General features: G+C 40.4%; 2 protein-coding genes and 2 pseudogenes across 2 annotated transcripts in view; all 4 read right to left on the bottom strand.

Moving 5' to 3' along the window:
• Positions 1 to 13,286, bottom strand: part of STEAP1 (STEAP family member 1) — a 21,476-nt gene extending 8,190 nt beyond the window's left edge. The window contains exons 1-2 of the mRNA XM_043968922.1: positions 13,124 to 13,286; positions 1,154 to 1,255 (exon numbers count right to left, since the gene is read on the bottom strand). Coding sequence (XP_043824857.1) covers positions 1,154 to 1,243 — 90 coding nt within the window. The 5' untranslated portion in view covers positions 1,244 to 1,255; positions 13,124 to 13,286. The remainder of the gene's footprint in view (positions 1 to 1,153; positions 1,256 to 13,123) is intronic.
• A 13,966-nt stretch (positions 13,287 to 27,252) lies between these two features.
• LOC122728708 (60S ribosomal protein L24-like) lies at positions 27,253 to 27,750 on the bottom strand. The gene has a single exon (XM_043967507.1). It carries the CDS (start codon positions 27,748 to 27,750, stop codon positions 27,253 to 27,255), a length of 498 nt encoding a protein of 165 aa, XP_043823442.1.
• A 13,411-nt stretch (positions 27,751 to 41,161) lies between these two features.
• LOC122728709 lies at positions 41,162 to 41,710 on the bottom strand (annotated as a pseudogene).
• Positions 41,711 to 54,975: 13,265 nt separating this feature from the next.
• On the bottom strand, positions 54,976 to 55,503 carry LOC122729437 (annotated as a pseudogene).
• Between the last annotated feature and the right edge of the window lie 16,586 nt (positions 55,504 to 72,089).

Genomic DNA, 72,089 nt, shown 5'->3' on the forward strand with positions numbered 1-72,089 from the left:
CAAACATTTCTGATAAAAGTCCTATATCTGAAACCCAGTAGATGAGGGATGAAAGGTTATGAAGAGTTTTCAAAAGAAGAAATGTAAACTATCAACAACCACATGAAAGAATGTTCCAAATCACTAATATTAACACAAATGCAAATTAAAACAATGAGGTTTCACCTCATGCCCATAGGCATGATTGGCAAGGGGTGATTGAATACAGAGAATGTTGAGGGGCCAGTAGGAAGAAAGAGATATAAATGCACTAGTGCTGGAGTTGTGAATGTCTAGCAATTATGGAAAATAAATTGAAATTTGGAAAGAAAAGGAACTAAAGAGACCCCGTGATCCATCTAGTGGGAATATGCCTCAAAAAGAACAAAGACAGAACAGCTCTATATACAGCAAAATATTCTTTATGGCAGTTCCTATGGTGGAAGAAACTGGAGACAAAATCCATACCTACTGATTGGACAATGTCCAAACAAATTGTATTATATGAATATAATGGAATTAATTGCACTGTAAGAAATGATGAATTCAGAGAAACATATGAAATAATGAAGAGTAAAAAAATAAGAACCCAAAGATACAAAAAGATCATAATATAAATGACTACACACTAAAAGACAAAGGAACTCAGATAATGCAATGACCAATCTTGGTTCCAGAGAAGAGATGACGATAACAAGGAATACGATAGTGGGTATAGCATAGTATTATCTATGACTACTGTGTCATCTGTTTTTTTTTTGTTTTGTTTTGTTTTTAGTGAAGCAATTGGGGTTAAGTGACTTGCCCAGGGTCACACAGCTAGTAAGTGTTAAGTGTCTGAGGCTGGATTTGAACTCACGTCCTCCTGACTCCAGGGCCGGTGCTCTATCCACTGCGCCACCTAGCTGCCCCTGTCATCTGTTTTAAACTTTTTCCTTGTTGCTATTTGCTAGCTCTATGCCCTTGGAAAAATCATTTAATGTGAGTTTCAATTTCTTCATCTATAACAATGAAGTGCTAATAATATTATTTACCTTATAGAGCGCTTGTGGGGAACAATAAAATATTATGTAAAGTGATTATGAACCATAAAATAGCATATGTCTTACTATTATTGTTATTGCTATAAATCTAAGTTGGCATTAAGTATTATAATAATAATTATTTTTTTTACCAAATCATCACATTCCTCCATCTTCTCTTTCGGCTTCGTTTCACAATTACAACGTTCTTCTTGGTTTGTGACATCTTGTCTGTTTTCCATCCTAGAGAAAATCTGCAATATAACACATAGTGGAATAAAAATGTGTCTTAAAACAATTATTTTCATTATGATATAGAACGAGAGGCCTATTGACTGCAATGTGGGCAGCCCCAAGCGCCTTTGTAAGGATGAGAGTTGTTTCTCTGAGGAAGAAAAGACTTAGATCCTGCCTTTTGACACATCCTGACTGTGTGACCCTGGGCAAGTGACTGTGTGACTCTAGGCAAGTAACTTAACCCTCATTACCCCTCCTCCCCCCTAAAGAGTTCCCTATATTAATTCGATCACAGATCTAGAATAAGATGTATGTGTATATGTGGTTGTGTGTAATTATACAAATTGCATGATATAATGGCTAGAGAGCCAGGCTTGAGGTCAGGAAGACATGGGTTCAAGTCCTCCTTCTGACTTGACTGTGTGATTCCGAACAAAACACTTAACCTCTCAGTGCTCTGCCCCAAGACTTCTCAGTGCAGACTGAAATAGCTTAAAATATAATTGGGGGGCAGCTAGGTAGCACAGTGGATAGAGCACCGGCCCTGGAGTCAGGAGTACCTGAGTTCAAATCCAGCCTCAGACACTTAACACTTACTAGCTGTGTGACCCTGGGCAAGTCACTTAACCCCAATTGCCTCACCCCCCCCAAAAAATAAATATATAATTGGGAAATATTTAACAAAACAAATGAAAATATAATACAACACAGATAACATTACGTTTTAAAAATAAGTAAATATGTGTGACCCGTGGGGATCCTTGTTGTTTTTGTTGTTGGTCCTTTGGAAGAGGACCAATGACATCACTGCTCTAGGCACCTAACTCTAAGAGAATTAACCACAGAGGGGGCACAGAACTGCACTAGTACAGGTAAATTGCTCACCCAGGAGTTGAAATAAGTCTATAAAATAAAATAAACATAGATATATATCCGCAAAATGATATATCATCTATATTATCTGGATATGATAGAAATGTATGCACACATGTTATATAGGATACGTATATACAGTGCAGATTTGATTAATTGGTCATTTTGGGAAACTTAGATGAACTACTTTTACACATGAACCGATAGTGATTAAATTCCCTAGGAGAAGGGCAGGAAAGAAAATGTTTCTGAACATTTTATCATAGAGATGATATCACAAAATATAGTAAGTATAATTAAAATAGCCCTATTAGTATTCAACTTCAGGTGTGGTGGGTTCATTATACTTCTGTGGGCTGTCCTAGAAAGTTAACCAAACCATAGACTAATATTAACTTTTAGAGTACAGCTTGTTCTTAAGTTTGCTATTTTCCATATAGCAAACTTGTTTGAGATATCACCAGCCCCCTTGCTTTCAATTCCTATTGAAGCCATATGTTCTAGATAAGTGAACATGATTTTATGGCTTCAGTAATGTTCTAGACAGGTAGATGAGTTGCTGGCTCTCTTCTGGTCCCCTTGAAGCCCCAAAGATTCCCAAAATCTGAGCATGGAGGGACCTGAGAGTTCATTTCGTCCAACTTGTCACTAAATGTAGGAATCCTTCTTACAATATCTCCAGTTATCAATTATGCATCTTCTGCTACAAATATTTTCAGTGATATCAAGCTCATTACCTCATGGTGGGAACCTATTTCATTTATGTACAGCTTTAATTGTTTTTAGATGGTTTCCTAGATAGAATGGGGTCATATCCCATGGAGAAACAGTTTCCTTTGCAAAGTTGCATGACACAAAGCAAGAAAATAAAGATGGTGCAAGGGAAAGGCTACTGGCACTGGGTTTAGAGACAAGTGAACTCATAACTCTCAGTCACAATAAATATAACTAGCAAGATGCTCTATGACCAGATATCTTTATCATGTAAGATGAGCTTTTTGAATGAGTTGTAGAATCAATCGTCAATCAAAGGCATAAGGAGTAACAAGTTATAAAACCTCCCCCTACCTTGAGGAGAAGATGACTAGGTCAGAAGACTTCTTTTTTTTGGTGGGGCAATGGGGGTTAAATGACTTGCCCAGGGTCACACAGCTAGTGTCAACTGTCTGAGTCCAGATTTGAACTCAGGTCCTCCTGAATCCAGGGCCAGTGCTCTACACACTGCACCACCTAGCTCCCCCCTCCCAGAAGCCTTTTCAATGGATTTTCCATTGGAAACTCGATGCACCTAGGAGAGGTGGCATCAGGACTCTACAAAGGTATTGACCCTGAGAGTTTAGAAGAGAACTGTTACACACACCAAAGGGCAGAAAGGACTTAGAGAAGCTGGGAGTTGTGGATTATATTTTTGATGTTTTGTCCTTTAAATCTGACCCCACTTTTCCCTGAACTCTGTAAGTACATGTGTATGGGTTTGTCCCAGACTTTTGGGACAAATGCTTTGTGCCAGCTGTGCTTACTATACTACGTTAGTGATTAAACATTTCTAAAAGTGAATCACAGCTTCTCCAACATTTATTATTTTCCTTTTTTTGTCATATTAGCTATTCTGATAGGTGTCAGGTGGTACGTCAGAATTGTTTTCATTTGCATTTCTCTAATCAATAGTAAATTAGAGCATTTTTCATATGGCAATATATAACTTTGATTTCTTCATCAGAAAACTGCCTGTTGATATCCTTTGACCATTTCTCAATTGGGGAATCTTGCTTAATTCTTATAATGGATTATGTCAGTTAGGTCATACACATTAAGGAAAGTAAACCTATGAGAGATGATAAACTGTAATAATTCTGAATCTGAAGCCCATCTGTCAAAAATATTTCTTTCTTTTGAAATGGGAGGTGGTCTCCATGAACAAGTTTTATTATAGCAATGCCTGAGATTAATTTATTATTTTTAAAATCACTGGTCTTAGGGGAAGCTAGGTGGCACAGTGGATAGAGCACAGGCCCTGGAGTCAGGAGGACCTGAGTTCAAATCCAGTCTCGGACACTTAACACTTACTAGCTGTGTGATGCCAGGCAAATCACTTGACCCTGTTTGCCTCAGTTTCCTTATCTGTAAAATAAGCTGGAGAAGAAAATGCAAATCAGTCCAGTTTCCTTGCCAAAAAAATCCCAAATGGGGTCACAATGAGTTGGACACAGCTGAAAAATGAATGAATGACAAAAGTGAATTATATAAAATGTTAGATTTGGAGATGGCTGATCATGGGCAAATCGCTTAACCTGGATAGGTCTCATTTTCTTCCTGCTTAAAAAATGAGGGGTTTCTAAGGTTCTTTCCAGCTTTAAATCAATTAATTTATGATCTTAGCAACAGTAGTACTTTATTTTAACTGCTACCATCTTTAGAAAATTTATTTGGAATACAGAAAAAAAAACCAATTAGACAAGCAGATATTTATTCAGTGGTTCCCATACACTAGCCCTTTGTTGGGAATTGAGTAGGAGATGAGAAAATTTAAGACGTGGTCCCTGCCCTCAAGGGTATTACAGTCTATTTATTTATGAGATACTGTACCAAGGAAAAACACATCTTGTCCAGTGTTACATTAAAAAAGCATATGGCTGGGCCAAGAATAAAAAAAGTCATTTCTATTAAAATAAACATTGAATTCTTTGATGTTTTAAAGGTAACATTAATGCTGAAAAGGCAATGGAACAAAGGCTACATTAACCTAGGGATATTTACATAACTTTCATGTCTATGATATTTTTGCTTCATCAAACCCTATATAATATATCTGTATTTACATCCCCTCTGGAGAAGCCAAGCTTATGAAGTTTGTTAGAAAATAGTTGCCATCAATTATTGCATAAGTTTTGTGTCAACATTTGCCAGGTGAGCAGTGATTAAAATGTGATTTTTTTATTTGAATAATGCCTTGTCGCATACAAAATGAGTTTCAATAGAAAAGTATTTTTCTATCTCTAAAATTGTCCCAGTGTGTATAACTCTGAATTCCTTGTATTTGTTGACTTCCAACTTGTTTTGTTCACTGTGCTAGGTGCTAAGCATGCTTAACAAGAAATAGTTCTGCAGTCTAGGAGCATCTACCCATGATGCTCTCCAAAACACTGCATTGACTTCCATTTTCTGCAATGGATTACTTCAAGTCATGACACCAGAACCATAATCAATCAGGTAGGGGAAACTGGGACTTCGACCTGGGACACCAAATTTAGAGAGGCCCAATAGCACTCTCAGTCTGGTTGTTCAGTCATGTCTGACTCTTTGTGACCCCATTTGGGTTTTTTTTTTTGGCAAAGGCACTGGAGTAGTTTTCCATTTTCTTCTCCAGCTCATTTTACAGATGAGGGAACTGAGGCAAACAGGGTTAAATGACTTGACCTGGGTCACACAGTTAATGTCTAAGGCTGGATTTGAACTCAGGAAGATGGATCTTCTTGACTCCAGGACAAGCACTCTATCTACTGCACCATCTTTAGCAGTGTAGAAATAGCAGAGCTTTAGCACCTTATAAGAGTGATAAGTTAAAACCTAGCTTCTTAAACTGTGGGTCATGACCCATAGGGAGTCACGTAACTGAATGTGGGGGTTGTGAAAAATTTGGCAACAGTAAAAGGTTATGTATACCTATTTTATATACCTATATACCAAAGGTCATATAACAATTTCTCAGGCAAAAAGGAGTTGCAAATGGAAAAAGTTTAAGAAGCCCTGAGTAAAAACAGGAAGATACAAGATGGGTAAGCTTTTCCTTTCTGTACTTACTCTTCAACTAAGGGTACACTTTATGTCATTTGCCACAGCCCTGGTTGGTAGTACACCCTTTCCTCTCACATTCTTGCACAAAAATTCCTAGCCATCACTTCACAAAGCTAAACCCTGTGCTAATCCATAGCTAGGCTTCTGAATCAGAATCTCCCTCAGGAAACTTCACCAGATATTTGTAGGGGCTAGATTCAATAAAGATCTGGAATTTAGCAGAGTGAAAATCAATTATTATGAGTATTCCTTAGGAGGAAAAGGGATGGCATATAGGACAAGAGGGATGGAGAGAATCCTCTTAATTTGTGCTCTGGAGCCTGCTTTATCTCAGAGCCAGTACAAAGTTGCTTTGGCCCATGACCCTGAAGGGGAGAATAAAGGTCGGGGGGGCTCTTCCCTGAGACACCCACCAGATTGGCAGTGTTAGGGGACTCAGGGCCACTATTTTATGCAATACAAAGGTAGCTTTACAAACTGGGCAGATGGCCAGTTTGCATCTGACCATCAGTATGGGAGAGCTGGGAAGTCATTTTGGAGAACATTGCCAAGTTAAAAAGCAGGGCAACAAGCTAAGCATGGGGGTGGAGGGCAAGGCCACCCTAGATGAAGGAACAGAAACCAAATAAAGTAAATCTCACAGACTGAAGTCAAATAAGTCTTTGCTTGTATCCAGGCAGGGAGAATCACAAATAGTAGTCTTCATCTATTTTATTTACTCCTGCTAAATTCCCTCATTTTAAGCAGAGAAATCTTGGATGGGACAACTCAGCAGAAGGCATTACAGTATCTAGGTGTTAGGAGCTCCAGGGATTGACTCCTGCTGTTAGAATATTTTCCATTTCATTTGGCTGTTCTAAGATTGTTGGACTGCAGTTTGTGCTAAATATTGACTCAGTCATAACCAGCTCCTGCTTATGTTGAAGGCATTTTAATATGTGGAAATGGAATGACTAGGATACACTGTGGGCTGCATTACATTTCCAAGCTTTCCTATAATTACTTGTGTACACTTGTTTCACCACATTCAGCTGGGAAAGACAGATGTTTTCCTTTGCTGTTTTTCTAAGCAGTCGCCTTCCCCCTACCCTCCCTACTTAAAATTCATCTACCAAAATCCTCATGAGGTCTGGAGATTCTTGGAGTCTGAGCCCACAGAGCTCAAGCTTTGGGTGAGTCATAAGAATTTTAGGGCTGAAGGCTCGGCACCCTCCCAATACCTGAAAAAGAATGTCTACCATCATCTATCTGACAAGGGATCATATAGCCTTGTCTTGAAGACTTTCTGCAAGTGTGAATTCATTACTTCTCAACATAGTTGATTCTACTTTTGGACAATTCTAATAGGCATTTCCTCTCTCTGTCTCTCCTTCCCTCTCTCTTTCTCTCTTCCTCCCTCCCTCTTTTTCTCTCCTTTTGCTCTCTTCTTCCTTTCCTCTCCTTTTCTTTCCCCTCTCCTTCCCCGCAAGGTCATCTCCCATTTACACTACACTACACACAAAGACACAGACACACACACATCTTGTATGGACATAAGTTGTTTATATGTAATCTTCCCCATTAGAATGGTAACTCTTTGAGAGCAGGGACCATGCTTTTCTTTTGATCCTTTTTTTTTTTTGGTGGGGCAATGAGGGTTAAGTGACTTGCCCAGGGTCACACAGGTAGTGCCAAGTGTCTGAGGCAGGATTTGAACTCAGGTCTTCCTGAATCCAGGGCCAGTGCTCTACCCACTGCGCCACCTAGCTGCCCCCGGACCATGTTTTTCTTTCATTTATACCCTGACTATGCTTAGTCCAGTGCTTGGCACATAGTTAACATTAGATTCATTTATGTGACTAACTGCCCCAACTCTTGCTATCTTCTGCCTATTGCTTTCTGAGATCCAGAAGGAGAAATCTAATGTCTCTTCCTCCATGCTATGGCCCTTCAAAGACTTGGAAGACAACAGCCACATTTCCTCTAATCCTTCTTCAGCTTCTGAAGAATCTCCCTAGGGGAGCTTATCAGCTCCCAAGGGTTGAATTATCCTCTCCATGCAAATGATTCCCAGATCTCTATGTCCAGCCCCAACATCTCTCTTGAGCTCCCATTTCATATCACCTACTGCTTCTTGGACATCTCAAATTGGATGTTCCATTGGTACCACTGTCCAAATCTGAACTCCTTTTCTTCCTGCCCCGCCCCCCCCCAAGCCATCTCTTCTTCCCAAGCTTCCTACTGAGGGCACCATGATCTTCCTAGTTTGCAACTCAGTGTCTTCTTTGACTCTTCATTCTCTCTCACCCCCCCCACCCATATCCAATCAGTTGACAAATCCTACTGATGCTATCTTTAAAACTTCTCTCCTCAAAAAAAATCAAAACAAAACTCTCTACACCTCGTTCTCTCCTTTGACACTGTCATCGCCCTGGTGTAGGCCCTATCACCTCACCCCTGGACTATTGCAATAGACTAATGGTTGGTCTTCCCACTCCGATCCATTTTCCACTCTGTTGCCAATATGATCTTACTAACGAGAAGATCTGACCATGTCATCACCTTAACTTGATAAACTCTAGTGGTTCCCTATTTCCTCCAGGATCAGATATAAAGCCTTGTTTGTCATCTAAAGCTCTTTATTACTTGGTTCCTTCCTACCTTTCCAATCTTTTTTTTTTTTTTTGGTGAGGCAATTGGGGTTAAGTGACTTGCGTAGGGTCACACAGCTAGTGTCAAGTGTCTGAGTTCAGATTTGAATTCAAGTCCTTCTGAATCCAGGGCTGGTTCTCTATCCACTGCGCCACCTAGCTGCCCCCTCCAATCTTTCTACACTTTGCTCTCCTCCATATATTCTATGACCCAGTTGCTCAGGCCTACTGACATTTCCTGATATGCCAACTCTCATCTTTTTGCTTTTTGACTGGATGTTGCCCATGCCTGGAATGATCTCCCTCCTTACTTCCACCTCATAGATGTCTTCACTTCTTTTAGGACACAGCTCAAATCTCTCTTCAGGAGGCCCTTCCCTCAGGGCCTCCCATTGGCACTGTGTGTATCTTATATGAACACATACATTTCCCCCCATTAGAATGTGAGCTTCTGGGGCAGCTAGGTGGTGCAGTGGATGAAGTACTGGCCCTGGATTCAGGAGGACCGGAGTTCAAATCCGGCCTCAGACACTTAACACTTACTAGCTGTGTGACCCTGGGCAAGTCACTTAACCCCAATTGGCTCACCAAAAAAAAAAAAAAAAGTGAGCTTCTTCAAGGGCAGGGTCTGTTTTTGCCTTCTTTAATATTCCCAGTACTTAGCATAGAGTCTGGTACATAGTAAAGTGCTTAGGACATGCTTGTTATCTACATCCAGAGAAAGAACCGATGAATAGAAGTATGGAATAATTTAAAATATCTATATATCTATAGATATAGATCTATCTATCTATCTATCTATCTATCTATCTATCTATCTATCTATCTATCTATCTGTGTTTAATGGCAGCCATCTCTAAGGCAGGAGGGGGAGAAACAAGAAATTCATGCAATAGCTGGTATATACTTAAAAGGAATAACAATTTGTAGATAGTAGATTTGTAGTTTCATGTACAATCATCTTATTTTCTTATACTATGTTATGGAAATGCCTGTTTCATTCCAGAAATTAAAAATAAAATAAATTTTTAAAAGAAATGCTTGTTGACTGACTGATTGATAACCACTCACAGTTTCTTTAACCAATCTTCATGTGGCACAGATTTAAGGCTTGTTCACCATCCTGGTTACCCTCCTTTGGATATTATCTAGCTTATCAATGTCCTTCTTAAATTTTGCCCCTCAGACCTGATCACTGAATACTTCAAATGTGATCTGACCAAGGCAAAATAGTGGGGGGCTTTGCCCTCCTTATTCCTCTCAATGCAGCCCAATACTGCATTAGCCTTTTCCCCTTCTCTGCTACTACCATTGACTCATATTGAACTTTTGGTCCAGCGGGTTGTGCCAAACTAGAAAGGCCTGGGATATGGGCTTACCAATGGATTGCATGCCAGTTGCCTGAAGAACAGTTTGGCTAAGTCTGGGCAGCCTCCTCACTAGGTTGGCTGAAGATTAATAAATCTTAGGACCATAGCAACTTCCAAAGATCATCTGTTAAGTAATAGAGGGTGAAATCAGCTTTGGAGGATGTATTTATACAAAATCATGCCTTTCTGAAGTAAAATTTATATATGCTTTTTAAGAAATGTAATTCGGGGGCAGCTAGGGGGCACAGTGGATAAAGCATCGGCCCTGGAGTCAGGAGGACCTGAGTTCAAATCCCACCTCAGACACTTGACACTTACTAGCTGTGTGACCTTGGGCAAGTCACTTAACCCCAGTTGCCTTAAAAAAATGTAATTCGGTATATTCATGAAGTGCATACTTATTATTGTCCTGTGAGAAATTGGGAATATAGAAAATTCAGATGTTGCCCTTTACTCAAAGGCCCAATTATATGGGGCTCTCTTTTCATTGCTACAGATTATTGTATGAAGGGCAGGCAAAGTTGATGCTGAAGTACATATTCATTATTGTCCTATAAGAAACTGAGAATATAGAAAAAAATCTGGATGTAACCCTTGGCTCAAAGGGCCAATTATATGGGACTTTTTCTTCATGGTGGAAACTGATTACTGTGTGAAGGGCAGGTAGAGTTGTTGACAACTCCTACTCTTCTTCCTACCAGCTTTGAGATAGAAGAGGCAACATTCCAACTCCTCTTCAGGTCTTGGGGGGGGGGGAGAGACTCTGGGAAGAAGTTGACATGAGAGACTTCAGAGAATTTCCCTGAGAGATGGAATTGGATGAGATCTGAAATGCTCTCTTTTGGTTGAGCTGAGTTACCTTGCTCCCCGTGGAAGAGCTCGTTCACTCTTTATGGTCTGATATATATTCTTCCATGCATACTGTTTCTGATTTCCATCATGCTATCAATTTAGATAAATGAGTTTATATCTTATTTGCTATGTATGTTCATTGTGGAACTGGTATTTGGTGGGAATGGGGGGGGGGTCAAGCCTTGTTTATATTGCTTTGGTCTCTCTTTTCCCATTATGGCATAGAGATCAGGAGTATAGCTTGGACCTAAAAATTACTTTCCCATGACTAACAATATTTAAAGGACCAGAGAGATATAATTCTAGCCTAGCACTCCCTCTCTCTGAGGAAAGCAGAAGGGTCAGCTTCTGGCCTCACCCTCTTTCTTCCCCTCCTGGTAGGAATAAAAACCTTCATTGGTAAAGGATGGAAGAGATGTTAGAGATAGCAATTCTTGCCTTCCTGTGAGTCGCCACATCTAGATAGATCCAAGTGGGTTCATATAACCTACAAGGCTAAAAACAACAATGTAACACACCCACCATGCCACTTTATGTAAAGGGAGACACAATCAGTCATTCAGAATAAGGAAAGTAGAACCATTAGTGTCATGGGGAAAATGGGGTAGGGGGTTTGGGGTCCTTAGGAATTCTTCTTCAAAGAATTACACCCGGGGGCAGCTAGATGGCACAGTGGATAAAGCACCGGCCCTGGATTCAGGAGGACCTGAGTTCAAATCTGGCCTCAGACATTTGACACTTACTAGCTGTGTTACCCTGGGCAAGTCACTTAACCCCAATTGCCCAGCAAAAAAAAAAAAAAAAAAAAGAATTACACCCTCTTGCACACAAAAGCAATTAGAATAAGATGGTAATTTATTTGGGGAAGGGGAAGGGAAGGGAAACCATGAGAGAAATCCTTGGACTTCTTATGGGGAGAGAAACATGGCACAGAGGTAGGTCTGAGATACTAATCTCCTTGAGCAGGAGATAGGCAGGTACTTTTATAGAGGACTGATGGGGGTGACCCATCTGACTGTGGAAAGTTCCCTTAGTGAGGGATGACCATTCCCCACTGGTGGTGGCTGGAGGAATTGGGTGAGGGGCAGCTGCAGATCTCTCAAGCCATCTCTCTCCTTAGGACACAAAGGCAGCAGCCACACCCAAATTACCTCCCCAGGGTTGAGGGAGACTAGACTAAAGAAGGGTGGAGGTCCCGAAGCTAGCTCAGTCTGATCTGGTTCCACTTATCTCTTTAGGTATGTCTGTCCTTTGGTTTAAGCTTCTCCAGGAGAAGATGTACCCCAGAGAACTTCTGGGGTGCTCTGGGCCCATAACACTAGGATGGCAGCATACACAGTGACTACAATAATGTAGCCAGAAATAAAAACAAACAACCCCCCTCCCCTCAGAATTCTAACAAATTGTAAAGAACATTTTTAGTGCTGGAGAGTTCTCAGTAGAGGAGTTAGGGACTACGGGACATAAAGTGCTGTACATAACAACTCTCGGACCCAGTAGTAGTTCAGTCCTTTGGTTTTCCTTGAATGTTTTTCTTTGTTATAATAATAAAGAGTTACAATTGGAGTTAGGGGTATGACTGGTTAAGAAGGAAATGACTGGTATAAGGAAAAGGAAGGGAATAAGCATTTACATAGTGCCTATTATGTGGCAGGAGCTTTGCAAATATCTCATTTGATCCTCACAAGAACCCTCCAAGGTGAATGCTGTTATTATCCCCATTTTACCTTTGAGGAAACTGAGGCAGACAGTGACATGTCCAGGGTTACACGGCTAGGTCAAATTTGAACTCAGGATCAGGTGATCTGGCCACAGCACCATTTAGACACAAGTGAAAACAGGCCGAAAACATGAGCATTATTTAGTTAGAAACTAGGGGTGGGGGAGAGGTACAGTGAAATCACTGGTCCAGAGTCTATTCTCATAGCCAAGCACAGTGTCTGGCACGACACTTAAAAGTTTGTTGATTGAGTCATTGACTAGTCTAACAAAATGCATTTATCACTAACTAATGCATGGCAGACAAGAGGAAGCCAGAAAACACGTGGGACAACTCAACCTGAGGCTTTCCCTCATTTGCCATTCATTCATTTCCCAGAGAGTTACTGATTTTGGAAGAGGAACTGGCTGCCATCGCTGCACTTCCTCAGTACAACAGAGCGATGTGTTCCGAGGTTAGCCGGGCTCCAGGGCTGCTCCCCTCAATGGCAGCCAGGCATAAGGGATGTATTGAGTTCCAGCCCAGGCAAATATTTAGTCAGCGCCTCCCTCCAATTGGGGCACCTGAGCTAGGGGCTCCCAGAGCCCGGGAGGGGGAAGGCAAGGCAAGAGGGAGAAAAGTGCAATTGAGCAAGCTAAGACTCACCAGCTCCCGGTCCCGTCGCCCTTCTGCTGCAGCAGCGCTTTTTTCTGAAGTGTCCTGCCTCGCTCCCGCTGCCCCCCACCCCGGCCTTCCTCGTTTGGGACAGCTCTGGCTTTCCCCCTAAGAGACACAGCTGGCCTCATCAATTTCAGCGACACCCACACTTTGCCGGTTCCACACTGACTCCCCTTTCCTCCTTCCCTCGGGTCAAATATCCTTTCCCTATCCAGCCCTTCCCCTCCCCTCCCGCCCCTCCACCAGTCACCCCTCTGGAACTCCCGCCCACGGGCCGAAGCTCCTCCCCTAGTCTCGATTCCCTGCCCCAGGCCCTTTCCAGGGAAATAATCCTGGCCTGAGTTCTTCTAGCCCCTTCCTGCTCCCCATACCTCGCGACACCCCCCAACCCTCACAAGCATGGGGAGCCCCAGCTCAAAGTGTATGATGCCCCAATCCCCTCCAGCCCCTGCGCGCTGGGCTCCAACGGTGGCCTTCTCCTTCCTAGGACCTCGATGACCTGAGACCAGGACTGCGGGGTCCCCTTGGGGTTTCCATTCCTCCCACAAAGTCTCCATCCGGCTCCTCGCTTCAACTCTGCAATTCCAGGAACAAGGGACCCTATTTAACAACTCTGACCCGAGTGGATAAAGAGCGTCTAGTACGCCCGGTCCCCAACCAGGAGGTGCTTGCACGTCCGGGGCGGAATCTGCTTCGGGTTTGCTCGGCATAGAGCGCACCCCAGTAGCGCCACTTGGGGTGTTACCGCCCCAAAGCGAGAAACGTGCTTTTCCGGCACTTCTGGAGATGAAGAGAACCTCCCTTTGCGCAAGTCTTCCAGAAGGTGCCTGATGGGGGAAAAATCGGAGATTTCTGTTTCACCCACAACTCACCCAGCCTGTATCTATGTATTATTGCTTTTGAAATCTTAGCGTTTGTCTGCTGTTATGATCAGTCTTTTCTATAGCTTCCTTCCTAAGATCGCCACAGATTGACACCTGGCGGTGAAAATGGGAGTCTTGATGAAAAAGGCTACCCACCTCTGACTGAGATAATGAACCTTAAAAGAGTGCCGAGTGAGGCTATTTGTCTGTCTCTGTCTCTCCGTCCATCTATCCACCCATCCCTCTCTTTCGGCTTTCCTTTTCCTTCCTTTCTAAACACAAAATACACACGTATATATATGTGTATGTATCTCACTGTATCCTATACATGCATATGCATACACAGATATGTATGTACACACATGCATATACACACAAATGTGGACATGACCAAGGCAGAAATTTGTTTTGCTTGACTATACATATTTTTTACAAGGGTTTTGTTTTTCTTTCTTTTCCAGTGGGGTTGGGGTGGAAGGGAGAGAAGGCAGATTCTGGAGATTCTGGCTCACTTAACCCCAGTTGCCTCACTAAAAAAAAAAATCAATTCGAATTAAAAATAAATTTTTAAAAAAGAAAGTGGGAAAATCTGGGCAGTAAATGAGCCTAACACTCATCAGAATTGGCTCAAGGAGGGAATAACATACACTCAATTGGGTGGAGTAATCTCTCTAACCCTGCAGGAAAATAGATGGGGAAGGGGATAAAGAGAGGGGGCAAAAGAAGGAAAGGCAGATGCAGGAGGGGACAGACAGAAGCAAATTCCTTTTGAAGAGGGATAGGATGGAAGAAGATGGATAATAGAATAAATATCATGGGGAAGGGAGTAAGATGGAAGGGAAACAGTTAACAATAGCAATCATGAAAAAGAGAAAAGGGGAGGAAATTGTACAAAAATATTTATAGCAACTCTGTGGTGGCTAAGAATTGAGAATCCATCAATTGAGGAATGACTGAAGAAACTGTGGTATGATTGTGGCGGAATAGTCTTGTACTATAGGAAATGACAAACAGGATGATCCCAGAAAAACCTGGAAAGACTCATGAACTGATTTATAGTGAAGTGAGCAGAGCTGGGAGGACATTGTGCATAGTGACAGCAGTAATGAACAATTGTGAATGAACTCTCAGCAATGCAGTCATCCAAGACAATCCCAAGGGACTAGAAGTTTACTATCCACCTCCATAGAAAGAACTGATAAAAAGAGCACTTGTGGATTGTACATATATAACCTGGTTGCTGTCTTGTGGAGGGGGGAGGAAAGGGAGGGGAGAACAATTTGGAACTCTAAAACTTATGAAAATGAATATTGAAAACTACAACACAAAATTAAAAGACTTCTGGTGGAATGACTAGTGACTAAAAAAAAAAGAAGAAGAAAAGAAAATGGGAAGGGGCAACTAGGTGGTGCAGTGGATAAGTTGAAATCTGGCCTTAGACATGTTAACCTGGAAATTAAAGAAACAATCAATATAGGAGAAAATAAGGCCTTTAATGGGGCAGAGGAAAATACCAAATATCAATATCCAAAAAACACCCAAAGATGGGAAACAAGGACAGGGTTTTTATGCGGTAACAGAACCGAGGGACCTATGAAACTGCCCTAGGGAAAAGTAAGTTTCTCACAGACAGAAACTATTTAATGTAAAGGAACCTTTTTACATAATAACTTAATGTCCAGGAGGTAAGCTTGGGAATCTTTGGGAGGGGATAGTTTGTTTGGGGGAGATCCATAAGCAATCAAGAGTCTGGAAATGACAAAGATTGGTTAGCCCCAGGCAATTCATTTGTCTGGGAAAGAGGGGACCGGTTGGGGAATCAGTTCTCAGTAAATTTTGTAGTTCTCGTTCCCTCCTCCTGGAATTCGTCGATGACCAAAAATATAGTTGGGGCATGGAACAGGATTCTCAGGCCACATTCGGGCATCTTGGGATAGTAGTCTACACTGATGTAGTCTGCTTCTTTTTCCTGGTCAAGCGAAGCTTGGTGTCCTTGGTAGTGTGTCTGGCCATCCATTCAGGGGTCGGAGTCTTCAGATGTGTTAAGTGGATCCAGCAGTCAATTCCTTTCAACCATGGGGTTGGTCAGCAGCACTTGGTAGGGAATCCTTTTTCAATAGGCCCAGTATCCAGGTTCCTACTGTAGGTTAGACTGAATTAAGGTTGAGCCACTAGAAAATGACTGAGAGACAAGATAATTAAGTTTGGGTGAGTCCTTTACTATAGGACAGAAGGGAGGCCTTAATGGAGAGGGAGTCACTTGAGGGAGAAAAGAGATGATTTCAAAATATGAATGAATGTTTACCAAAAGCCGTTTCCCTAAAGTTCAGAAGAACTAGGGGAAAGGCTTTTGGCCATGGTAGATTCAAATCATCCATAAACTTTCCAAGCTGAACCTTAATGATCCCAATGATAAGTTCTACCAAACCTGAGGTTTGGGGGTGGTAAGCATAGCGTACATGTTGAAGTACTGGCTAGGAAGCTAACAATTGAACCAGTAAAAGAGGTACCTCAATCAGTGTAAACTTCATTAGGAACTCCCCAGGGGGGAAAACTTGAACCTAGACTTTGAGATCACCTCTTTTGTGTCAACAAAGTTTCAAGTATTTGACATTCTTTTAACTGTTGCATCTATGACAATTTATAACCCAAACAAATACTCTAAAATCAAATATCCACATTACAGATGGACAAACTAAAGTAACTTGCTTTAAGATCATGCAATTAAATTTCCAGATCCAAATTTTTAAAACACTGTCTTAATGCACATCTCCAAATGCGACTTTAAACCCCACACATCTTATTAGAAGACATATTTCACTTAAAATAAGACGAAGAAATTCAATTACAACTGGAACTATTCCCAAATAGTAAAATTCTCAATTTATCAGAAGCCCATCTATTAGCATTTCAATATCAGACCATTATTATCAATAAACTCATTTTTACATGGTAAAAAACACTGAAGGATGAGAAGCCAGATAGTTCCCCAAATTTAAAAAGAACCTGATTAACCTTGATTTGGGGGGTTCATAAAACCTGGATTTAAACTATCTAATATTGGAGATCAATTCCCAACAAATTTTCTTAAAAACAGGTAAAAATATAGTCTCTCTAACTGCCTCTCTGCGTAAATTACCTTTCTGACAATTCTACTTTGAGTGGCAAAGACGATTGCTAACAGAGTGCAAGATAAAAGACTCAGCTTGAATAGCAAGGGACACACATGCACATATAGAACATTCTAACACAAATAGGATTCTAAAAGGAGACACAAAAACAATAATGATAAAGATTCAATTTAGCATGCACAAATTAAGTCCTCCTCTATCCTCAAAGACCTATTAATTTGAGCCAGATTAGTTGGTCTTTTTTTTTTTCCTTAACAAATTAGACCTTTTTCTGAGGGGCAAAATGTCCTATCAGAAATCCTATTTTCCTCCCCCCCCCCCTTTTTGTTTTGTTTTTGTTTGTTTGTTTTTTCTTTAATTTTTTTTTTGTTGTTTGTTTGTTTTGCGGGGCAATGGGGGTTAAGTGACTTGCCCAGGGTCACACAGCCAGTAAGTGTCAAGTGTCTGAGACCAGATTTGAACTCAGGAACTCCTGAATCCAAGGCCGGTGTCCCCCCCCCCTTTTTTTTAAAGGGAGGAAGGTTCAGATTCAGATTCTCGCTTAATTGATTAAAAAAATGGCATTGAAAAAGGAGAAAGGGGGCAGCTAGGTAGCGAAGTGGATAGAACACTAGCCCTGGAGTCAGGAGTACCTGAGTTCAAATCAGACCTCAGACATTTGACACTTACTAGCTGTGTGACCCTGGGCAAGTCACTTAAACCCATTACCTCACCAAAAAAAAAAAAGAAAAGAAAAGAAAAGAAAAGAAAAGAAAAGAAAAGAAAAGAAAAAAAGAAAAAGAAAAAGGACAGAGAGAGAAAAAAAAAAGCCAATTCCCACTCAGGGCCTTTAGCTGGCAGAATCAAGACCAAACTCAAAAAGGAGTGACCTCACTGTGGACATCAGTGTTGTGGGTCAAACTTGAATTCTGCTAGCACTTGCAATCATTTAGTACATGATTTGAAAACAAAACCTGGCAGCTGTCCTTTCCAGTACCTGTCGGAGTGGCCACATATGGTCCATAAAAAACCTGAAGCCACCCCCTTTTGGGGGACCTGTCAGAAAGGACCCATCACAAAAATCACCCATGGACATAACCAGACCCCCGACCAAAGAGCTTTTTAGGAACTCAAGTGAAAAGGACCCTTACCCAGGCCAGGCCTCTGAATTTGAGTCCAGACTGGAACACAAAAGATTCCTGCTGGCGCCAAGCATCCAGAGGTCAAAACAACGGTGTCTTCAAATCCCAGAAAGAGCCCCCATATGTTAACCAGGAAATTAAGGAAACAATCAATATAGGAGAAATAAGGTCTTTAATCAGGGTAGAGGAATTATAGGAATACCCAAAGATGGGAAACAAGGACAGGGTTTTTATGAGGTAACAGAACAGAGGGAGCTATAAAACTGCCCTAGGGAAAAGTAAGTTTCTCACAAACAGAAACTATTTAATGTAAAGGAACCTTTTTACATAATAACTTAATGTCCAGGAAGTAAGCTTGGGAATCTTTGGGAGGGGATAGTTTGGGGGAGATCCATAAGCAATCAAGAGTCTGGAAATGACAAAGATTGGTCAGCCCCAGGCAATTCATTTGTCTGGGAAAGAGGGGACCGGTTGGGGAATCAGCTCTCAGTAAATTTTGTAGTTCTCAGACCAGACACTTACTAGCTGTGTGACCCTGGGCAAGTCACTTAACTCTCATTGCCCCACAAAAAGAAAAGAAAAAAGAAAATGAGAGTCTTTCAAGGCTCAGTGGTAGGAACAGAAAACAAGTTTTGCACCCAGACTGACCAAACAAAGCAGAACCCCCCCATACACCCGAATGAAAGTTAAAAACAAATAAACAAAAACTGAAGCAAAATATTTGGAGAAAACTCTTTGAACAACTGTTTGTTTTTGAACTGGTCTTTTTTTTTTTTTTTGTAGACACAGCAAACTGCTACAGTATGTTTAAGTCTTGTTGAATTTGGAAATTTAAAGTTTATTGGGTCATAGGCACAGATTTGGAAGGAACCTTGGATCAGCAAATCCAATCTCCTCATTGTAGCTGAGACACCTTAGGTGACTTGGCCAAGGTCACACAGTGACAGAATTAGGGTCTGAAATCCAATGTTCTGTCCAGGGCACCAAGATACAGAGATTTATACATTGTAAAGCTTCGAAGTTAGAAAACCAGTGTGCCTACTATTGGATTCTAAATTTACTACTTGCTACCTGTGTGACCTGGGGCAAATCTCTCTTACCCCTCCCTCACCCAGGGCCTCAGTTTCCACATCTGTAAATATGAGGTGGCCTGAGTAAATTGTCTCCAGTGTCTTTCAGCTCCAAGGTAAATATAATGTCAGTGACTCATTCCACAGGTTGTGCTTGAGTAAAGCACCCTTTCATGTTCATAATTTGTATTTTAGATATAGGAGAAAAGGTAAAAAGTACCTTATTACAATGGCTCCCTTATCCTGTCATAAGTTAAAACTCCATATCACTTCTTGATACTGTTAATATGAATACATGGATCACCTGGATTTGATGGAGGTTTACCTTATTATCCAAGGGGAGTTTTATGAAACCCTGGATTAATAGGAGTAAAATGTCCTTCAACTGAACTCCAGGCTAAGCTCAGATACCTAGCAGATAAAAGACCCTATCTAGTGACTTCTTTTCCCTCAGGATAGTTAGTCCCTATCTTATAGTAACATCTGAGATTCTTCATCCTTGCTAAACCCTTTTTTGGAATCCTGTAGTCTTCTCATGATGCTTCTGTATTTCCTCCATACTTGTAACTGAAATTGTTAAACTACTTTTTGCTTCTGGGTTGATGTCTGTATCATACTATTGAAACTGACAATGCCCTGTAATAAGTGCACTAAAACCATATATACCCTCAGAAATGGGGGGTCCTCTGAGCTTCTCTCTTAGGAGGGAAGTCTCCACATGGTCGTGTTTTGTTAACTTTCTTCTTGGGACAATAAAACATTAAATTGATATTATGTTTTTTCTGTCTGTTTCTGATTTGTAGGAGAAATTAAACATTATTTCTCTGATCTGTTTGTAGGAGGCAGGCAGATACAAAAGCTATATTTTAATATTTGACAATACACACATTAAAATAAAGTTAGGGATTTAGGGACAGTTAGGTAGCACAGTGGATAGAGTGCCAGGCCTGGAGTCAGGAAGACTCATTTTCCTGAGTCCAAATGTGGCCTCAGATAGTCATTAGCTGTGTGACCCTGGGTAAGTCACTTATCCCTATTTGCCTCAGTTTCCTAATCTGTTAAATGAGCTGGAAAAGGAAATAGCAAATCACTCCAGAATCTCTGCCAAGAAAACCCCAGTCACGAAGAGTCAGATACAACTGAACAACTGGATTTAGTTTAATTTTTGGAAATCCTTTGGTTTGTTTTTTGAATAAGTGTCTAGACATGCGATCAGTGCTGAGAACTCCTGGAGTGAAAATTCTCTCCTAATGAAGAGGGAGGTGAGAGTCTTGTCCACAGCCTCGTGGCTAATCAGTATCAGAGGCTGAGTATGAACTTTTGTTTATCTAATGCCATGGTTGGCCCCAAATCCACCAGATCATGTAGCTTTCTGTACCTCTTCCGGAGTTGATAAGTAGGTTTGGCTTTTGTTTGATTTAAACTCAGCAGGCTTCTGTGACAATTAAACCTAATTAAGATAGCCAGCTTATAGACATTACATAGCTCTAATGAGGCTACAATGCAAGAGAACTTTGGGCAGGAAGGCTCTGAGACATTGGGGCAGGATCTTAGTAAAGGAGACTAGGTTCTTAAAGGCTAACAAAAGCCCCAGCACAGTCTATCAAACTAGAAAAATTTCAAGCACAGTCACTGAGACATACTGGCTACTGTTAAGGCCCCAGACACACCCTTTAAATTGGCCATTTTCCTCCCTCTGAATAGAATTTTATTTTCCAAAATATATGTAAAAACAAATTTTGACATCAATTTTTTAAAACTTTGTGTTCCAACTTCTCATCCTCCCTCCCTTCCCACTCCCCACCCCCAAGAACTCAAGCAATTCAAAATAAGTTATACATGAGTAGTCATGTAAAACATTCCCACATTAGCTAGGTTGCGAGAGAAAACAGTCATAAAACAAAACTTCAAATTAAGGAATTGTCAAAAAAAATTTTTTAAAATTGTTTCCATCTGTTTTCAGATACTATCAGTTCTTTCTCTGCAGATGGATTGCAATTTTCATAAGTCCTTCAGGGTTATATTGGATCACTGCTTTGCTGAAAATAACCACATGCTTCCTAGAAGATCATCTTACACTATTGCTGTTATTTTGTATACAGTACATTTTACTCTGCTTCAGTTCATGTAGGTCTTTCCAGGTTTTTCTGATAGTATCCTGTTCATCATAAACTGTGTATAGTACCTTAAATTTGACTAAGAATTTTCTTCATATTAGCCCAGCAAAGTAGGTACCATACGTTTTGCCATTATAATTAATCATCATAACTATTTTCCTCCATCCTATTCCCTTCCAATGATATTTACTCTATTTTCTATCTTCTTTTAACCTATTCCTCCTCAAGTGTTTTACTTCTGACTGTCCCCTCCCCCATCTCTGCACTCCCTTTTTTCACCCTTCCCTATAGGGTTATTAAATAGATTACTCCTTCCAATTGGGTGTGATTGTTATTCCCTCCTTGAGCCCACTCTGATGAAATTAAGGTCTTTGAGCTAATTCTGCGTTTTAAACTTTTCTTCCTCCCTTCCTTCTCAACTCTCCCTATGAAATCAAGCAATTCAGTTTGTCATACTTGTGCAGTAATGCAGAACTACCTTTCTCCAGACTCTCTCTCCCCTTCCTCTTTCCCCAGTCTATTCCTCCTATTTTAATGATGTCATCATGAATTAGCTAGGTGGCACAGTGGACAAAGCACCAGCCCTGGACCCAGGAGGCCCCAAGCCCAAATCTGGTCCCAGACATAAGACACCCCACCCTGTCTGCACCACAAAGAACAAAACATAGATGCTTTACAGATATCATCCCTTCATATTCAGTTTAGACCTGTGTCTTCTGTGAGTTCTTTACTTAGTTCTTATGAGTTTGAAGTATTATCTTCCCATGTAGGAATGTAAACAGTTTTGATGTGGGATAGAATTTGGGGTCAAATTAATTGTGAGCCGTCCGAAAAGAATTACAAGACTCAGTGACTCAGTTTCCCAAGTTTTATTGCAATACTGTGGGTGACCACAGGGAGAGAACTAGAATAGTGGAAAGGTATCTCTCCAATACTTGCATTACTGGCTTAACCATCCAAACAATTATACCTGAATTCAAAACTCAAAACAATATAAATTACAGTCCCAAAATATCTTATCTTAAATAGCAAATCTCTACTCTCATGAAATTGCAATGAGCAAAAAAGATTTACCAGTATGCACACATGTTGCTTGGTTTTTCCTTCCTTCTTCTCAGGTTTAAACTTTATCCTGGTGTAAAGATCAATCATTAGAAATTACTTCTATACAATAAGCAGCCTTATAAATCCTCAGCAAAACCATTCCTTGTAACCAGCTCTTTTCTGGCAAGTTTACAAATTTAAAAAGTTCTAGAAGGCCTTTTCTGTGTAATGATTAACCAGCTTCCAATGCTTTCCTCTGTGTCTTAGAGGAAACAACAACTATACCTGTTTTTGTTAAAACCATCAATTGCTTCGTTTTAAATTTTAACACAATTACAAATTTAACACAATTTTAACACATAGACATCGATTTACACACACCTGTTCAGAAGTCAAAGACTTCCCTTCCCCCACCTTCAGAGCCTGGCCATCAGTCTGAAAGGGTCCAGGGATACAACCAAAAATTACCCACAGATTATACAACACAATTACGTTTGACATTCATAAATGCACGAGACTACAAGCAGACAAGCAGCTGCACACAGACAAGCAAACAAGCAAACAAACAGCCATAAAATATTACTTCTTCCTGACCAGCCCACTGGGTCTAATCAGGAGGTCTTTTACCTTAAATCTTTCTCTTGCAAATAAGTCATTTGTTTCTTTTCACCCATGTCCAATTTTTTCCCCTTTTTTCTCCTCCCCCCCAAATTTGTAAGGATACACCCAAGGGGTCATGCAGAATGTTTTCTCTCCCTGTCCCTTTAAGGTGGGTTGGGCTAGTACCGAACCTGAGAAAAATCCTACATCAGACCTTGGGGGAGCCCAGCCAATGTGACTGAGGTTTCTGAGGCAACCGAGGAGAAAAACACAATGCACACTCTGTCATGGGGAACCCAAGAGCCCAATGAGGGGGTTGCTGTGGCCAGACAGTATTGCAATAAAACTTGGGAAACTGAGTCACATCATTCTTTTGGGATGACTCAATCAATTTGACCCCAAATTTCAGCCCACATCGGTTTGATCTTTTAATATCCCTCATGAAGTCTTTTTCCTGTTTACCTTTTAGAAAAATTATGCATGTATATATGTATGTATGCATGAATGCATGTAACTTGTACATGTATGGGTACAGGCACGCATGGATTGTATATGTGCATATATTAACACACACATACATGTACATGTGTGTATACAAACATATACACCTGTATGTTGTTGTTGTTATTTGTCCTTAGTTCTTGAAGAGGATCACAGCATTGGGAGGTAATGTAATGACTTGCAGTGAATTGGATTTAAGTGAGGGAGGCCTGTTGTTCAAGGTTACCAACCTGACTCCTTCAGAGTCATCTGGATTAAGTGGCAAGATATGTATCAGGACGACTGGAGATGGCCTCAGATGTTTTAAGACCGCTGGGGTTAAGTGACTTACCCAAGGTCACATAGCTAAGTGTCTGGATTTGAGCTCATGTCCTCCTGACTCCAGGAGTGCTCTACACTTCATCACCTAGCTGTTCCACATGTATGCATGTGTATACACACACATGTATATATGCGTACACACATGCATGTATGTGTATATGCCCATATATAACCATCCATATATATATCACTTATATCTATATACATCTCTCTCCATAACCCTTTAGAAGCAAAGGATTTTGAAAACATTCAACTTTGTTATCACTTATGCAAACAAACCTTTATAGCTTGTCTTGTTCTTTTGGTAGTCAATAAGCCAACTCCATTGGCCTGGGGCCAGTTTTCCCTCTGCTGGGCCTCTCCTTTTCTACTGCTGCAAGTTCACCTTTCCATCATAATTCTTTCAGCTCTATTGTTACTTCAAGAAATGGATTCCATAGTGATGAGTGTCCAGGCTTTGGACCCCGAGCAACTGACTGGCTTCATACCCTTAGACACGTCATGCCCCTTCTCTTGGCCTCAGTTTCCTCATGTGTAAAACAAGGGATCAGACCACCATAGATCTGGACCCGCAGTAGAACTTTTAAAGCTGTCCAGGCCGACTTTCCCATTTTACAGATGAGAAAACAGAAGCACAGAGCGTTGGAAAGACTTTGCATTGTCCAAAAGTAGCTGATGTGAGATTTGTTCCTGACTTTCAGTTCAGTGCCCTGGGTTCCTTCTAGCTTTAACTTTCTTCATAGTTTTTACCACGTCTAAGAATGAAAACCTAACTATTCAGACTTTTAAAAACATTGTTCACAAAGCAGGGGTGAGTGTTTAGATGTTCAAACATCATATTTGGAATGATTTGAATAGGAGTGGAAATGGATGGTCCCTCTGAACTGCTGGGCTCTCAAAATAGAATTTGATTTTCAGTGGATGGATGCTCAACAGTACACAAATTCCCCCCCCCCCCCCCAGTTCATCACTTACTGCCTTTTGTTCATTCTCATTTTCATTCCATTTAACAGTCTGGATTTTGAATTTTGTCATTCACAGTGCCCCATCTCCATTATTTCAAAGAGAGGGTTGGGGAGGTTGTTCTGTCAGTTTCCTAGACATCAAGTTGTTTTCATCAGACACAAGTACCCCCAAGCACGACACGGTCATTACTTTTCTCCAGGAAGTGCTGGGCTCTAGAATCACCAGTTAAATATTTGGAATCAGCAGCATAACTGAATCCAGGCTTTTTGATGGGGTTGTTGTTTTAACATGATTACAATAAAGAGGGGGTGAAGAGATAGGATCGCTCTCTGCTTTGATTTAGATGAGGCTAGATGTGCCAGATTTTTGAGACATAGGATGCAGAAAAGAAGAGGGGGAAAAGTGTTTCTGCTTCACCATTTTGCATAAGCCCTTGCGGTGTTTTTTTTTTTTTTTTTTTTGGGCAGGGCAATGGGGGTTAAGTGACTTGCCCAGGGTCACACAGCTAGTAAGTGTCAAGTGTCTGAGGCCAGATTTGAACTCAGATCCTCCTGAATCCAGGGCCTATCCACTGCACCACCTAGCTGCCCCCCCAGCCCTTGCTTTTGATCTGTGTGCAAGGAAGTGGCTCTTTATGACCCTTTTCAGGTAGGACATTTTAATGTTGAAAAAAGAATTTAAATCAATTATTTTTTAAAGTAATAAACATTTTTTTATTTATAGTTTTGAGTTCCAAATTTTATCCTTCCTTCTTTCCCTCCCCTTCCCCCTCCCTGATATGGATAAAGATATAAAGGGCAACTAGATGGCTGGGCCTGGAGTCAGGAAGATTATTTTTCCTGAGTCCAAATCTGGCCTCATTTTACTAGCTGTGTGACCCTGGGCAAGTTACTTAACTCTGTTTGCCTCAGTTTCCTCATCTGTAAAATGAATTGGAGAAGGAAATGTCAAACCACTCAAGTATCTTTGCTAATAAAACCTCCCAAATAACAAATGGGATCATGAAGATTCAGACATGACTGAAAACAACTGAACAACAAGGAGTTGAAAGATATAAGATACTGCTGCTCTTATAGAAGGGCATTTTGGCACCTAAAAGAAACTGCAATATATGTTTGGAGAAACACAGCTTTCAGTGGGATTTTAGCAGTCTGGGATATAAAATTAATCATGGCATAAATATAAAGACTTAAAACACCTTATGAAAGATATAGGATCATACCCTATTGGTTTATGAATGTTGGAAGAGTGTAAAGGAGGTGAAGAAAGAACTTTTATTTATTAAAAACTGGGAAAACATGAGTCTGAAGAAACAATGTCTGGGACACCAAGTGAGATGTTAGGCTGAGCTAATACTTTCTCATGTCCTTTTTTTTTGTTTTTTGTTTTTGTGGGGCAATGAAGGTTAAGTGACTTGCCCAAGGTCACACAGCTAGTATCAAGTGTCTGAGGCTGGATTTGAACTCAGGTCCTCCTGAATCCAAGGCTAGTGCTTTATCCACTGTGCCGCCTAGCTGCCCATTCTCATGTCTTTTTAAAGGTGATTAGACATAGAAATGTTCCTGAGTGGTCCCATGACATCAAAGCCTTTTTAGTCCAGAATTGTGAGTTACCCCAACCACATGAGTCTTCTTTTTTGTAGGTTTCCCTGACAGGTTCTTGTGTGGGTGTGCTCACTCTCAAGAAACACACTTACACATTTTTGAAGAGCCTACTATGTACCCGGCATTGTGCCAGGAATATAAAAAGAAACAAAAGACAGCCCCCTGTCCTCAAGGTGCCTAGGATTTTGAGCTGAAAGAGTCCTTAGAAACTATCTAGTTAAACCTCCTTATAGAGGTTAAGTGAGTGGTCCAGGGTCACACAGCAAGTTAAATGTCAATGGTAGGATTTGAATCTAGGTCTTCCAGACTAAAAGTCCAGCACTTTCACATTATCCCTTTCTTCAGTTTGGTTTTGATTTATTGACTAAAGAGGGACTATCGATCTTAAGGAGTTAGTACCACCGTCCCCTTGCTCTGGATGGTGAATCTTGGTTTATGTAAGCTAAATAAAGGTGAGTTCAGAAGAGTAGCCTGGGCTGAGATGGTGGCAGAGACATTGGAGCCGGGGTGAAATAACTGCTGAGAAGGGAAGGAGAGGTCTCAGCTTCTTCTTTGGTCATGTCTCCTTCATTTCCCCGCCCCCTTTGCCTGTGGGAGGTCCTTCCAGCATCAAAGGGAGCAGAGGATGTCGGGACTTTCCATCTTCCCATTGATGTCATGTCCTTAGATCAGTTGGTGGTAGTGTCTTCAATGGGATTCAAGGATTAAATGGAGGTACCTTAACCCTACATCACAGGAACTTTTTAACCACTCTTTTTTTTCTTTAAATTTTATTTTACTTAGTCTGATTTAGTAGACAATTGTTTTCCACCAACTTGGGGTGCAGAAACTTTCACTGGCTTCACAATTTTTTGTTTAGGTGCTGCCTTTGTAGGAGCCTTAGCAGCAGATGCAGCTGTTTTCTTAGTTGCTTGCTTAGCCTTTGTTGCTTCCTTGGCAGCCCTGATGGCTTGTTCTCGTTGGGCCTTTCGAACTTCAGGTTTCTGGTTCCTCTTGGTCATTATATCAGCAAGAGAAGCCCCAGTGATGGCCCTCTGGAATTTAACTGCCTGGTGGATTCTTTTCTTTTGAATCTCTTTCAGCTGTCCCTTCTTGTGCTTTCTTATATAGAGGACAGTCCAATTGATCTGCCGAGGGTTCCTCTTTGAAAGGAATGCAGACTCACATTTTACATTCAAAAATTGGAAAACTTTCCCATCAGTGCACATGCGGGCATAACGCCTCCCATGACCCGGGTAGATCTTGTACCTGTTGAAGCTGCACAGCTCGACCTTCATGGCTGCAAGAGGTAGGAAGATGGTGAAGAGGAAGAGGACTCAACTACTCCTTTTTTTTGGCGGGGCAATGGGGGTTAAGTGACTTGCCCAGGGTCACACAGCTAGTAAGTGTCAAGTGTCTGAGGCTGGATTTGAACTCAGATCCTCCTGAATCCAGGGCTGGTGCTTTATCCACTGAGCCACCTAGCTGCCCCCCTCAACCACTCTTTTTTTTTTTTTTTTTTTTTTAGTGAGGCAATTGGGGTTAAGTGACTTGCCCAGGGTCACACAGTTAGTAAGTGTTAAGTGTCTGAAGCCAGATTTGAACTCAGGTACTCCTGACTCCAGGGCCGGTACTCTATCCCCTGCGCCACCTAGCTGCCCCCAACCACTCTTAAATGGGAAAAAAGAACGTCCAACCACCAGGAGGTGAATTATTCTAGATGTGTTCTGCAACCTTGACTCTATTTTCTCCTGGCCTCTTTATGTACAGGGTAGGCCAAAAGTCACCATGTTTTACTAACTTTTTGAAAAAAATTATTTTTTCTTTGTTTTTTGCCATTTTTAAGATTTGATTTTTTACACATAATGTGAATTCATTTACTGTCTATACTGTATATGATGCTATGGTATTATAAATTGAAAACAAAAAATAAAGGAGCTATTAATTGTTGAAACCTCTTCATGACTCTTGACCCACTCTGCACTTGAAGGAAAATGTGTTTAGGGGAATGTTTTCTTCCCATTGTTCTAATTGTATCACCTTAGTAAATAACCTTTTTCTAAAACAACAACCACGACAACAAAAGACTTGGGCAGCTAGGTAATACAGTGGATAAGAGGTCTGGCCCTAGAGTCAGGAGGACCTGAATTCAAATCTGGCCTCAGACACTTACTAGCTGTGTGAACCTGGGCAATTCACTTCACCCTGTTTGCCTCAGTTTTCTCATCTGTAAAATGAACTGGACAAGGAACTGGCAGACCACTGCAGTATCTTTGCCAAGATAACCTGAAATGGAATCACAAAGAGTCATGCATGGCCAAAAAACAACTCAACAACAACAAAAAACTATTTAAACAAATAGTTCTTGAGAATTAGCTGATTCTCAAGAAGCAAACCAGTGGAGGCTTGAGATGATGGCATTAGAGAATCATCTCTGAGTCCTCAGGGGGACCCCAAGAGCCCTGAGGGGGAAGGTATAGCCAGCCAAGCTACCATGAGAGTGGAGTTGGGATAAGGATTTTCAAGGCTTCCATGGGCTATGTGCATAAAATAAATACAGACTAATTGGGAAATTGGGTAGGGAGAAAACTACCGATGGAGGGATTAGAGCTTAGCCATTTTGTACTCAAGAACTAAGAGGGTTCATGGTTTTTCTATCAACCCTCTCCCTCTTAGACATGGCTGGTAATTAACTATGAGAGAATTTCCATAAAGAGATTCTTAAGGTAGAGAGTTTGGGAGAAATCAACATGCCTTTTCATTTTCTGGACAATTGAAGCGTGGGAACCCCCTCCCAGTGTATGAGGGAGAACAATTTTGTGGCCATTATAATCTGATTTCTGATCTTGGTCACTGGGACTGTCTTGCAGATTGAGAAGGGTGGGCTCCCCTCCTGTAGAAGTTTAAGTGCTGCTAGAGGTTGGCAGGAATAGTAACCGAGGTCAATAGCTTTAATGAAGATCGGTCTCCAGTCTACAATGGTGACAAAGGGACATCGGTGTCTCTGGACCAATGGAGTAATTGGGGGTTTTCCCAACAATAGAGGTGAGACTGCGGCCAACAATAGTTTTATTCTGAAGATTGAGTCCTGATGCCATCTCCTGGGCATTGTGCAGAACTGCAGAAGCATTCTCATCTTTTCAGAGAATGTTGCTTATTGCACCATGTCTTTGTTTTCTAAGAGATCTGATGTGAACTCGTTTTTTTCCTTTCATGTTTCAATAAATCTTTTCTTCTTTAATTTTATGAACTATATGCTTGCAAGGAAGGGAGAGTGTTAAGGGGGAGGGGGAATTTTTGTCTATATAACTGAGTGGTGTTACGGATTTTCCCAAATTTTGATTGAGGGGTACTAACCAGAGAATTAAGAAAATCCTCCCAGTGTGAATCTTTATCTCTTTGTATTGTGAGAGCATATAATATGAGTTATACTGATTTTTAGGGGTAATCGAAAAATAAATCTCACTACCTGTTTTTTCTTTGAATCTTTTCTCCTCAAATCGGCCTACTCTTTGACTCACCTTTTTTTGTTTGTTTGTTTGTTTGTTTTGGTTAGGTTCTTATTTTTTTAAAATATATTTTATTTTCAGGGAACAGAAAAAGAATTTCCATAACACAACACAATTTTTAAAAATGATGATTGTGGGGCAGCTAGGTGGCACAGTGGATAGAGCACCGGCCCTGGAGTCAGGAGTACCTGGGTTCAAATTTGGCCTCAGACATTTGACACTTACTAGCTGTGTGACCCTTGGCAAGTCACTTAGCCCCATTTGCCTCACCAAAAAAACAAAAAACAAAAAATGATGATTGTCTATGAAACTGCAAAATCTACCAAGTACAACTTGCTATTCCCTCCAAATATTTAACAAAGTTATACAAATTTCTTTTTTCCCCTTTTCTTTCTTCCTCCCCTCCATTTTAGGTAGATCTGTCTATCTATCTATCTATCTATCTATCTATCTATCTATCTATCTATCTATCTATCTATCTATCTATCATCTATCTATGCATCTATCCATCTATCTCTATAGAGATATATGTAAAATTATTCTATACATACTTCTATTTATCAGTTCTTTCTCTTGATGCAGATAGCATCTTTCTTTATATATACTTTATAGTTAATTTGTGTATTTATAATAGTTAGAACAATGTTGCTGTTATTTTGATTTACCTTTCCTATACAAAATGCTCTTGCTCACTTCAATTCAGCCCTCTTGGGATTAGGAGCTTCCCAGAAGTGCACAGATTTACTTCCCAGCAATGACCATTAGGCATCTTGTGGGCTAGAAGCTTGTTTTATTTTCATTAAGATACATATACATTCTTTTTTTTTTTGTGAGGCAATTGGGGTTAAGAGACTTGCCCAGGGTCACACAGCTAGTAAGTGTTAAGCATGAGGCTGGATTTGAACTCTGGTACTCCTGACTTCAGGGTCGGTGCTCTATTCACTGCGCCACCTAGCACCCCCTACATATATATTCTTCATTTATAGAAGGTCCATATTGCTTTAATAAACAAATTAAAAGGGGCAGCTAGGTGGTGCAGTGGATAGAGCACCGGCCCTGAATTCAAGAGGACCTGAGTTCAAATCTAGCCTCAGACGCTTGACACTTACTAGCTGTGTGACTCTGGGCAAGTCACTTAACCCTCATTGCCCTGCAAAAAAAAATAAACAAACAAACAAATAAATAAAAAACATTAGCAAGCCCTCTATGTGTGTTGAGCATTATAGTCCTAGTTATTGTGGAGGATACATGAAAAAATTAAAAAAAAATATTGTCCCTGTCCTCAAGGAGCTGCTTATCTAATTGGGGAGATTAAAAAAAGGGAATAAGTTTAAACTAAAACAATTAAAATGATGGAAATAGGTGCCAGATTATGGGATCTATAGGACTGCTTGGGAGGGGACACAAGTAATCCACACAATTCCAAGAGCATTCATAGAGGACTGACTGACCAGACGGAATTTACAGAAGGACAAGTGAAAAACTAAATACCTTGGATTTCATTCCAGAGTATTACAGTGGAAAGTGTCAGAGATTCTGTGTTCAAAACCCATCTTTCTAATACTTTGTAACCTTACCTGTTACCAAAGTAACCTTTCTGTATTTCAGTGTCTTCATCTGTAAAGTGAAATGGTTGGGATTGATGGCCTGTGCAGTCCCTTCCAGATAAGTGATTATCTTTGTAAAAACCTTATTTCTATGGATATCTTTTTATATTACCTTCTCTTCTGAATATAGTCTTTCCTGCTCCTCTGCTCAGCAGTAGCAAAAAAAAAAAAGGAAAAAAAAAAGAAAAAAAGAAAAAGAAAAGAAAAGGGGGGGCAATTTAGCAAAACCAATAATAATCCTACCTGACTATATATTACAATGCTCCACATCCATAGTGGGCAGCTAGGTGGTGCAGTAGTTACAACACTGGGATTAGAATCAGTGTTAAGGGCTAAAATTCTAGCTAGTCTGTCTAAAATATCCAATGAGTGGTCGCCAATAAATTATAAGCTTTAGCAAGAGTTAGACTTTTAAGCATTTATTAAGGAGAACAAGAATTTGGTAAAGAGAGAGAGAAAGGGCTAGAGTCCTATCTATTAAAGGGAGAGCACATTTCTAGCTCTGCTCTCCACCAGAGTCCAAAAGAAAGAGAGCGAGAGCAAGAGCGAGCGCCAGTCTCTTCCTTCCTCCTCCCACTAGCCAATGTCACTTCCTGACGCCAAAGAAAAGACTCCTGGTCTTGCCCTCAAAGACCTTTGCTTCATGGGCGGAACTCTTCTACAGTAAGTCTCCAGAAGGTGGCGTCATTCCAATCGTTATATCAGGAAGACTCATCTCCATGAATTCAAATCCAGCTTCTGACACTTAGTAGCTGTGTGACAATGGGCAAGTCACTTAACCCTGTTTGCCTCAGTTCCCTCATCTGTAAAATGAGCGGGAGAAGGAAATGGCAAAACACTCTAGTATCTCTGCCAAGAAAATCCCGAATGGGGTCATGAAGAATCAGACAAGACTGAAAAAAAAAAACCCAACTGAATAGCACACCCATAGTTCCCTATTGCTGCAAATAGGAAAGTGAGGTGTAATTTCTCAACTCTTCTTCAGGATCAAATTGGATCATTATGATGATATGTCATTCAAAGTTTTTGTTGTTGTTCATACCATTTGTATTATAATGGTCTCTTTTCATTATCATCAGTTATTATGACCACAAGATGTGAACTGCTTCATCTTTGTCACTGATGTGTTTATCTATCTATCTATCCATTTATTTATTTATTTATTTATTTTATGTTGGGCAGTGAGGATTAAGTGACTTTCCCAGGGTCACACAGCTAGTAAGTGTCAAGTGTCTGAGGCCAAATTTGAATTCAGGTCCTCCTGAATCCAGGGCCAGTGCTTTTCCACTGTGCCACCTAGCTGCCCCCCACTGATGCGTTTATATGAAGAAATTGAAATGACACTTAAGGAGACAAAATTGAGAACAGCTGAACCAAACTAAGTTCATGGTGAGGAAATAAGATGGTGCAATCTTAAAAGCATTAAGAATCAGTAAGGTATATCTTTTTTTTTTTTTTGAGCAGGGCAATGAGGGTTAAGTGACTTGCCCACGGTCACACAGCTAGTAAGTGTCAAGTGTCTGAGGTAGGATTTGAACTCAGGTCCTCCTGAATCCAGGGCCAGTGCTTTATCCACTGCGCCACCTAGCTGCCCCTCAAGAACATTCCACAAAATAGTGGAGAAAGAAAAGTAGCAATAGAATATTTTTCCCTAGACGGGGCACACTTATTCACAAATATGCACTCCATCAGTGGGAGGATGAACCACATAGGGAGTGTGCATAGGGTAGGAAACACATATGGCTTGGCATAGTTCATGCCTCCAACACTGTAGGGCTGCTGATATGTTCTGGTGATGACTTTATGCTGCTCTCTGTCTCCCTCCTTCCCCCCCCCTTTGCTTCCCCTCCTCTCTCCCTCTCCTTCCATCCTCCCCTCCCCTTCCCTCATCTCCCCTCCCTCTCCTTCCCCCTCCCTCCTCTCCCCACCTCCTGTATGCTTCCTGCCCTGCTGGGTTATTCTCTGTTTCTTTCTCCAGCTAGAGCCCTCATCTGAGGTGCTGCCTCTTCCCAATAAGAGAAATGTTTTTCACGAACTCTCTTTCAGCTTAGCCCCCAGAGCCTGTCCTGGGCTAGGAATGAAAACTTTGGCTGCTTTCTTTCCAAGAGACGTGGGAATTTTTTAATTCCCAGCATCTTTACCTCCATTGACCAAATTCTTTTGTAATACTGAGCATCAACCCAGCTAATTAGAGCTGACAGTCTAAAATGAACAGTATCTCTCTATCTGATGATAGGCCCCTGTCTAAGTTAGGATTAGAAAGTTCCTTTTATCTCCTGTCATTCTCCCATTGCCAACTGTTCTGTGTTGGGTCTGGCTCAGGCCAGTTCGTTATTCATTTATGTTCAATATTGGAACAAAAGGAGACGTTTAGAAATCATTCAATAATTAACAAAACAATTTATTTAGCCGTATCAGGAGAAGGATATTCAAACAGAAGATGATGCCAACAGCTCTATCCTTTACTCTCCTGAACTAAATTAGATTTGAGGAGACTCTCAATATCTTTTAAGGAAAAATTAGCCTAAGTTGCATGGGATAGAGAGTTAAAATATTGTTCCTATTACATCAAACTTCTCCCTCCTCAGATCATTTCATAGACTGCTTTATTACAAACCTCAAAGGGCTGTTTGGGTCTGGAGAATAATAGTTTTACTCAGGTCTTTGGGTTTTGCAAAGCAAAAGAATTTGGCCAATCGCAAACAAACTAAGCTAAGGAGGTCAGGTCACTGTCTTTTTTTTGGCTCATAGTCCTTATATCATGTGTATCATTTATCTATCTATCTATATCTATCTATCTATCTATCTATCTATCTATCTATCTATCTATCTATCTATCTATCTATCTATCTATCTATCTATCTATCTATCTATCTATCTATCATCTATCTATGTATCTATGAATCAATCTCTTTGTCCATCTATCCACCTATCTATCTAAATATGTATATATAAACATGTGTATGTGTACATATGTATAAATTTATACATATACATATACACATATATGTCAACAAATCTCCCAGGCTTAAGGCCACCCTCCATCCAAAACGTGTTAGAGAGAAAAAGAATAGCTATTGATTCACACACCCACTTTCTTACCTTGAAAAAAATCCTTGAGAATGAGCTATGTATATATTGAGAACATCCTTAATGAAAATATGAAAGGGTTATAAGTAGATTTTGCAAGTGATAGTCTATTGTAGATCATATCCTTTTTTTTCATTTTTTTGGGTGGGGCAAGGAGGGTTAAGTGACTTGCCCAGGGTCACACAGCTAGTAAGTGTCAAGTATCTGAGTTTGGATTTGAACTCAGGTCCTCTTGAATTCAGAGCCAGTGTTCTATCTACTTTATTTACTGAAAGGTGTTTGGTAATTACCAATGAATGGCAGATGCAAATGGGCACATTTGAGATTGATGTCAGGAAAAATTTCCTAATAACGAGAATTTTTCCAAAATGGAATGGGCTGCCCAGAGAGGTGGTTGGCTCCTCCTCCTTGGAGGTCTTCAGGCAAGAGACTAGATGACTCCTCATTGGCTGTGTTGAAGCAGAGGATGCCGCCCCCCCCATCATAGATTGGATTAGATGGCCATTAAGATCTCTTCTAACTATGAAATTCTAGGATTGTAGGATGATTAGAATCTTCAATGGCCTGGGCTCAGAATATGAGCTTCACAGAGTATAGGGAAGGTTTGTAGCTCTAAAGCACCTGGACAGGAGCCATTGATTGAGACACCTGAAGCAATTGGCAGCTGAGTGAGCTTGACAGGCTGTCTCCAGCTTAGTCAGATAAGGTCTCACTAAGAAGGTAAGTACTTTGTGAATAACCCTAACCCTAATGCTAATTTTTTTCCAATTATTAAAAACTTTTATTTTTAGGGTTAGGGTTTAGGGTTAGGGATCAGAGGGAGAGTGAAGGAGAGAGGGAGAGAGATAGAGAGACACAGAGACAGAGACAGAGAGAGACACAGAGAGAGAGAGAGACTGAGACAGAGAGACAAAGACAGAGACAGAAAGACAGAAAGACAGAGAGACACAGAGAGAGAGACAGAGAGAGAGACAGAGAGAGAGGGAAAGAGAGAGAGAAGCCGCAAAATGCTTCTGCCTTCTCACACCTGACTTGGTTCCAATCAGAACAACAGGTCCCAGGGAAGTGGACTCTAATACAAATCCCAGGACTGGTTTGAGGAAGCAGCTTCTGTTATTTACACATCAGCACCTTGATTAAAAACTGCTTTGCTCCTTGAAAAGCAGCATCTCCAGTGTTCTGGCTTTCAGAGCCTGGAATGCAGAGATTCTTGTGTTGCCTCTAATCTAAAAGAGAGAGAGAGAGAGAGAGAGAGAGAGAGAGAGAGAGAGAGAGAGAGAGAGAGAGAGAGAGAGAGAGGAGCTAAGTGGCCTTGGCCAGAAGGACGTTCTTAGTGCCCTATGACCTAACAGAGACAGAAGTCCTCAATGGCACTTAAGGATGAAGGTCATGAGAAGTCTCTTCCTCTCGATCTTGCTTTCTTGGAGAATGTAAGAGAAAAGGGAGAACATTTCAGCTATAGGGAGCAGAGGCTAAGAATAGGGAGGACATGGGACTCATTCTGGGAACACAAGGAGACCAGTTGGCTTGGAGCCTGGCACATATGCAGTGTAGTAATGAGGGATGAGGCTGGAAATGTAGGTGGGATGGAAAGAGTTCTCAGAGGGATGTGAATATCAGCAAAGGAATCTGATCCCCACTCAGGAGACAGTGGGTAGCCATTGAAAATTGGTGAACTAGATTGATGTCTAAGAATTCATAGAATAGTCCTGCTGTTTGCACTGGAGCATAGAAGCCACAGTGATGATGACGGCATGACCACCTCCATGAGCCACCATAGAGAATTTCGGTGCTTGATAAGACCTTCAAGATGGGGGTTAAGTGACTTGCCCAGGGTCACACAGCTAGTAAGTACCAACCCTCTTCTTTTACAGATGAGGAAATGGAGGCCTAAAGAGACCTGGTGACTTGCCCTGCAGACTGGGGACACAGCCCAGTGCAATGGAAAGAATTCTGGATTTAAACCCAGATCCTTGGTCTCCAAATCCAGCCTCTCTTTGCCTCAGTTTCCTCATTTGAACAATGTCAAGTTTGAGTTAATAACCTCAAAGTTAATAACTTCCAGCTTCTCTGATCCTGTGATCTGTTATTAGAACCCAGGTCTCCTAATTCCCATCCCAGTTTTCTTTGCACCCTATCTACATCACCTATTAGAGAGTTAGCATTCTCATTATTTCTAGGCATTATTGGAGGTGGTGCATTCTGAGATGTGTGATAGGCGGGAAAAAATGAGAAGTGAAGTTTGATGTGGGGTGAAAACAATAGCAACCCCCAGTCATTGAAGGGAGCTTAGAGTTAGAAGATTATAGGGAAGGGACTGTCAATATTTTTTGGTAGTGAGAATGAGGTACTTTCCTATATCAAGACTTCTTAAAGTTTTTCCACTTGTGACCCCTTTTTGCCTGAGAAATTTTTACCTGGGGTGTGTAGGTATATAAAATAGGTATACATAACCTTCTACTGTTGCCAAATTTTTTCGACCCCTTCCCTCCCTCCACAGTCACGCAACTCCATATGGGGTCATGACTCATGGTTTAAGAAGCTCATCTCTATATCATAGGGAGCGGATTCTACAATTCTGAGGTGCTGGGATGGAATGATATCCAGACAAAGTGAGCTATTGCAGCTTTTAATGAGAAAGATAGCACTGTGTGGGGACTCGGTTCTCCTTGGCATCACATCTTCAAGTTCACCATGTATTCAATACATCTCTGGCTAGAAAGGTCATATGTGATAGGGACATATTTTTTGTCCATTATGAGAAAATTATGACTTCTTTGGTTCATGCCCCCTTCAAGCTGTGTTCTATTATCTCTACTTATGATATAGCAAGAGACAGACATTTCTCGGTAAGTCCCTAATAAAAATGGCAGCCACTTCATTTTACGGCTTGGCGTATTTTCACTGGAAGCTATGACTGCTGAATTTTCCTTAAAACAAGCCCGATTTGTATATTAACTTATACATGAGAAGCAGGATGAGGTGATAGATGGAGAGCCAGGTTTGCGTTCAGAAATAGCTGGATCCAGTCCAGCCTCGCATAGCCTTTAATCTTAAACTAGCCCAGACCAATCTTACAGATAAGAAATTGCAGAGCAGTTGCCGATCTGCACTGGTACAGTGGATTTGTTCCCTAGGAGTTTCTTATGCCGATGAAATCCCAGGGATGGATAAACATCCAACAACTCAATTAACCTTTATAGGTATTCATTCAGAGACATGCAAAAGCCCTGATGCAACTGGCATCCAGAGATCTTGGCCCTTAAGCTGGGTGCCCCTGGTCTGAACTTTGTTTTCTTCAGTTGTAAAACCTACCTTGCAGGGTTGGTGTGAGGCTCAAATGAGATTATGTCTATAAAAGGGTTTGCAAAACTTTAAAGTACCAGGACAGTTATTTTTTATGAAATCCTAGCAAGAAAAAATGTGTTCTGTTGCATGATTTCTCATGTTGTGGGAGTACTAAAGTGGATGGGCCTTCTTTGTAGAAATTTAAAATATAGGTGGTTCAATTAGGAATGTTAGTAGGTCATACCAAGCTCCTCTCCTGTCTTCTGCCTCTCAGTGGAAAGCCCTCCTTCTACTCTCTTTTTCTCCTCCTCTTCTCTCATTGTCCATTTAAATATGGTGTAGCCTAGATTTTAGCAGACCAGTATCTTCCGTTCATAATATTTTCCCAAAGGCGTTAGTTAATAGCCTCCTGTAGCATTTACCAGGAGAAGTTTTTGTGGAGCCAGTTAATGTTATCCAGGTATGATTATATCAAAATTATTTATATACTTATTATTTTACACACCAGAGTTGGCTTAGCCATTCCTTTGTTGTTAGGAATTGTAATTGTTTCATTTCCCCCCCCACCACCACCCCAATTATATACAGAAACCTGAGAGGTAATCAGATGTAATAGAGAATTGGCTTAGGAGTCAACAAGATTTGGATTCAAATCCCACCTTTGGTTCATACTGTCTGTATGTTGTAGCCCTGGGTTAGTCACGTAATCTCTTAGTGTTCTCCCCCCCCCCCCCCTTGAAGTTCTCTATAAGTTAAAGAGAAGGTGGTTATCTCTATTGGTATATGAAGATCCTCCTTGGAAACTGCCTACACTGATGAAATCATAGATCTGGTAGGAAAGAAAAATGTATAAATTTAAAGGTACAAACACACAGCGATTGGCATAATGGAAACAGTGTTGGATTTGAGTCCAGATACTCTTTCTGTTCCCTTTGTGATCTTGTGTAAATCACTTCATCTTGTTGGGTGTCTTTTCTTATCTGTAAAATGGGGAGAATTAGCTAGGTGTTCTCTAAGGTCTGTTCCTGCGCTAAATCTTTTATGTTTTGATTTGTAGATCTAGAAATTTGCATCAGTGGTAATTTTATCTCTCTTTATTTCACAGAATCTTAGAGCTGGAAGGGACCTCAGATACCACTTAGTCCAACCTATATCTGCACAAGAATCTCTTACAACATGGCTAACTAGTGGTGATCCAGCTTTTGTTTGACTGGGGCAGGGAACTAACTCCCTCTTGAAGTAGTGCATTCCATTTTTTATTACTTTTTTTTTGGTGTGAGGCAATGAGGGTTAAGTGACTTGCCCAGGGTCACACAGCTAGTAAGTGTCAAGTGTCTGAGGCCAGATTTGAACTCAGGTCCTCCTGAATCCAGGGCCAGTGCTCTATCCACTGCACCACCTAGCTGCCCCCAGTACATTCCATTTTTTTTTCAGGGCAATGGAGGTTAAGTGACTTGCCCAGGGTCACACAGCTAGTAAGTGTCAAGTGTCTGAGGCCGGATTTGAACTCAGGTACTCCTGAATCCAGAGCCGGTGCTCTATCCACTGTACCACCTAGCCGCCCCTACATTCCATTTTTGATAGCTCTAATCCTTAAGGAAATTTTCCTTTATGTTAAGTCTAAATTTGCTGTTTTATAACTTCCTGCTAGTATATCTTCTTCTGTCCTTTGGGATCAAGAAGGATCTGGGGCCAAATTGATGTCTCTTCTAGAGAAGAGTCCTTCAAATAAGTCTTTTCTTCTTCAGGCTGAACATCAGCAGTTCCTTCCTTCCTATTTTTTTTAATCAGCAGTTCTTTCAATTAATTTTCATACTGCATAGAGAATTTTTGCCATTCTGATCACTCTTTTCTCTGCATAATCTCTGGCTCGTTAGTGTCTTTACCAAAATGTGACATTCAGAACTGAATATGACATTATATATGTGATCTGACCAGTGCAGAACATGATAGGACAATCCCCTTTCTAGTCCTAACAATATATATGTTTGCCTCTTTTCTGTTTCTGGTCAAATTTAGTTCATTGCAAACAGTTATTAAGCATGCATAAATAATATGCTAGTCCCAGAGATCTATCATGATACTGGCAAAGATTGATATTGTAGCTTAATTCTAGTAGATTTGAAAAAGATTCAGAGCAAAAGAGAAGGAAGGGGGGTAATAGTCTAATTGTTTTAAATGTAAGGTCAGATGCCTCAAGGATAGGGGAAACTCTTATGGTTTAGGAAGAGATGGCATGACCAATAAACAAAATGATACTTCAGAATTGGAAATTGTGTTATAAACAGCTAGCTAGGGACTACAATTCCCAGCAAGCATATGTTAGTTGCAGTACTATATATAGTTCCCATCATTCAGTACTGCTGGCTACCATTTTAACTCTTTCCTCACCCAAAGTTTTCAATTCAGAGTATTATACAGTCTTTATAATGGCAATAAATTGGAAGATATGATTTGTTTCCTTGCTTTATTTACTCTAACACGTCTTTTTGTTGTTGTAAAATAGCATCTGTATTTAAGTAGATATATTTGATTTTTTTTCTACTTTTCCTTTCCTTTTCTTAAGAAGCAAAAGCTTACTTGTACATACATTGTATATATTTGTGCTATAATGGAACAAACACTGGATTTGGGACCTGAAGACCTAAATATGACTCGACTCTGTTGAGTCTCCTTGGGGAAAAATCACTTAACTCCTCTGAGATTCCATTGTCTCATCTGAATGTAGCATCCTTTGGGGTTGCCAAGGAGATATGAATGCTGGCAATGGATGGATACCTTCTGATCAGTATGGAAATCTCTATGCTCATTTTCCTGATGGTTGTGAGTTATTCTTGGCCCAAATTAAGCTGGCCAAACAGTGACAATCTAGCCTTACTAATTCTTAAAGGAGTAGCTGATATCACATGAAAAGAAGAGAATTTGCACCTGAGGGTGAGTGTGACAGTTATGAGAATAGGCATGACTACTGACTTCTTTACTGGGAATTAGAAGAAAAGAAACTGTGTGGTCAAGCTATTTATCAAAATTATGGCACTGATGCTGGGTTTGCTGTGACTGTTTGAAGTATTGAGACTAAAGCTGGAGATTTCTTATGATCTTTCTCCCCCCTTCCCCTTCCCACTCTTTCTGGAAGAAGTGTACCTATTACCTGAATATCCACTTCTTAAGATTGTTTTTTTTTCTCTTTCCCTTTTGATTTTTTTTTGTTATTTCAAATATTTTAATAAGAGTTCTCTGCCAGGCATTTAAAACACCAGTTTGTGAGGATAGACTCCATTGGAGAGAGAGAATACAGAACGCAGGTAGCCACGGAGCTAAGGAATCTTCTTGATTTGGGGCAGGATCTGAGAGTCCACTGCTTTCTGGTCAGCCTTGCGCTGCTCTGTAATCTCATATTTCTCTTTTTCTGCATCAAAAATCTCTCCTTCTTGGTGTCTAGGTTTACAGATCCTCTTCTTCTTGAAGTAAGCATCAGTAAGATGATTTGGAATTTTCACACCTGAAAGGTTCACCTTGGCAGAAGTGTCAATGACAAATTTCTGATGGGTTCTTCACAGAGGAACACAGTTGATGGTCAGAGGTCCATTCACCAGTAATAAGCCACTAGCCAGCTGCTTCAGGAAAACCACTCGCTTGCCCCTGTGGCGGCCAGTGAGCATGATCAGAACTGTGCCTGGGGTGATGCTAGATCGGAGTCTCCTCACGCACTGGTTGAAGGGCTTTTTGCCATGACTGAGCAGCTTTCTAGGTCTGGAATACATGGCAGACCTTGAGTATCTGCCGATCCCTGTGGCCGGGAATGGGTTGCGGCTGCAATGCTTTCTAGGCTTTTTCACCACCTTCTTGGCAGCATCTTCCTTTTTGGACTTCTTTTCCTTTTTTTTCTTTTTTGACCTTTTTTTCCTTTAGCTCCTTTGGGGGGTTTTGGTCCGCCATCTTGAGAGATGGGAAAGAGCTTCCCTTTTGATTTTAGACCAGTTTTCTAAGGCACATGCAGTTAACCATTGCATTACTGATCTATATTTTATTACTTAAATATAGTAAAGAAAAGGCCAGAGTGTCAAGGGGAAAATATCAAGATTAGAGTTGTGATGATGAAGAGGGATGGGGGAAAAGGAGAGAGGAAGAGAGAGAGAGATTTCAGAGCTGCGATATTTTTTGCCAGGGCAATTTTCTTGGCTGGGGCCTCGAGCTGAACAGAAGAGAAATATTGATTCAATTTTGAGTCAATCAATTAAATTGATTCAATTTCTCAGACCAGGGAGAGAAAAGTACTCCCAGTGAAGCAGTGGAACTAGTATAAGGGAGGGCAAGTCAGTCCTTTTTCTTCTTACCATTGTTTCCTTGGGATAGTTTGAAAGGAAAACCAAATCATCCAGTGGGTGGACGGAAATGGCTGTAGACAAAGCCATAATTAAGGGAAGGACCAAAAGAAAGGTTAGCATGTAGTGACCACATGAAAGTGGAAGCCATGGAGAAGGAGTGGGTAACCCTCCTTCTCATTATAACTCTCTGTGCTCCCCCTCACTCCACTCCAGAAAGATTTAAAATAAGGTTAATGTTTTTTTTCTCCTTCTATATTTATTTGGAAAGTATCTAGCATTTCTCCATTTCACAGAATGCTGGCTTGTAGTCTGAGGTAGATAACTCTATCTCTCTTTTTTTTTTTTTTTTTTTTTTAGTGAGGCAATTGGGGTTAAGTGACTTGCCCAGGGTCACACAGCTAGTAAGTGTTAAGTGTCTGAGGCCGGATTTGAACTCAGGTACTTCTGAATCCAGGGCCGGTGCTCTATCCACTGAGCCACCTAGCTGCCCACTCTATCTCTTTTTAACATTTATTTTAAAACATTTTTGAGTTCTGAATTCTCTCTCCCCTTTCCATCCTTCCCTCACCCATTGTGAAGGCAAGAAATGTGTAATCAATTATATGTGTAAAATCATGCAAAGCATATTTTCTTGTTATTCATGTTACCAGAAAAAACCCCAACACCCAACAACAACACAAAAAACCAGGGGGTTTGATGGTATGACTTGCAGTGAATTGGATTTAAGTGAGGAAGGGGGCTGTGCAAGGTCACCAACCTCATTATTTCCTCCAGAACCATCTGGGTCCAGTGGCAAGATAGACATCAGGATGACTGGAGATGGCCCCGGATGCTTTAAACAATTAGAGGTAAGTGACTTGTCCAGGGTCACACAGCTAGTAAGTGTCTGAAGTGAGATTTGAACTCAGGTCCCCCCAAATTCAGGGGCAGTGCTCTAGCCATTGCTCCACCTAGTTGCCTGGGAAGGTAATGACAGACATTTGGTAAGGCAGAATGATATGTTAGCTTATCTGGAGAAGTGGAACTGTGGTAAGGAAATTAGAGTTCAAATCCTGGGTCTATCTTCAGAAGTTACTTACCGTCTCTGGATTTTAATTTCATCACCTATAAAGTGAGGGAGTTGGTCAAGATCACTTCTAGGGTTGCTTCCATCTCTAAATCCCAAGCATAGTTTGGGACAGGATTCCTAGGCTAACCTACTCAGCCTTTTGTCTAAGATCCTTTGAGCTGAATGCCCATGGATTCTGTAAGCAGGAGAATTTTTGTGCTGTACCAGCAGATGTCTATGTTGGCTTAGAAACTGTATTTGGTGAGCCTTTCTTTCTCCAAACACTCAGTTTTAAATAAAATCGGTAAGTGAAAAGGATTCTCCATTATTGACCTAAGAAGATCTCTGATTTTTGCAGTATTGTCCTACTATGCAAGGATATAATTCCGTCTAAATGAAAGGGAAAAATGCTTTTCTCTAAGAAAGTAGAACTAATTTTCCTAAAAGAGAATACAGATATCAAAGTATATTTCTTTTGGGACTCAGAGCATTCCTCTAAGAATGAATAGAAGCAATACTACGTTCAGAGGTTTATTTGGAAACTCCCCTGCTGGTGAAGTTCAGGCTTTAAACGGGTGGGCCCAAATTTCTATCCTTCCCATGGTAGTTCAATGCTCCAGGGTATTAATCCAGTCAATTGATGAGCTTACTAAGATAAAGGGAAGGTTTATTGGTGAATAGAATCAATGTATACAAGCAGCTACCAAACTGAACAAACATTTATTTAGCTCTGACTATACAGAAGGTGAAAGGCAGAGTAGAAGTGAATAGAGAGACAGCCTTGAAATCAGGAAGTGAAACCAACAAGCATTTTATTAATGAGCTGGTCAATAAACATTTTTTTTTTTGTGAGGCAATTGGGGGTTAAGTGACTACTTGCCCAGTGTTACACAGCTAGTAAGTGTTAAGTGTCTGACGTAGGATATGAACTCAGGACCTCCAGGGCTGGTGCTCTATCCACTGCGCCACCTAGCTGCCCCCTGTCAATAAACATTTATTAAATGCCCATGATGTACCACACATTTAATGTGGGTTAAGGGGGACTAAGGGGTGCAAAAGGGTGGGGATATAATTATGAAAAGGGAAAGTGGTCCCTGCTTTTAAGGAGTTTACAATCTAATCAGGGAAGTCTAGACTCAAAAGGAATCTCAAAAGGCAGTGGGGGAGCCCATTCCTGGGTATGTGATGGAGTGTAGTCCAAAGGAGGGTAGTTGGTGAGAAATGAACCAATGGCTTGGCTGGGCCATCTTTCTTTAAATGGAGGCTTAGGGGCAGTCCTCTGCTCTGCCTGGTAGCCCTAGGACCCTTTAGGACAGAGGGCATTAAAGGTACAGGTGAGGTATGGGCACAGAGATTGCTGCAGTCACACAGGATGTTGTTTCCTGATGACACACGAAGCAGCCTCTGCTTTCAAGAGATCTATGTACTCTTTTGGAAGAATACAACATGCACCTACTGTGTGCCAGGTATTGTGCTAGGTGCTTTACAAACACCTCGTATAATCCTCAGAACAAATTTGAGAGCTTAAGTGCTATTATTTATTACCCTCATTTTGCCGCTGAGGAAACTGAGGTGGACAGAGATTAAATGACTTGCGCAGGATCGCATAGCTAGTGAAGCAGGGTTTAAACTCAGATCTTCTGGATTCCATGTTCAATGCTCTATCCACTATGCTACCTAATTGCCTCTAATTATTGAGTGCCTTGTTATTTTATGATACCTATTATAAATATAATTAGATAATAACAGAGTAAGTAATATAAGCATTACGATGATAACATAATATGAATAGATGAGCTAAGTAGCATAAAATAATATATAGTAAATAAGTAACAAAATAATAGTGATAATCTAGGGATAATTTTTATAACATATAAGAACTCTCTCTCTCTCTTTTTTTTTTTTTTGCGGAGCAATGGGGGTTAAGTGACTTGCCCAGGGTCACACAGCTAGTAAGTATCAAGCGTCTAAGGCCAGATTTGAACTCAGGTACTCCTGAATCCAGGGCCGGTGCTTTATCTTCTTTGCCCCCTAGCCGCCCCTTATAAGAACTCTTTTAAAGAACCTACTGCATGTCAGAATTGTGTTAATTGTTACAAATAAAGGAAAAAGAAGGTCCCTACTTTTTTTTTTTTTTTTAGTGAGGCAATTGGGGTTAAGTGACTTGCCCAGGGTCACACAGCTAGTAAGTGTTAAGTGTCTGAGGCTGGATTTGAACCCAGGTACTCCTGACTCCAGGGCCGATGCTCTATCCACTGTGCCACCTAGCTGCCCCTGGGTCCGTACTTTTAAGGAACTCATAGTTGAGTACCACCTCTGACACACACCAGCCGAATGACCATGGGTAAGTCATATAATCTCTCAGTGTTCTCTACTTAATTCTCTGGGGCAGCTAGGTGGCACAGTGGATAGAGCACTAGCCCTGAACTTATGAGGACCAAAGTTAAAATCTTACCTCAGATACTCGCTAGCTGTGTGACCCTGGGCAAGTCACTTAGCCCCAATTGTCTTAAACATCTGAGGCTGTCTCCAGTCATCCAGATGCATATCTTGCCACTAGACCCAGATGGCTCTGGAGGAAAGAGTGAGGCTGGTGACTTTGCACAGCTCTTCCTCACTTAAATACAACTCAGTACAAGTCATGACATCACTTCAGGATGCCAAGGTCCTCTTTGAGAACAAAGAACAAATGTTAAGGGCTAAAATTCTAGCTAGTCTGTCTAAAATATCTAATGAGTGGTCGCCAATAAATTATAAGCTTTAGCAAGAGTTAGACTTTTAAGCATTTATTAAGGAGAATAAGAGTTTGGTAAAGAAAGAAGAAAAGGCCTAGATTCCTATCTATTAAAGGGAGAGCACATTTCTAGCTCAGCTCTCCACCAGAGTCCAAAGGAAAGAGCGTGAGTCAGAGCACCCAGCTCTTCCTTCTTCCTCCCACTAGCAAACGTCACTTCCTGATGCCAAAGAAAAGACTCCTGGTCTTGCCCTCAAAGACCTTCCCTTCATGGGCGGAACTCTTCTACAGTAAGTCTCCAGCAGGTGGCGTCATTTCAATCGTTACACAAACAAGATAACTCTCTAAGACTATGTTGTAGAAAAGGTGCTGACCTGCATAGATAAAAGGGGGAGTTCTCTCTACTAATAAAATTATCATGTCCTTATCCTCATCTTGTATGTAAGGTTCTCAGTATGATGCTGGGGCTCTCAAGTGAAATACTCCCTGTCCTAAAAAAGCCTACATCCTATTGGAGGATACAATATGTGGACTGATAAATACTTAGCCATGGGACACCCCTCTCACTCTGCCATGTAATCCGGAATTCAAAGAGTGTGGTGAGTATGGGTCACTGTTGCTCAAAACCTTAGCTTTCAAGCTTGCGTCAATGTGCTTCTTTTATTAGCCAACCAGAGGACCCATTTATTTAAAGTAAAAGACATTTAATTAAACAGTTAAGTAATAAATAAATAATAAATAAATAATAAATAAATAGATAATAAACATAAGTAAGGAGAAGATACCCACTCTCTCTACCCAGGGGCACACTCTCCTACAGGTTACTCTACCAATAGTAGGAGAGGAGACATAGATATCTAGAGAACATGTACGCAGGGGGCATATACATAGAGGACACGTGTGATAAGGAAACATTCGGGAAGGAGCACACACAGAGGAGACACAGAGTCAGGACAATTTGTACTGTCTATGCTGTGGAGCTCAAGATGTCCTCTAGCGATGTCATTAGGTGAGATGCTTTCTCTTTCGAGCTTCTGGCCTACATTACTGTCTATTCTCAGCTTCATTGCTTTCACCAGATGCTTTCAATGCTACGGTTTTATCATACTTTGTCATATCATTCTTTGCCATGACTTCAGGATCTATGTGCTCTGTTGTCCTGTAAAGGGAGGGATCTACTTTTTTTTTTTTTTTGCTTTATAGCCCCAAGGGTCATCTTTTTATGTGATCCTCAATCACCTGAACCCAGCCAACTAGCTGGAGAAACCCTTGGCATTTTTAAGGCTGGATTTTGACACATGTTTCATTTTTTTGGCGGGGAGGGGGGTGCTAGTGATGGTGGGGGGTAGGGAAGGTTAGGCCTTCTGGTTCCAGTCTACTATCTTATTTGAGCTAAACTATTCTTTTCAATCCCTGTTATACTCTTTCTCATTCATTAGTCTATTTCTCTTCAAAATATCCTAGTTATTCCACTTAGAAAAATTGTAAAGGAACTGTGTGGAACCTGGGTGGCAAAGTTCTTTTCAACTCCCATAATGACTCTGGTTGCCATGCAAATCAGCTTGAAGCTAACAAAGCTTCTGTAATCTTGGCCCTCTTTGTTTTGTTCTACATTTCTTGTCTTTGTTATGCCTTCCTTCCAGGAATAAAATCACTGGTCTCCCTACAATGAGAAAATAAGAAAAGGGATGTGTTTGGTACCAGGCAGCAAATCCCTGCCTCCCTCAAATAATACAAATAAGCCTCAGGTCTTTTTTCCTTTAAAGCACTAGCCAGTGGTACTATTGTCTTGATATTCTTCAGTTCTCTCTCTCTCTCTCTCTCTCTCTGTCTTTGTCTCTCTCTGTCTCTCCTTCTCTCTCTTCCTCTCCCCGCCTTCTCTTTTCCTCTTTCCCTTTCCTTCCCTCTACACTCCTTCCCATGTATGTTTTGTGTGTGTGTGTGTTGGTTGGGATTGTGGCTGGGTGGGGGTGAAATTATAGCATACAGAGCACTGTCTCAAATCTCTACCCCCTAGGTATGGCTATCTCTTTTGTATCTTTTAGTAGCTTCGCAAGAAATAATCATTGAGGGGCAGCTAGGGGCACAGTGGATAGAGCACTGGCCCTGGAGCCAGGACGACCTGAGTTCAAACCTGGCCTCAGACACTCGACACTTACTAGCTGTGTGACCCTGGGCAAGTCACTTAACCGCAATTGCCTCACAAACAAAACAAAACAAAAAAAGAAGTAATCATTGACTAAAGTTATCACTGAAGAAGCTGATATTGGATATCATTTAATTTTTCTGGGTCTCAGTACCCTCCCTTGTCAAATGAAGGGATTGGCCTAGATAGATGCTCTCTAATGTTCCTCTTGGCTCTAAATCTATGACCTTGTAATCCATTCTGTCTCTAAATCTGTGGTATTATTAGGGACTTATTTTACCCCTCCCAAGAATAGCTGGCCTTTACAAGATGATCTCAGGAGAAGCCTGTGTTCAGGCTAAAACCAAGAATTGCTAATGAGATTTCAGGCATTGATTTGGTTAGGGGGTAAGATATTTTTCCTGGTACTTATCATTCATACTGCATGAAGATTTATGCTTTTTCTGTGGGTTAAGACAAAAGCTGTCCTATTTCTGATATTCATGGCTACTCTGAATGCTTGTACAGGAGATGGGGGTCTATTTAGTCACAGCCTGGGTTGTAGGTTAGAGGACAAAAGAGATGTATGTCCTAGAAAATTTGGTGGTGGGCATGAGGCCCTCCTTTGTTTTATACTATCCTGGTACCATTTTCCACACTAAAAAAGAGGCTGGTCCCATAGAAGTCTACTGTGAAGATTTGCATCCAGCATTTTCAGATTGACCTTTGGATGACACGTTTATTAAAATGAAAATCGAGAGGATATATGTAATGGTAAAAATTCTGGCCAGAAATAATACTTCATCCTTGTGACATACTCAGTGTCTGAAATAGAAAAAAAAGAATATCAGCTTTCAAAGAAACAAAATATTTTATGGATTAAAAATGGTAAAATTTGAGTAGAAAAATAGATATTGCAGTCATTTAAAAGATTAATCTCAAGTGATATTTAACAATATATTTTTCATAAATGATTCCTAAATTTCATTATAAATTTCAAACGGCAGAAATGGAACTATATTCATTTGTAAGAGCAAGCTCACACCAAAGGCTCACAGTACATTTTAAAAGCATAAAGGTCTTTTCTTGAATCACAGGAAAATGTCAAGTTATTCTGTGATTCAGGTTTAACAAAGGCAAGCAACCCCTCAGTATATGTTCTCTTGGGCCAAACTGGTACAGGGAACATGAATAAAGACCTGTCATTTAGAATTAATATTATTATTTTTTTAAAGTGAGAGATTTTTAATGCAAGAGGTTAGCATCTGTCAAGTCATTCTGCTAAATTTGGAGACATTTTAATAAATATACAAGATCCTAAACTGTGAAAGAGTGCATAAATCTTTCTTTGAAAATTTGTTGAGATTTTATAGTGACTCACTTCTAAGAGGCAAAGCCCCTTGTTGCAGTGGCTCCTAACTGGTTAAAAGAGGATGTTATTTGTATAGTACAATGTCTATTCTTATCCCTTTGCCTTTTAATAGAATTGATACTTTCATCTAGAGAACAATTCCTTTTCTCATTTGCTACCTAATACACTATATGGTTTCATTTGATCATATATCTGGGTTTAATTATTAAATATGAAATAAATCCCCTTTTCTCCATTACACTATTTAACTTTAATTTTCATGATGTGATGGAGTAGCTAAGGTCAAGGGCTTTCCTGATAAAACCTGAGTAGGATAGTGCCATTCATTGTCAATTTATGGCCAGTACAAGAACAAACCACAGTGCTATTCCAGATGGTGGATTCTAAGGGTAGCAAGACAAGGACCCTTGGAGAGGACCTGTTAGAATGTTAAACCTCTTGAGGGCAGGGACCATCTTCCTTTGTATGTGTGTCCTTAGTACCATTGAGAGTGTCTGGCATATAGTAGGTGTTTGAAGAATGCTCGAATACTAGTTATAGCAATATGAGAAGAAAAAGAAATGGAAGAAACTGGAACAGGCAATGAGAAAACAAAACTATCACTCTTTGCAGATGATATGATGGTATACATGGAGAATCCTAGAGAATCAACTAAAAAACTAAAAATAATTAACAACTTCCAAGATATAAGAGAAACCCACATAGATCACCAGCATTTCTAGATATTACTAACAAAGTCTACAAGCAAGAGAAAGAGAAATTTCAATTAAAATAATGGTAGACAATGTAAAATACTTGGGAGTCTACCTGCCAAGAGAAACCCAGGAATTATATGAATACAATTATAAAACACTTTTCACACAATAAAGTCAGATCTAAACAATTGGAAAAATATTAATTACTCATGGGTAGGTCAAGCAAATATAATAAAAATGATAATTTCCCCCAAATTAATTTATTTATTCAGTGGCATAACAATCAAACTACCAAAAATTATTTCATAGAGCAAGAAAAAATAATAACAAAATTCATCTGGAAGAACAAAAGCTCAAGCGAATCAAGGGAATCAGTGAAAAAAGTATGAAGGAAGGTGGCTTAGCCATAGCAGATCTCAAACCATCCGGTACTAGCTAAGAAACAGAGTGAATTGGTGGGATAGATCAGGTACACAATACACAGTAATAAATGAACATAATAATCTAGTTTTTGATAAACCCAAAGACCCAATTGCTTGGGACAAGAACTCATTATTTGACAAAAATCATTAGGAAACCAGAAGTCAGTTTGTCAGAAACTAGGTATAGAATAGCATTTCACACCATATACCAAGATAAAGTCAAAATGGGTAAGTGTTTTAGGCACAAAGAGTGATATTATAAGCAAATTAGAGGAGCATGGAAAAATTTACCTGTCAGATCTTTGGATAAGAGAAGAATTGATGACCAAAGAAGAGATAGAGAACATTACAGGATGTAAAATAGGTAATTTTGATGACATTAAATTAGAAAGTTTTTGCACAAACAAAACCAATGCAGCCAAGATTAGAAGGAAAGCAGAAACCTGGGGAAATTTTTTTACAGCAAGTTTCTCTGATAAAGGTCTTATTTCTCAAATATATAATGAAGAGTCAAATTTATAAGAATGTAAGTCATTTCACAATTGATAAATGGTCAAATCATACGAATGGGCAGTTTTCAGACAAAAAAATCAAAGCTCTCTCTAGTCATATGAAAAAATGCTCTAAATCACTATTAATTGGAGAAATACAAATGAAAACAACTTTAGGTACCAAATCATACCTATCAAATTGGTTAATATGACAGAAAAGGAAAATGACAAATGTTGGAGGGAATGTGAGAAAACTGGGACACTAATGCATTGTAGGTGGAGTTGTGAACTGATCCCATCATTCTGGGGAGCAATTTGGAACTGACTCAGCAATACCACTACTAGGTCTGTATCCTAAAGAGATTTTTAAAAAGGGAAAAGCATCTAAATTACAACAATGTTTATAGTAGTTATTTTTGTAGTGGCAAAGAATTGAAATTGAGGGATGCCCATTAATTGGGGAATGGCTGAACAAATTGTGATATATGATTGTAATAGATTACTATTGGCCTATCAGAAATGATGAGCAGGATGATTGCAGAAAATCCTAAGAAGACTTATATGAACTGATAGAAAGTGAAGCAAGCAGAAGAAGGACCCAGAAATAGCAATATTATATGATGATCAACTGTGAATAACCTAGCTTTTCTCAGCAAAGACAACTCCAAAGGACTCATGATGAAAAATGCTATCTACCTCCAGAGTAAGAACTGATGGAGTATGGACACAGATAGAAGTATACTTATAAAATTGTCTTTGTTTTTCTTGTTTGTTTGTTTTTTTTTTGGGGGGGAGGGGTAGTCTGTGTTTTCTTTCACAACATGACTAATATGGAAACATATTTTGCATGACTGCATGTATATAACCTATACCAAATTGCTTGCCTTCTCAAGGGGGTGAGGGGAGAAAGGGAGGGAGAAAATTTGGTCCTCAAACTTTTAAAAGTTTAAATTGAGTTTGAATGTTAAAACTGTTTATATGTGATTGGATAAAAAAAGAAAAAAGGAAAAAAAGAAATGCTTGTTGATTGATTTGAGACGTGTTTTAAGAGGCAAATCTGTTTCACCCTTTCTCTGCATTCCCCTGGAAGACACTGAGGGCATGGTTCTGTGTGTGGTTCTTTGCCACTGAATAAATCAGTACTTTTTGTTTTGCATTGGATTATTAGTCCTAGAGGAGATGACATACTCTCATAGTCCAACATGGGAAAATATTGTGGTGGTGGTGGAGAATTTCTACAGAGGTTGGCTTCTCTACCATGTTTTCTTTATCATCAAAATGCTAAGACTGGCTTTTTATAGAAGGGAAAGGATGCTTTATTTATAGAGAGGGGAGAGTGCTTTGCTATTCAATGACTCCAGGGATGAATCCAGCCTTCAGGAGGTGCAGAGGAACTGCTCTTCCTGAGAAGCAGCAGTGGCTACAACAAAAGACTCTTTTTGGGACTCGGTTTTTGAGGCAAGAAAAGGGGTTTCTTTCCAAAACAGTCAGATCTTGCAAGGCTAAAACAAAAGGCTTCATTTCTCATGCCATCTGGAACTGGAAACTCTTCAAGGAGAGGGAAGCTAAGCTTTCTATGTCTTCACAGTGCCAAGGCAAGAGGGGATCCAGTAAGTGTCTGCTTTATTGGCTCAACATAGACAATCAGCACAGATACTTGAGGCTCCAAATGAAGTTGTTTTCTCTAAAGTACCCAGTTGGACTTTCTACAGAAATGAAGTATAAACAACATAATTAATTGCCAACCGTCCTCTTTGTATAGTGTTTTCTTTTCAAATGGCATCCCTTCAATTCAATCTTAACTCAATTCAATAAACACTTAGTAAGTGCTTACTGTATGCAAGGCATGTTGCCAGGTACTGGGAAAGCAAAGAGAAAAATAAGATTCTCAGCCGTTGAGTATATTCTATTCTACTGGGAAAAAACCACATAAACACAGCCAAGTATAAGCATTGGACCAGCTATCAAGGCTTATAAGGATCAAGTTGTATAACTGAGCCCCTCCAATCATCATATCTCTTTGACTTATTTTTGTCATGGGGAAAATAGGGTGAGGGGTTTGGGATAGGGGATAGGGGTTTGGGGTCCTTAGGGATTCCTCTTTAAAGAATTACACCCTCTTAAAACAAAACAAAACAAAACAAAAAAACAGGGGCAGCTAGGTGGTGCAGTGGATAGAGCACCGGCCTTGGAGTCAGGAGGACCTGAGTTCAAAGCCAGCCTCAGACACTTGACACTTGCTGTGTGACCCTGGGCAAGTCACTTAACCCCAATTGCCTCACCAAAAAAAACCCCAACCCCCCCAAACAAAACAAAAGAATTACACCCTCTTGCACACAAAAGAAGTTAGAATAGTTTATATCAGGGCTGAGGAAGGGAAGGGGAAGGGAAGGGAAGGGGAAGGGAAGGGAGACCATGAAAATCCTTGGACTTCTCATGGGGAGAAGGCATGGCACAGAGCATGGCTCTGAGATACCAGTCTTCTTGAGCAGGAGACTGGCAAGGACTTTTATAGAGGACTGATGGGGGTGACCATCTGACTGTGGAAAATTCCTTTAGTGAGGGAGGACCATCCCCCACTGGTGGTGGCTGGGGGAATTGGGTGAGGGGTGGCTGCTGATCTTTCAAGCCATCTCAGGACACAAAGGAAGTAGCCTAATTGTATCGCCCCAAGGTTGAGGGAGACTAGAATGAAGGGTGGGGGTCTCGGAGCTAGCTCAGTCTGATCTGGTTCCACTTTTTGGTTTAGTTTCTCAAGGAGAAGGTTCTTTGATGTGCCCCAGAGAATTTCTGGTGTGCTATAGGCCCATAACATTTTGACCCCATTCAGAGCTTCCTCTAGGAAATTTATGGATATATATTTTTAAAGTAATAAACATTTTTATTTATAGTTTTGGGTTCCAATTTTTGTCCCTCCTTCCCTCCCTTCCTTCCCCCTTCCCTGAGGCAGTAAGCAGATATAGGTTGTACAAGTATGATTATGTAAATATTTAATGAATAATGTAAAGCATTATCATATTAGTCATTTTGTGTAAGAAAACCTGAGTAAAAGGGAAAAAAAAGTAAAGAAAGTGAAAACCAGCATGCCTCAGTCTGTGTTCTATCAACATCAGTTCTTTGGAGGTGGATAGTATGTTTCATCGATAGTCCTTTGGGATTGTCTTGGATCATTGTATTGCCAAGGATAGTCAAGTTATTCACAGTTCTTCATCAAACAATATTGCTGTCTCTGTGTACAATGTTCTCTTGGTTCTGCTTTCTTCACTATACATTAGTTCATATAAGTCTTTCCAGCTTTTTCTGAGATCATATGGATATGTTTCGAATATAAGCAGAAGTGTGTTCGAGTCAGCTCAAAGGCTCATGAAAGTCAATTGTTAAATTTTCAGTGTACGCATTTCCACCTGGGAAATAAACAAATGCTACAAGCAAAGGCTTGGTTTATTGTTTTGTTGGTTGTCCAGACTTAAGAAAATGAACGGAAGAATGCTAACAATGCCGATGAAATTTAAAAGTGTGTTGTGTGTTTTCTGAGAGCCAGTTGTTAAATATTTATGATCATACCTATGAATCTAATTCATACCCTAGTATCCACAATTGTGGTTCCAAGGTCACCAGCTTCCATTGAAACACTCAAGGTAACAATATATAGAGGATATGTTATTGTTCAATTGTGTTCAACTCTTCATGACCTTATTTGGGGTTTTCTTGGCAAAGATACTGGAGTGGTTTGCTATTTCCTTCTCCAGCTCATTTTATTTTATTTATTTATTTTGTATGGCTCTTTTCAGTTTATTACATGAATGAGTTACACTAGTCCAAGTTAAACAGCTGACCCCAAATGGTTACATTATACAAGCTGTGAGGTTTTTAAACTTGTGACAAGGGACAGAAGGGAATTTTTCTACTCATTGCAAGGAAATCCTCACTTAAGCTTCAGTGAGCCGCAAGCACTTAAAACCCATGAACCTTCAGCTGGTCGTCCTTAGCCAGTCCAATTTCGACGAGGAACTGGCATATATTCTTGCTGGTCACCCTGTAGCTGAATTACTTCTCCATAGTCTGGATGCTCAATTACAGTACCATTGCAGGCAAATTTCTCCTTGAATGCCTTCACTGGTTTCTTTTTATTGTAATCATCAGCGATCCCCTGGACAGTAGTGAAGGTCTTCCTGCTGTTTCTCTGTTGAATTCTTATATGGATATAATCCCCAGTCCCAGCAGGAAGCAGGTCATCACCCTTACTTGCATCAGCAAAGGGGTCGAAAGAGTGGAGGTTCTGAATAGCGGACATACGATACGATTCCTTTTCCTCGGTGGAAACGGCCTGAGGAAGGTGGTGGCGGGAGAAGCGGGGCTGGGGGAGTGGGGTGGGGGTGGGGGGGCGGAGCGTCGGGAAGCGAGGGGGCTCGAGGGGGAGGCTGCTGCTGAGTCCTCGGCGGCGGCTCAATGACTGGGCTCCAGCTCATTTGAAAGATGAGAACACTGAGACAAACAGGGTGAAGTGACTTGCCCAGGGTCACACAACTATTAAGAGTCTGAGGTCAGATTTGAACCGAGGAAGATGAGTCTTCCTGATTCCAGGTCCAGCACTGTATCCACTGTGCCTCCTAGTGGCCTCATAGAGGACATAGGGCACCCTTTATTTAACCTCATCGAAAAAGCCTACTCCATAAATAGTCAATATAATCTTTCCATTCCAGTGGTTTCCACATTCATCACAGCATGGGGGTGCCTGCTCTGCCCCTCCCTCCCTCCACAAACCTATCTATCTATCTATCTATCTATCTATCTATCTATCTATCTATCTATCTATCTATCTATCTATCTATCTATCCATCATCTGTGTGCATATATGTATGCATATAGCTGTATAGATACATATCAATCCACTTATCTGCATTTCTATATCTTTCTAGGTATATGTGTGTGTGCATGTGTGTATATACGTCTATGCCTTCAGCCTCATGCTACTACCCCAGGGATTTGGATTCCCACTTAAAGAAAAATGAATTTGTGGTTGCTAGGGAGGCAGCCTTTTCTCATGGAACCTTCACTGTCTGAATAATTCACATTAATAGAGGAGGGAAAATCTAGGCCTTTCCTCTCCCATATCATGGCTCAGTCCCTTGCTCTCCGGCTCCAGGAATCATGTGTGAAATTCTCTCCTTCCCAATAGGCATGTGCTGCCTCCCCTTCTCTCTTTAGAACTCAAATTTGGGATTGTTAAATAGGCAACCTCAAGTCTGGTACTAGCCAGAAAATACCCTCCTCTATCCAGTGGGATGGGTTCAGGAATTCCCATCAGTTAGCTACATGGTTCCCTATTCCAAGACCCCATCTCTTCAGCTGAAGGTATCTGCTACCGCCTCTCCCAGGCTAGGGAGCCAGGGACTCTCCATGGGAGTGAAAGCAGTTTCCAAGTGTCTCTGCTCCAATGCATCTAGTAGCTCCTGGTGGAGTAGAGAGGGGAAGGCTGTAATGCATGCATAGGAGCCCTTCACTTCTGCCCTCCCTATTCAGGTCTTCTCTTAGCTGTGATGCTCTTTCAAGATCTCTCAGGAAAAGAGCAAAAGGGCTGCCCTTTCCCCCTTCATTTTTATAGACTAGCAAAAAGAGAGTCTGAGTTAACTAATTCATCATCAATAGGTCTACACTGGGTTGGAAATGGGTTAGATGGGCATGGCTGCACCCTTCATAGGGAGATGCAAGCAAAATCCCAAAGATTCACCGCACTGTGAGGTTATCTAGCTGATCAGTGAATTTTTTTTTTGGTCAACCACCTACACTAGAAGAGAATAATTTCAATAGACAAGTAATTTCAATAGGGAGACAACACGAGAAACCGTGAGGCTAAAGAAAGCCTTCATCTCGGAGCTGGGACCTGAACTATGAAATAAGCTAGGGATTCTAGGGCATACAGATGAGGAGGAAGTACATGCCTGACTTGCACCTGGGCAAAAACACAGGATATGGGATGTCATCTCAGGATATTAGACAGCTGTTTGACAGGCTTGATTGGAATGGAGGGTGAATGAAGGGAAGTAATATATAACAAGACTGGGAAAGTAGAAGCCAAATTGAGGAAGATTTCAATGGTGGGCTGAAGAGGATGTATTTTATTATAGAGGTAATAGGAAGCCATTGAAGAATTTTGAATAGAATAGTTATAGGGCCAATTTTGTGGTTTAGAAATTTCAGTTTGGTAGCTATGTGTATTGGAGAGAGGAAAGAATGGAGGCTGGAAGAATAAACAGAATATTAGTGTAATAGTCCAGGCAAAGGATAATGAGGCTCTGGACAAAGGGTTCTGAATGTAGGGTCTTAGATTTAGAGCTAGGAGGAACTTTAAAGCTCAGTGAGTCCAACTTTCTTTCTTTCTTTGTTTCTTTCTTTTTTTGGTGATGCAGTTGGGGTTAAGTGACTTGCCCAGGGTCATACAGCTAGTAAGTGTTAAGTGACTGAGGCAGGATTTGAACTCAGGTCCTCCTGAATCCAGGGCCAGTGCTTTATCCACTTTGCCACCTAGCTGCCCTCAACTTTCTTTTTATAGATGAGGAAACAAAGTCCCAGAGAAGGTAGTTGATTTGCTCAGGGTCACACAATTAGTTTCTTTTTTTTTTCTTTTTTTTTTTATGGGGCAATGGGGTTAAGTGACTTGCCCAGGGTCACACAGCCAGTAAGTGTCAAGTGTCTGAGGCCGGATTTGAACTCAGGAACTCCTGAATCCAGGGCCGGTGCTTTATCCACTGCGCCACCTAGCCGCCCCCACACAATTAGTTTCTGAGGTGAAATTTGAACTCAGTTCTTCTTGATTTCAAGTCTAGCTTTCTACCCACTGTGCCAGAGCCTGTGTAGTGGGAGGTAGGGGAATTGAAGTGAGACATGTTGTTGTGGTAGAATTGAGAAGATTTGGCAACTGATTAGATATTGGGGATGAAGGGGACTTAAGAATCAAAGATGATTTCAAGGCTGTCAACATGGAGTATTGGAAGAAGGATGGTGGCCTCCTCAACAAAAATAGGGAAGTAGGAAGAAGGATAGATTTGGGAGGGGGTGGTAAATATGATTGGATGTATAATGCTTAGGATGCTTAGAGGACATTCAGGTACAAAATTCAGGACAATGCCCTTTAATTAAACACTTATCAGATGCAAAGAAGTAGCATGGTAAAGTGAATAAAGAGCCTTATGTCAGGCATGGTGACACATGCCTGTTATCCCTGCTACCAACAAGTCTGAGGCTGGTGGATTGGTTGAACTCGGGGCTTCTGAGATGAAGTGGGCTAAGCTGATTGTGCATACACACTAAAGTCTGGCACCAGTATATTGAGCTTCTGTGAATGGGAAACCACCAGGCCGTCACAGTTGGGGTGCAATGGCCCAAGTCAGAAATGGGGCAGATTGAGATTCTTTTGCTGGTCAGAAGCAGGATGGGGCCCATGAATCGCTCATGAGTGGTTGCTATACTTGTAGCCTGGGTGAAATAGGAGAACCGGTCTTTAAAAAAAATATCAAAATCACTGTACTTTAACCTAAGCCATGGATGTAGATCCTAAAATCTTAAAATATTGACAATTGGTTATTAATATAAGAGAGAAATAATCATTTCTCTCAACACATCCTGGTTGTGTGACTCTGGGTAAGTCACCGAGGTATCAAACACTGGCGTCCCCCAATACTCCTGGGTGTGACCAGAACCAGTTTAAAATGTAGTTGGGGGGCAGCTAGGTGGCGCAGTGGATAGAGCACCGGCCCTGGAGTCAGGAGTTCCTGAGTTCAAATCCAGCCTCAGACACTTAACACTTACTAGCTGTGTGACCCTGGGCAAGTCACTTAACCACAATTGCCTCACTTAAAAAAAATGTAGTTGGGAAATGGTTTATGAAATAAATAAAAATACAATAAAACATAGATAACATTACATCTTAAATCTACATAAACACATAGACTGCAGGAATCCTCATATACTGATCAGTGGCCCTTGCTTCTATTTGAGTCTGACACCCATGCTCTAGACACTAATAAGTTGTGAAGAAGGTGCTGACCTTCATTGGTATAAGGAATTTCCTTATTTACGAGTCTGATGTGCCAGTAGAATCACAGGTCCGCTCCCTCTCCCCCTCTCTACCATATTCAAGGCACTGTCTGATGTGCTAGGGAAACAAAGGTGGGCATAAATTCCAATTTCAAGGAACTTCCAATCTAGCTGGTATGTACAAAAGTAATTAGGCAAAATGTAGTAAGTGCAAAAGGGAGAGCCCAATGGAGTGTTAATCTTTAAAAGTTTGGGGAGGGAGAAATCAATTTTATCTAGGAGGAAAAGAGATTGTTTCATGTGGCACTTGGTGTTGGGTCATTCCATAAGAGAAAGATTTTAACTGGTGTAGATGGTGGTGGTAGCGACCCCTGGAAGTTGATTGTAGGCATGGGAGATAGCAGGATGAAAACAAATGGTGAGTCTGAATGCAGGATAGAGATGATGAAGGGAAGTAGTTGGAGATAAAGGTTAAAGTTAGATTGTGGAAGGATTTTGGATACCAGGAAAAGGACTTTAAATCATATTCAGTCTGGGAAGAGTGAACTGCTGAAGGTTTTTGGGGAAAGGAGTGATGTGATTAGTGGGTATATTAGCAAGATTGTGCAGGCAGCAAACAGGGTGAAGGAATAACTGGGGAGGGTTCAGACTGGAGGCAGGAAGATTAGTTAGGAGTTGATTATAATAGTCCAGGCCAGAGATAATGAGAGCCTGAATTAGGGCCTGAAACCTTGATTCTCTCACAATGTCAGATGGTATGGAAGTTGACAAAGTGAGATAAAGACTCCAGCGGTTATCTGATGATAATTGGATTTCTTTAATAGAAAGATTTGCTGCCAAACTCTCTCAATTCTTCATAACACTTGGCTAGAATAAAAGTATCCAAGAGAAGATGGTAAACTGCAACTCCCTCATATCTTCATTGAAGTTCATCAGTTCCTCTTTGACTTCAAACCTTCCATTATTGAGTTCTAGTCTGTTGTTGTTTATTCATTTTTCAGTTGTGTCCAACTCTTCATGACCCCATTTGGGGTTTTCTTGGCAAAGATACTGCAGCGGTTTGCCATTTCCTTCTCTAGCTCATTTTACAGATGAAGAAACTAAGGCAGACAGGATGAAGTGACTTGTCCAGGGTTATACGGCTAGTAAATGTCTGAGGCCAGATTTGAACTCAGATCTTCCTGCCTCTAGGCCTGGCACTCTATTCACTGTTAATGTCTTTTTTCCCCTCTGACTCAAATCCTCTTTGTAGTTCTATAATGGAAAATTAACTTGTGTTCCATCTCATCCCCTGAAAATGTAAAAGACACAGCAATCTTTTACTGCTATCCTTTCCCTATTGCATCCTATTCATAGTCATCACCAAACCATGAGACCTCAACCATGCTCACCTCCTCCCCATTAGAAGCTTGGACTCTGCCCCTGAAGCACACTGGGCTCTGATAGATGAGCTCCAACTTTATCAGGTCTAGATTCAAGTGTCTACCTCTATTCCTAGCCTTCTCCAAACCCTATTTTTCTTCCTTCTCGGACCCCACGTACCTTCCAACGTCTCTTTCTGGTGCCTTTCTCCATTAGAATGGGAACTCCTTGAGGACAAGGACTGTATTTTCTTGTTTGTATCCCTGGAGAGTATCTGGAACATATTAAACGCTTAATAATTTTTGCATGTATATATGTATGTATCTGTCTGTCTAGCTATCTACCTATCTATGAGATCTCTTTTCTATCTCTATGCTTATTTATAATGACATATCTATATAAGTGTTTTAAAGTAATGTTTTGTTAATGGCTTCTATTGGTTCTTGATTATTTTAATGTTATACTTTTCTATTTGTGCCTGCCTACTGTAAATTGAGTTTTATATATGTATATATTTGTGTCACTATTGTGAGAAAATAATGGGATTTGGCAGATACTCAAAGGCCCCACCTGGAGATTAATCTAAACTGATTGAATTAAGTGAGAGTGATTGACTTTGCTGATTAGCCTACTTAAAGTTAATTAGATTGTAACCACACCTGGCTGGCCATTAAGAAGGTATTGTTCAGGTAGCTAGGTGGCACAGTGGATAGAGCACCGGCCCTGGAGTCAGGAGTACTTGGGTTCAAATCCAGCCTCAGACACTTAACACTTACTAGCTGTGTGACCCTGGGCAAGCCACTTAACCCCAATTGCCTCACTTAAAAAAAAAAGAAAAAAAAAGGTATTGTTCAGGGGCAGCTAGGTGGCGCAGTGGATAAAGCACTGGCCCTGGAGTCAGGAGTACCTGAGTTCAAATCTGGCTTCAGACACTTACTTAACACTTACTAACTATGTGACCCTGGGCAAGTCACTTAACCCCAATTGCCTCACTAAAACAAACAAAAAAAAGGTATTGTTCTCAGAAGCTAAGGACTTTGAACTCAACTCAAGACCACCTTCAAGTCCAGTGAACCAATGGATTTGGATGACACTAACCAATCAGCTTGAAGCAATGTGTAAGGACCGTCTATGCTCCGGACCTATAAAAAGCTTCCACACTCAGTTTGCTGACGCAGTTTGTGGTTGAAGCAGGCTCATGGCTGAAGACTTGAGGAAGAACCAGACCAGGCTGGAACTCTAGGCTACATAGACCTTTTCTTAACTTTCTGAACTCCATGCATTCTCTTTTTACTAATACCTGGTATGCTTTAATAAATGCTTAATGCCCAAAGACTGGTGCTAAAGCTTCTAATTTAAGGTGACCACACATTTAGATTTTAAACATCACACTATAGAGAAGTGACATTTCCTTGAATAAATTGAGATGTGCACCTGGGAGGTATATGCAAAGAATACTAGATTTGGAATCAAAGTACTCGGATTCAGATCCTGTATCTACCACTTACCACCTGGGTGGTATTTAACAAACCACTTCCACTTCTCTGATCCTCATACTTCTCATACATAAAAGAAGGGGGTCAAACTGGATGACCTTCACCAGTCATTCCATTCCAAATGTATGGTGGTATGATCTTATGAGTTACAATTAACCTACAATTGTCCTTAATATTGTCTTGTAGAAAAAAATAAGTCAGCTTATAGGATTCCTATTCCCGCCTTCCCCAACCTCTTTGCCCTCTAATAGCAAAAACAAACAAAAAAACCCCCCAGAGCTACAGGTATATGACCTATGGATAATTATGTTTTATATGTCTTCTCCAAAGTCTGATTTTCACAGGAATGGTTCTGTATATTTGGGTGAGCTCCTTCCCTAATTGATATATAGATAGTTAGCCTGTTTTCAATTATTCTGCTGTTTTAATGATCCTGTTTTACCTTGCATTTGGAGCAGTCATTTCAGTGCTTTCTGACATTTCACTGAATCCCACTGGGTTACTATTTTCTTGGGAATAATAAGATGTTTTGGGTGGGTGCTCCTGCACCTTTATTTGTATATGAGGAAGGTGGAACATTGATGGTACCTGTTGGTATGAAGTTTCTACCATCAGTGGGACTAACACATAGTACACATTTAGCCAATAATTGCTTGACCACTATTGTGTTATTATATGTGACTATTGGGATATTGAAGAGAAATCCAGTGTGTAGGAAACAGACCATTTCACAACTGTGTTTATTTTTGGAAGATAATTAGCACCTTAAATCTTAAGATAAGTACAAAGTCTTCACAAAGGCATGAGCTAGCATGAGAATTTTTTTGTAGTGTCCTCTTCCCATCATATTTCATAATTAGATTTGATTTGTCAAATTAGCTTTTTGGGGTATGTAAATACTTTAATCTTTCACTATAATAAATCAGGTGAATGTTTTAATGTTAAGTGATTTTGTCACAAGGAGACGGTAGAAAGGATTTACTTTGTTGTAAGATGTACCTAAAATATAATTATATCACTTTATACTTCAGATAAATTGTTCATAAAATGCCTTAAAACTGCTTTTAGTGATAAGTGCTTCATATCTGATGATGCAAGGAAAATAGGAAGCCATAAGTGGAATGGTAAATGGTTTCACAGAAAGTCTTTAGGATAGTTTTTCATTATATCTGTCATATTATGATGTGGTTTGCGTCTTTAAATGTTGCTTATAAAACATATGTATCACGATTTTGCTAAAATGCTTTTTAAAAAGCAATTAGATTTCTACAGACTCATTCTAGACAGAACACCCTTAAAAAAAATCTAACTGCACCTATTATATTAAATACTTTCTTGAATCTTTTCCTTTTACTCTTTTGTTGCATAAGATGGAAATTCAATTTAAACAATACCTGTGTGGGGTATAGTAGAAAATTTTTATGTAAAAATGATGCTCTCTGAGGGAATATTTTAGGTGACACTTCTCTCTGGTTGATGAGGGGATGGACTAGATGACATACTGTGGTACCTCTTGGCTATGTGGATTATCGGAGACGTAGCACATGGTCCTTTGTTGGGGATTTTAGATGAATCTCCCTTAGCTGCCAACTAGTAATTCTATTCACCAACCACTCTGCCTTCTCATCAATGTGCTCTCTCCAATGGTGCCGAGAGCGACCTATTATGCCTATCTATTCTATACAATTCTTGTCCATGCCCTCCCAAAGCTTTCCACCGGAGGTGCACTCAGTGCATGGTGGCGCCCTCCTCAGGTGCTGTGGACACCATGAAGCTACTAGTGAGGCATGTGAGTCATTTGGGGTTCTTTCCCTCCTCATCTCCACTGCCTGTCTCCCTAGCTTCCTTCAAGTCCCAGCTAAAAATTGCACCTTGTACAAGGATTCTGTCCCAATTCTTCTGTTGATTATCTCCAATTTATCTAGTATATGTCTTGTTTGTACATAGTTTGTTTGCACGTTGTCTCTACCATGAGACTGTGAGCTTCCTTAAGGACAAGAACTAGCTTTTGCCTTTCTTTGTGTCCAGCATTTAGCACATTGCCAGACACATAGGTATTTGTTGATATTGTTCAGTTGTTTCAGTCTTGTCCGACTCTTCATGACCTCATTTGGGATTTTCTTTTTTTTTTATGAGGCAATTGGGGTTAAGTGACTTGCCCAGGGTCACACAGCTAGTAAGTGTCAAGTGTCTGAGGTAAAATTTGAACTCGGGTCCTCCTGAATCCAGGGCCGGTGCTCTATCCACTGTGCCACCTAGCTGCGCCTGGGGTTCTCTTGCAAAAGATATTGCAGTAGTTTGCCATTTCTTTTTTCCAGCTCATTTTAAAAATGAGGAAACTGAGGCAAACAGGGTGAAGTGACTTGCCCAGGGTCACATAGCTAGTGTTTGAGGCCAGATAGCTGCCCAATGGTACATGGTAGGTGCTTGGTAATTGCTTATTGACTGACTGACTGAGTCTCCTTTTTACCGGCACATTGACTTCTTTGGAAATGCTCTGCTTTCAAACCTACGTTTTGTTTTTCACTCAGGCCTGTGCTCAGATCTCATGAATGAATTTTATTTGTAGTCTGGGGTCTGAACGAAGCCTGGGACTACAGAAAACATGAGAGAATTGCTTTACTTTAAACAGTTTCCTTATCAAAACAGTATATTCTTTTAAGGTGAATTTAAAGCCCTTTGATTCTGAAATGCCCAGCTCTGCAAATTCTACTAGAGAGACATTCAAGGAAGGGGGCGCGGGGGTGGGGGGTATATCCGGATCTGTCTAGAGGTCCTCTTCTCACATTATAATTCATAGGAAGTCTACCATTGAAAAATAAACCTTTAGGCACTAATTATAGATAAATAGTTATTGCTGAAAGGTACTTTTTGGTCTAATGGAAAAGGGTTTAGATTCGGGGTGAGAAAACTTGTGGGATACCAGACCCTGTAAAGGGGAGAATTATCCTGGCAGGATTTAGTCCCTCATGCACCCTTATCTCCTTTGGAAAGGAGCGATAATAATAACGTAACATTAATAATAATAATAACTCTCTGATTCTTCTTTCATAGCATGACTAATGCAGAAATATGTTTAATGTGATTGTACATATATAACCTATATCAGATTACTTGATGTCTTGGGGAGGGGGGAGGGAGGGAGACAAATTTGAAACTAGAAATCTTACAAAAACAAATGTTGAAAACCATCTCTACATGTAACTGGAAAATAATAAAGTATTTATATGAAAACATGATAATAACTAACATTTACTGTGTGCCAGGTGCTATGTTAATCACTTTACAATTATTATCTTATCTGATTCTCACAATAACCCTGGGAGGTAGTTGCTATTACTATCTTCATTTTATAGTTGAGGAAACTGAGGCAATCAGAGGTTAGTGACTTGCCCAGGATCACACAGCTAGTAAATATCTGAGGCTGAATTTGAACTCAGGTCTTCCTGATTCCCAGTCCAGTGCTCTATCTAATGAGCCATCTAGCTGCCTCAAATCCTCAGGTCTACTGTCTTCCCTGAAAGCTGTGCTCCTCTCCATCTCTGGCCTACCCTCTCATCTCTGGAGATTTAATCAGTCATACCTTGTTATGACAATGAGTTCTCTTATGGCCTAGGAGGAAGATAATAGCTCTTAGGTTCATGTGGTCCTTTTCTTTGCTATTTTATAGGGCTCATATCAGATAAAAAGTTATTAAGAGGGGGCAGCTAGGTGGCATTATCTGCATCACTTTTTTTTTTTGGTGTGTGAGGCAATTGGGGTTAAGTGACTTGCCCAGGGTCACACAGCTAGTAAGTGTTAAGTGTCAGAGGTCGGATTTGAACTCAGGTCCTCCTGACTCTAGGGCCAATGCTCTATCCACTGCACCACCTAGCTGCCTCTAGGTGGCATTATCAATCCCTTTCCATCTTTAATCTGTTCTTCTCAAATTAGGTGTGTTTTCTATATGGTACTCAATAATACACATAGTTATAGAGACTCGTGTCAATTTATTTCAATCTTGTATTTCCTGATACAGACCCCAAACCTCTCTATTGTATTGGCATTGTGAATACGGCACAATGTACATTTTAAATATATTAATATTTATCACGGATAAGGGTCATGTCTCAAAACCAGGAAGATCTGTCTGAGAGTAAGGAGATGGCACCAGGGATAGATCACTAGACCTGAGTTGATGCTCACTTCAGACACATTTACTAACTGTGTGAACCTGGACAAGACACTTCTTCCTGTCTGAATCAGTTTCTTCATCTGTAAAATGAGGATGATAGTAGCACCTATAGGGAGCAGCTAGGTGACACAGTGGATAAAGCACCGGCCCTGGATTCAGGAAGACCTGAGTTCAAATCCAGCCTCAGACACTTGACACTTCCTAGCTGTGTGACCCTGGGCAAGTCACTTAATCCTCGTTGCCCTGCAAAAATAAAAGTTATTAAGAGACTCATGGTTATGAAAATTCCCAGCATCCAAACAGAGGTTTAGCTTTGTGCCCTAATTGAACTTTTGGATACTCTTTTTTTTTTTTTTTTTGGTGAGGCAATGGGGGTTAAGTGACTTGCCCAGGTTCACACAGCTAGTAAGCATTAAGTGTCTGAGGCTGGATTCAAACTCAGGTCCTCCCGAATCCAGGGCCGGTGCTCTATCCACTGCACCACCTAGCTGCCCCAACTTTTGGATACTTTTTTTTTTTTTTAAGTGAGGCAATTGGGGTTAAGTGACTTGCCCAGGGTCAGTAAGTGTTAAGTGTTACTCCTAACTAAGTGTACTCCTAACTCCAGGGCCGGTGATCTATCCACTGCGCCACCTAGCTGCCCCCAACTTTTGGATACTTCTAACCCCAAATTCATTTCTATCTACTAACCACTGGCTTCCTCTATCCGCATTCCTCTCTTCTTAGCCCAGCTTAGCCTTTTTGGCAAACCCCTGGTTTCTTTATATAGGAACAAAATCAGGATACATAAAATACTTAGATAACAGCAGCCAGAAAAATATATTAGGCTGGTTACTGGACTGGCATGAGGAGAGCAAGTCGGGGAAAGAATAAATATTTTGGAACTTCTCCTAGTTCTTGATGAGGTGATTACAACAGGCATCCTCAAGGCTAAGTTTTTTGTTGCAAAGATGCTTGCGGAGACTCAGCTGCCCATCTTGATCTTGTCCTTTTCCATCCCAGTTTAGCTCTGTTCTCATGATCCCTGCTGCTGCAGGCAGTTCCAGCTCCTTCCTCTCTGGCAGAATGCCTGTGTTCTTTCCAAAACTTCCAGGTAAAAAAACCTCAAGTCTGCCGTATGGCTCAGCAATTACAGTATAGTCTGAACTGTTTTGAGGGCTAAGAGAGAACACTGCTTCCACTGAACTACAAATTCCAGAATGCCAGTCAGTTCTGGAACCCCTTGGATTGAATTTTGGCTCCAATACTTACAAACTGTGCCATGGCCACAAAGTCACTGAACACTCTGCACCTCAGTTTTTCCATCTGTAAGATGGGGATAATAATTCTTCTAACACCTCCTCCACATGACTGTTGTAAGGAAGGCTCTTTGCGGACTATAACATACTCCATAAATGTGACTTATAATTATTCTTCCTCCTATTCATCTATTTCCTTTACAAAGCAAAGTGAGCATTTCTCTAATAAAATGAGATAATGTATGTAACATACTGCATAAATGATGTTATTATTATTACTTTTATTTACTCTGGAGAGTAATTAATGATTTCTAAATAGATATGCATGCATGTATACATATATAGAGATATATACACATGTTTTAAAAATATATACTTATATACATATGTGTATATATCTATACATATATGTATATCTATTTAGAAAATAGATCTTGTTATGCATGTGTGGACATATATATGTATATATATATTTAAAAGATGGACCTCACTAATTACATATACATGTACTTATTCATATACATATATGCATATACACACATACACATACACATACATATACATATACATATACATATACATATACATGCATGTATAGAAAACTTTCAAGTTTGTAAAGTACTTATGTTTCTTCATTTGAGCTTCACAACAATCCTGTAAGGTAAACGTTGGTATTGTTATCCTACAGATGAGAAAACTGAGGCCCAGAGCAGTTAAGTGGTTTGCTCACAGTCACACAGCAAGTATCAGAGGTAAAATTGGAACACTGATCTTGCTGATTCTAAATACAGCCCTTACTGTGCTCAACCTCTCAACTTTATGGATGACTCAGGTAATATGAATATAAAAACATTGAAATATATACTCAAATAGGTCTGTGATCTCCTTGACTTCAGAAGTTCCTTCCAATGGTGCAGTTCTCAATCTGTTCACATCTGTCCATCTTGTTTGATTTGTCCATGATTTTGCCAAAATCCTCCATAGAGGTCTATACAGAAAAAAATCCAAGAACTTCTTAATATTGAAATATGAGACCTAGAGAATATAAATAACTATTACCCTATATGGAAAATCTTCAAAAAGGTCACTAATATATAAATTGAAGGCATTTTTCATGAGGGAAAAAGTCAACTTTAGTAAGTGATGTTCAACATTGGACTACATCTTTGCCACTTCACAACAGAAACACGTATAAGAGTAGACCCATATTATTCAGCCACAAAATATCACTGTTGATGATCCAAGTGATTTCTTAGATTATGGTTTTTATACTCTTCTTGACTCTAGACACGTCCCTCTCCATTTTTACCATAGGTGTGGCTGATGACAACTTTACCCAGCACCTGTTATTACCAGGCACCCTTTCCTTTCTGAGGTCTGTAACTTGACTTCTCTCTCTGACTCTGTCCCTTCACTGCCATCTTTTTCTCTCCCATCACACACATTAAGCTTTGATTTTGAATCTCCCACTCCCTCCTAGGCATTTAGTCCCTTCTTAGTTTACACTGGGCTTTTTAAATTTTTTGGTGCAGGGCAAATGAGGGTTAAGTGACTTGCCCAAGGTCACACAGCTAGTAAGTCTCAAGTTTCTGAGGCCAGATTTGAAGTCAGGTCCTCCTGAATCCAGGGCCAGTGCTTTATCCACTGTGTCACCTAGCTGCCCCCTACACTGGGCTTTTTATTTAACTTGTACTCAGCGGTCATCTCTGAAATTTTCACTCCCCTGACCTTTCAACAGCCTTTCTTCCAAACCAGCTCCCACTGACTACTCTTTTTGTCCCCTTCCCACAGGTTATGGAATGGTCCCAGGAGTCACAGAATAATGCAGATATGGCCCATTACAAATTCATGTTCTCAGACTTCAGCAGGGCCCTGCTCCTCTTCAATCCTTTTATTTATTCATAGCTCATTGACTCCCTAGTTCAATCCTCACAGATGTTATACCAGGCCTTTTATCTCCTTAAACTCCCAACCCTTTTTAAAAAAAAATTATTATTTTTTTTGTGTGAGGCAATTGGGGTTAAGTGACTTGCCCAGGGTCACACAGCTAGTAAGTGTTAAGTGGTCTGAGGCCAGATTTGAACTCAGGTACTCCTGACTCCAGGGCCGGTGCTCTATCCACTGTGCCACCTAGCTGCCCCCTTTTTTTTTTTTAAATTGAAAATTTTTTTTTTTAGTGAGGCAATTGGGGTTAAGTGACTTGCCCAGGGTCACACAGCTAGTAAGTGTTAAGTGTATGAGGCCATCCCAACCCTTTCTAATCCCTCATTCAAATGACTTTGCCTTCCTCTTTTTTTTTTGTAGGGCAATGAAGGTTAAATGACTTGCCCAGGGTCACACAGCTAGTAAGTGTCAAAGTGCCTGAGGCCGGATTTGAACTCAGGTCCTCCTGAATCCAGGGCTGGTGCTTTATCCACTGTACCACCTAGCTGCCCCTCAATTATAATTTTTAAGAAATTACTTTCTTGTACCTCCTTTTCCATGTGGCCAATTCTGCTTTTTAAAGAGTTCTTTTGTTCAGTGAATTTTTGTGCCTCTTTTATTATTAGGCCAATTCTATTTTTTAAGATGTAATTTTCTTCAAGTACTTTTTGTTCCTCTTTTACCAAACTGTTAATTGCCTTTTCATAATTTTCTTGTATCACTCTTATGTCTTTGCCCATTTTTTGGTCTACTGCTCATCTCTCTCTTCTTTTTAAAAACTTCTCCAGGACTTCTTGTTGGGCTTGTATCTAATTTGCATTTCTCTGTGAGGCTTTGCTTGTAGTTGTTTTCATGTTGTTGTCTTCTTCTGAGTTTATGTCTTGGCCTTGCCTACCACACACTATAGTAACTTCTTATAGTCAAGTTCTTTTTTTGTATGTTTGTTCATTTTCTAGCCCATTTCTTGACTTTGAATTTTATGGTAAAGTTAGGCTCTGCTCACATGGGGATGTGGAGACGTTGTCCCAAGTTTCAAGCTTTTTTTTCTGGCTGTTTTCAGAGATAGTTCAGGAGATCTGCAGTTTTTTTGGTGCTTCCAAGGTGGTGTGATTTGGGAAGATGTGTGGTCACGGATGTCCTGGTCTGAACTCTAATTTTTACCCAGGAAGGGCCCCCTTTTCACTGCAGCTGCAAGTACCAAGGTCCCCTGATTTCCTGCAGCTACAAACACTAGTGCTCATTTTGGCCCTGGAACTGTGACCTAGATCTGAGTATGACCAAGAGAAATGCCAATAATTGACAGCTGTACCCAGTGCCAGCAAAGGGTTATCTATAATCTCTTTCTGACCCCCTTACTTGCTCTAGTCTGAGAGCTCCTAAAGTTGCCACCACTGCTCTCACAACCACTTCCAAGGCCTGTTACTGGTACTACTTCCACATGGGCTTTGTGTCAACTTCCACCCTGATATCATAGATCACTTCTGCCAACCTCCTAAATTGTTTTAGGATGGAAAAATGTCTCATTCTGACCTTTTGTTGGCTCTGCTGCTCTAAAATTTGATTGGAGGCATTATTTTAAAGTTGTCTGGTGGGGAATGTTGGGAGAATTCAGCTGGGTTGCTGGCTTTTACTCTGCCATCTTTGCTCAGCCCCCCATTAATAATCTTTTGAAAGGTTTGAGAACTTTACAATGATCTATAAATATGAATGTGTGTATACATATATATGAAATTTATTTTAAAAATACTCATTTAATCACATTTTAGTCCTGATTTTTTTTGATCTTGTGGACACTGTTGGCTACCTAATACTTCTTGCAGCATTTTTCTCTTTTAATTTCTAAGACATAATGCTAAGGTTCTTCTCACCTCCTTGACTGTTCCATCTCTGTCAAATTGACTGATGTCCTTCATTTGCTTTGCACACCTAAAATAATGATGTGTTTTACATTTATATCACCTTCATTTTCTAATATGCCACTCCCTACTCTGCCTCACCCAGAAAGTCAGCTTTTAAAACAATAAATTAAAAAAAGGTCCTTGTGAGCAGGGACTATTTTTTGCCTTTCTTTGCACCCCCAGTACTTAGCATAGTGTTTAGCACATAGTAGGTACCTGATAAATGCTTGCTGACGTGACTTGACAGTTTTGTACCTGGTGGAAATTGAAACCTGACTGAGAAATTCCTTTGATGAATTTCTTTTCAGATGTTTAGGAAAAAATATAATTATATATTTAATATATCTATGTTATATAGGGGCAGCTAGATGGCACAGTGGATAAAGCACCGGCCCTGGATTCAGGAGTACCTGAGTTTAAATCCAACCTCAGACACTTAACACTTACTAACTGTGTGGCCCTGGGCAAGTAACTTAACCCCAATTGCCTCACCACCCAAAAAATATATATCTATGTTATATATATATATATATATATAATTTAACTTTCAGATATATAAGTATATTATCTTTCTCTTTCTCTCTCTCTCATCTACCTATCTATCTATATCTGAAAGTTAAACACCTTCCCACCTGGAATTACAGATTTAAAAAAAAAAAGAGGGAACACAATTAAGAAACAAAATAAATTAGGTTGAGCCATAAAATGGTTTAGATTTCAACAGTGCATGAAAAGACAAGCCTTCCTCAGTGGAAACTGTGGTCATTGAGGTCAAGCAGAGTGAGCATTGGGGAGAAAGT

Source organism: Dromiciops gliroides, chromosome 5 (genome assembly GCF_019393635.1).
Source record: "Dromiciops gliroides isolate mDroGli1 chromosome 5, mDroGli1.pri, whole genome shotgun sequence".
Classification (NCBI taxonomy): Eukaryota; Metazoa; Chordata; class Mammalia; order Microbiotheria; family Microbiotheriidae; genus Dromiciops; species Dromiciops gliroides.

Coding starts and splice junctions, on each gene's coding strand:
- LOC122728708 (XM_043967507.1), bottom strand. CDS start 27,750: ATGAAGGTCGAGCTGTGCAGCTTCAACAGGTACAAGATCTACCCGGGT.